The sequence below is a fragment of the Echiichthys vipera genome, assembly GCF_963691815.1.
Source record: "Echiichthys vipera genome assembly, chromosome: 18".
NCBI lineage: Eukaryota > Metazoa > Chordata > Actinopteri > Perciformes > Trachinidae > Echiichthys > Echiichthys vipera.
Genome location: NC_139843.1, coordinates 9346302 through 9418390, shown reverse-complemented (window position 1 = coordinate 9418390; position 72089 = coordinate 9346302). Strand labels below are relative to the sequence as shown.

Sequence of the window (72089 nt, the reverse complement as noted above, 5' to 3'; positions counted from 1 at the left end):
TGGAACTGCTCCCCTGCCAAACTGTCACCATTTAGGCCCCGATAACGCAGGTAATTGCATTTCCAGAAGAGCAGGAGCAGATGAAACATGCTGTGGACAGATACTGCTGGCACACTAGCCCCTTCTGTTGGAAAATTTCATTTTTCCACAAGGAAGCCATGAATGCTAAGGCTGAATCCAAATCCGTTTTCCGCACTTTATCAGTGTGTGGCCCACCAAGTGGGGAGATGGAGGTAATTCATTCAGCTGAGACTCACCACCCTAATCCAATTTCCAGCCTCCCCCAGCAAGAGATAATTACAAGTATTAAAGCTGTTAGGACAGGGGGGAAAGGGCCCTCTCTCTGAAACTCTGCTGCAGGCCCTGGAAATATCGACTGAGCGGGGGGATTTCTGCTGGGAGAACTCAAGCTAAGGTATTGTTCAAAACTAAGAAAGTGTGTTAACTAATGAGGCAAAAGGATTCTCAAGGTATGAAAGGACACCCATAGCCACATGTCATTACAGACCCCAGGACTTTTTTTTTCTCTTTTTCCTCGTGCATCACTTAAGCCTGCACGAACAATTGGTCATTTCATGTGTAAAGACAAGTAAGGGTTCTTGCACAATCAGTATGCATATAATAGTCCTTATAATAGTCCTTGGAATGTCTCATCGCGTTTAACTCCATATGAACTTCATAATCAGATGTGCAGCACTTCACAATCACTACAACTCTTTAAGAAATACTCTAAACTCAAGCTGTGACACTGGAATTACTTAAATGCAAACAATGCTGCCAAAGCCTAGTCCACACGTACATGGGTATTTTTTTTAGAAATAACTTTTTCAATGTGTTTTGTTCGCACACAAACTGCTTTTTAGAGTTTTTGGTTTTTAACGTCAGAGTGCGAGCCGACATCTCCTTTGTGCGGCGACATTGGCAATGGCAGACATGGTCAACTTAGTGCTGGTTCTTATGTTTACACGTGTGTACTGTGGTTAATCCACTATATTGTGGAACAGAGGTGTCAGAATGCACTACAAAGTGATCAAAGCGTCATTGCAGCCAAGTAGCCTTCTGGTAATAGCTTTTTTTTCCAGACTTCTGATTGGCCAACATGACATTAGGGTTAGGGGTATAATGATGTCTGTTGGTTTGGCATGCTCTTGATACAATTCAATGTTTTAGTATTTTCATTTACAAAGACCTTTTAAAAAATTAGTACTTGGGTGGACAGGGATTTCTTTATTTGAGAATGGACAAAGGAGGTAAAATCATGTTTCTAAGATGTGTGGACAATGCATAAAACTACCAACACATAACCCTCTAGTTTATCATAATACCCTCCTGGGTGAAAAATCTCATGTTTCACTGTCTTAGCCTCAGCCACTCCAACATCGCAGCTACTTACACCCCAACCAGTGGTAAACTATACCTTTTCATGTCTTTGAAGCCACAATGGAAGACTGAGGTTGGAGTAGCACAGAGGGTTTCTTTTTTTCTCTCCGCTGCCTAAACTTTAACTCCTCAAGGAGCGTCAGCTGCAAAAAGCTCTAATTAACGGAAGCAGAGACGCTCCTGCGCTCTCTCATTCAGCGCTCCACAATAGACAAACCTATGAAGCAGAACCAGGAATGGAATATCGAAGGAATGAATGGAAATGCACCCAAATAAGAGACCCGGCATCACCCCTGTCCACTCTTAGTCCCTGCTCTTTATTGTTTATCTTTGTTGAAGAGGGTCTGCCACAGGACTCCCATTCTCTATCAATTACTGAGGATCAAAGAGGCATAGAGATTAGGTCTGCTGAAAATAATGAAATGTGCTTTTATATCATCCGATGCAACTTTTCTGTGACATTTGTATGAGTCACACACAAATAAGAACTATGTAATTCCATGCTGAACTTTTCAAAGGCTATCCCAACGACTGCACAATCCTCTAAATGTGTTATTTTTCATTTTTACACTAGAAAATGTTGAGAAATGTTCACTATGCATCTGTATCTGTATTAAAAAAACATATACACAGAAACAATTTGCTACACATGAATGATTTTATATATTCAAGTACTTATTAGAACATGAGAATGTCAATGTCAAAAATACCTTAAACACTGCCTAGACCCGCACCAAAAGTAAATCACTTGTTCCCTGGCCCACCGCCTAACCCTACGCCATTGCAAGCTGTCAGAAAGTTTTTGAGGTATGCCAGTACACGAGAAGAGAGGCACAAACAACAACCAACAAAAATAAACAAGCTAACAAAAAGGAACTGGTGAATACTATAGTGTGTCCTTATATTTCCAAGAGACAACTCTAAATCCCATTAATGGACACTTTTGCATGTCTAGGTGTGACAGTGTAACTGATTCTAATTACTTGGATTTAAAAAAAGTCAACATTGTTTTCCGTAACTCACATTTCAGAGACTTCCCACAGCTCCATGCATATTATTGCCAGCCATTTTACAGGGATGTTAATCCAATTAATGGGACTCAAACTGGTCCTTTCCCATTACTATTTATAAGTGTTCAGGCTCCAAAATGAGTCAGTTACCCCTGTTTGAATGTTGTGGTAATTGAAGGAATGAGCTTGAAATGTTTCTGCAACAGGTTCCATCAAAATAGACGATAGGAAGGCAATGTTTTTCTCTGCAGAATGGTTTATTGCTGTTATGACCTGGTTTTAATGGAAGAAATCACCTCCTGCTGCAGTCCAGAGTTTTAGGTCATTTCCCCCAAAGTATAAACAATACATTTTGACAGTCAATGACAAATGTTTCGAGACATTAATAAGGCAAAGCTATTTATTTGTATATTACTTTTGAGAACATGAATGAGACAAGTGCTTTACAGTACATAGGAATTAAAAGGCATTAAGACAAGAAATCAAAGAAACACAGGGCAGTATAAAAACATGCACGTGTATAGCATTAAACAATGAAATAGAACAGGAGCAGTAACATCTCAGCGCAGCTACACGTACAGTGACATGAATGAGTAGTCCCAAATATAATTTAATCAAAGGCAGCAGCAAACAGAAAAGTCTTAAGCCTTAACCCGAGTAAGTCAGGGAGTCGCAATACAGTGTGCTTGGGATAAATGGCTGCAAATTGCATCAGGTGTGATTCCGTTTAAGAAGGATCTTGCGGTTAAGCAGTGCTCACCATTTAAATAAATTGGGTATTGTTAATTATCCCTCTCATTCACGGTAAACATGGAGGTCTTAGAGTGGTATATAGAGGTGGGAATCTCTTTCCAGAGGGCTACGATACATAATCGATTTCTTATTTCCATACATTTCTTTCTCTCACTGTGGGACCACGTCATACTTTTAAAACATATTTGTGATGATCCATAATTAAATAAACAGATTAATTTACTTCAGTTATTTCTTATTAATACAAGAAATGTGAAATACGGTTTCTCGTGTTTGCTGTGTTCCCAAAAAATATATTTAGTTAGGCACAACTTGCATACACTGTGGCTCTTGTCCAGGTCCCCTTTCCCTTCAACTTTACAGAAGCCAAGATCCTTCCATACACTAGCTTTCGAGCCGGGGGGGTGCCAGTCAGATTTTGATCTATTTGCGATTGCTCATGCTCAGCAATCATTCACCAAAACTCAAGAAATAGCCAAGCTTAGCACGTAAAAACAACGCACATGTTGATGTTCGTTACGTCTCACCATCCAACTGGTTCAGACGCAAGAAATGTTAAGTACATTCTTACAAAACTGTGGATCATAATGTCGAGAACTGGGTTTAAAATGTCAGATTCTTGATTTTTTTTTAATCAATAACGATTTTCCTCCACCCCTATTATATACTGTATATTGTTGCTAAAGTGGCAGAAAAAGCCTGACTGCTCTAGTTATTTGAAATACTGACATTCCTATTCCTTACCAAGAATGTTTACTATTGTTTGCAAGCTTTGTTTCCTTGAAATATTACACATCCTTGTTGCTGGGGGAAACTGCACGGGGTCTTGTGCAAACTTTTTAATATGTCACAGGCATAGTGCTGTTTGGAAATGCAGTGTATTTTACTCAGCCCCCAATAATCTATTCTGTTCAGCCAGGCGCACACATTGACAAATGTTTCCAGCATTAGGTATTTACCTAGTGGAATGTAATGGATGTAAAGAGTTTGAAAATGCCTGGCGCACTAACAGCATGGGCAGTAGCAAGACTATCTAGACTGAGGAGAAAATACACTATTCAAAACAGAATCAATGTCTCTGAAGGATGGTGTGTGCGTTTGTTTGTGTGCGCATGGTCATGTGCGTGCATGCATGTTTGTGTTTAGCTCCCTGTGTGTGAATGTGTGTATATCTGTTTGTGCTCCAAAGTGCTGACTGTAAACTTACCATAACTCACTCTAGACACAGTAATAGTTTCAGCAAAATCCATGCAGTGGAAATGTAAATATTTTTCCTTATGCAAAGACAATGTAGAGGCATTCAGTGTCACAAAGTATTCCTGTCTGAAAGAATAATTGTGTACTGCCGCCCAAGAGTTTAGTGGTGAGAAGTTATAGAAAGAATTGCAAGCTCATCCACCACAACAGGACACCAAAAACGGCATATCACTTTGGGTTTTTTTCACATTTAATTGATTTAACATTATTAACGTTATTTTCTCTACACCAAACACCTATCGATGAGCCACGTGACCCCTGCCAGGAATAAAATTCTGGTGTGAATATTTAACTTGACTCTTTTTTTATTTTATTTCTTGTTCATTTCCCAAACATAGTCAATAGTCAGCGCTTAATACACAAAAAAGGGAAAATGTAAACCACCTCAGATCACTAAACCCTTTTTTTTTTTCAGGAAGAAATACCTGATCTGGTGTCCTCAGGGCTCAGTATTGCTTGGAATTTTCAATACCGTTGCCAAATACAGTGTGTCAGTTTCCGTTGTGAACATTAGCACATTTAGCAGGGTAAGTTTGTGATACGTTTGTGATTTAGCAGTTGCAGAAGCCCGATTTTTAAATAAAATAAGCAAAATTTACATTTCAGTCAGGATATATGTGATCAAAGAATAAGTACGCATAACGAGGAATTTAACATTCAACATCAACTTTCAGTACTTGACAGTTTTTGTCCAGTTATTGATACTCGGTTCTATAGACACATTTGGTCTGTACTCAAAAACCCTTAACATGGTGGATCTACGCCTCTGGCAGCTGAGAGATGAGAGTTTCTGCTGGGACAGAGGCCAGTTCTGGGACACTTTGAGGGGGCTGATCCCCGGTTCAGCTTGGATTCTGTTGGCTGATCTCTCTCTTTCTCTATTCTCTCTCTTTCTCTCTCTCTATTCTCTCCCTCTCTCTCTTTCTCTCTCTATCCTCTCTCTCTCTCTCTCTTTCTCTCTCTCTCCTTGAAACAACTTTCCAGCCATGCAGAGGCCTACGCCAGCCATTTCATTCATTACATGCACCATGCATCCAGTCAGTTGTACAGGCAGGCAGGACACTTTCAGACACAAAGGGGTAAGCTAATTTAAAGTACAAAGATTTTATAGGTGTGTACGAAGTATTACTAACACTGTGCTTATTGAAATAGTAGCAACATTATTGTCTTTGGCAAAATTGGATCCAATGCGTTATAACTATACATTTAAAGTACTTCTCAGTGACTTTAAAGTCGACTTTGAAATAGTTTGGGTAATAATGAGAGTGTAAATGAGGCAAAATCAAACATGTGGTTAGGTTGAAGAAAAAGGCAGGTCTGTCTGATGCATCAAACGTCCCATATATCTTTTTGAAATGGGATTTATAATCCAGCCTACAACAGGAGGGCTGCTATGATGTGCAGTCAATATATGGGTGGCACTCCCCATAAAGGCCCCTGCCTTCTTTCTGTTTGATTTATTGTCACAGCAGCTCAGCTCAGACGGCCTCATGAAACCTTTGTCAGTCCACTAATGACACTGTTTTTGTTATTTGAATCATTTGTTGGCCATTCTCAACTGTTTCCCTCTGTATTCCTGCACCAAAACCGTCACTGTCTCTACTTCTATATACCACAATATATTTTTTCAACTCAGGATCTGTATTCAAGAAAGTGCATGAATTGTATCTTTGCATTTCTGTATTTTATGATTATTCAAACTACAAGTGAGTTGTGCTGAAGAACGTTTTTTGATGCCAGTGAGCAATGACATCTTTAAACCTTACATTACGTTCAGTGTACAAGATGAACTGTTAGTCCGACACACTGCTGATTGATATATTTTTTGCCCATAATGTTGAAAAGATTGTAATGTTTTTATTTGAACAATTATCTGATTAATGTTGATTGCTCAGGTTCAAGGGTGTGGTTTACTTTACTGTAGGTACATCCTTCCTTTAGTCTGGCCTTTGTTCTTTTAAAGGAGGATGTTTTATTGTTTCATTACAGTAAAATAAGTTTATCCAGTCAGAATAATTATTGGTTTGTTTTCCACTTGTCAAAATTAGCTGATTCAATGTTAGCATGAGTTAATTAATTTCATATCAATAGAAATGTTGTGAAATTCCATTTCCCTTGCAGCTATTTGTTTTCTGTAATTACTCAGTGATTTTTTATTATATATATATATATATATATATATATATATATATTATATATATATATATTATTTATTAATTTGTTCAGATTTTTTTTTAAAGAAATGTCAGCTGCTGACCGACCTTTTGACAAAATCCCCTTGTAATTTGAGCTTAATGTTGCTCCAGACGAATTAAGTGCAAGTTAATGATTAAGCCATGAATCTATCAGACACTTGGGTATGGGAAAGTTTTCGGGAGGAACAGCTCGGCCCGGCTCAACAATCATTAAAACGTGCTGACAGCGATGGGAGAACAAGTTCCCACTTTGATCCGATGACAGACCTGAGCTGAGCGTCATCCTCCTGCTCTGCCTCCTCTCTCTCACATTTATTAACTCTGGGGTTCAAACAACAACGCCTTCCACTCAAAATCTGGCGCTTATGATACTCCTATGAAAGGTATTATGGTATATAAGGAGCATAATCCACCAAGAGTGCACTTAAGAGCTTTGTTTTGCTTCCCATACAAATTCGTTTGGGTCACAGATTAGCAAAAAAGGAAATCAAGATATTAAGATTTGATAGTTATTCTCAATATCTCGGAATTTTAATAGTGTCATTATGCATTAGGATGCTTTTATTTAGTATTTGACATCAAACAATTACGCTTGTTAATGTCTCAATGTGCAATGAATCCAAACAGACCGATATTCTTGACAATCTCTCAGTGATCTCTTATTATGTTCTTATCTGGTGTGCATGAATAAATAAACTGATTTATTAAAGGGATTTTGAGTATAAAGATAAAGTTCTAAATATTTGCATTAAACAATCTCTCTCCATTAGTTACACAAGTTAATTAAGTCTGGCTTTGCTGCATACATTCTTTGTCATCTGACAAAGAAAGACAGAGGCAGAATAAGAAAGAAAGAACTTTGTGTGATATTTTTGTTTGTTTTTAAGAAAAAAACTTGACTTTTTGTTCTGGGAGGATTTATCAGCAGCCTGAATCATGACCTGACTTGAGCCTCGGCAGTAGGTGACAGTGGTGTAAGTCAGCGGTAAGCAGCTGCACTGCTGTAGAAATGAAGGTCTTCTGCTGCCCCCCAGGGGTTTATAGAGGAGATCACAGGCGGTCGTGCAGCCAGCAGCTCTCTCATTTGAGGCGATACAGCTTAAACACGCTCATGCTGAGGGAACGCATCTCAGGACAGTAGGGCATTGTGTCCTTTTCTATGAATATCATGCTCAAAACAACGTAAAATTAACTGTTTGTATGCCTCCTACAGTATTTGTGAAAATACACCCCGCAGATTTACATTTTAATATATTTTTATTTCTTATGCTACAATGAAAAAGAATGCAAATAATGTTGTATCTTAACATTTACTGTTTTTTCTTTACACCTGCTCTGAAGCTAATTTTTCAGATGACAATCAAATTTGTATTTAAATGACAATTACATCATCCGTGTAATACCATAAAAACAATCATAGCCTATATAACTGAGTGAATATTTACTCCAGCTGCAGAAAACAAGGCTTTAACAACACGCCATGTGTAAAGACTTCTCATTGAACCTCAGTATGGAGCTTCAGTTCACTGTATAAAGATGAAACGCTGAAGTGCATTAGGACACAGAAATGCTCTTAACATCTGTTTCCTTTGTGTTACAGAGGATATCGCTTTGTAGCAAGCAATATGTGCCATCAGTGACTAGTGGAATAATATTTGTGTTCCCCCCCTCAAACCGACACACTGTCACAGAAGCACTTGTCTACATTTTGTAGTTGCTCGAGGAAAATAATTGCCTTATCTGCAACTGTCAAAATGATGAATGCCCTGGAGAGCACCGAGAATTGACTGATGGAATTGGGGGAAAATCTAATCCCTGATCTGAACACTTTGTATAATACATTAACCCCTCTGGTACAATAGGCTGCGCAGAAACAGATTTGTATAGACTTGTAGAAATAAATTCAACAGAGGTTGAAGGATCGATAAAAACATCAGGAGTTACGGCGTCATCTGCACCGAGTCAAACAGAGCGCCAGGAAACATTAAGTGTATTGAGATCTATGCTGGAGTTGAGTCAAAGAACAGATGGGGAAAAATAATATGATATAATGCAAGCACATATGCATTGTCTGTCACATATCAAAGTAATTCGTTAGTACAAAAGGGCAATTGTGGTGTAACAGCAGCCAAGCACACATACATTACAAAAACTCCTAAGGAAGGTGAGAACCAAATTATAAACACCAACTTAAGTAGAATAAGTAAAAACATGAGAGTAGTGAAGTAAAATCGGAAATGAAAATCCACCGTACAATCAGAGATTTATAATGTCACTGCATTTGAATTTTTAGTTTTTAATTTTTCAACCACATGATGCAAAGCCACAAACAGAATCACTGCCCAGGTTTTGATCTATTTTTTCTTATTAAAGGGAAAATGATTATTTATGTAAAATCTTGTGACAGATGTGAAAATAGTTATAATAATATATATATATTTTTAAAGAGCTAATAAATAACTAATTACAATGTAAAATCCTTTGGTAAATGTATGTAAAATCACATATAACACAAACTGATATTTAACACAGTTATCTTGACCCACTCATTTTTACTACATCTTAAAAAAATCTCTTTAAAACAAAACTTCAGTATCTTCCATCATGTCATCACGATTCAAGTCCAACGGAAATCAACAAATGGTTATATTGAATAATTACCCATTTTACTGCAAACATTAGTATTAAAGACAGTTGTCATTAATAACCAAAGACCAAATTAATGAAGAAACACAGATATTCATCCTGTTATACAATCTTATCTTTAGTTGAACATCGAAGTGACAATGGCAAAGAAATTATTAGGTTAAGAAATCAGTGCTGTAAATGAACACAGTGTGATATGCACAGGAGGATGATGGGAAATCATCTCTTCCTCTACCACAACCAGCAGAGTGGAAATCTCACCCAGATATGAAGGGATATCTCTCCTGATTAAAAACCATATTAACTTTTCATAACCTAATGTTCTCAAATGAAGTTTTCTAAAAAACGAATACCTGAGTTCTCCCTCTTTCTTGTCACAGTTGGGTGGAATACATCATCCCCGATATTAGGAGAGAACATACCTGTAACAGGTTAATGACCTCGCACTTTCCACACCATTTCACTTAGCGGGCCATAGCCAGGAAAAGCTAAACGCTTCACACCCACTTCACTAAATTATGAATTAGCCAAAAGGTGAGGCGATTAAAAATTCAACATTTTACGGTTCGACCAATAGATGTTCTCCTCGTTGAGCTCGGGTGGTGATATCTTCAACCATTAGCTGAAAACTGTCTTGATATCCATTACAGGGGGCATAAATATTGGAAGAGGAGAACAAATAATCCAGAAATTACCAATCAAAGTGTTTGCATCCTCAGAGGGAAATTCTTCTCTGTAGTATAAATAACATCAACAGCACAATCTTCATCTATATACATTAATAAATAAACTAGAAGGGCACTCGGAGAGCACAGACATTCGTCAAGGCCAATCTCCTCCAAAATGTAATGGGTTCTTCCTTGGCCCATGCTACACCCTTCCACCAAATTTCATGAAAATCAAACGACCGTTAACATATAATACACACAGTAATAAGACGTAGGAAAGCATTGAATCAAGGGAATTTTACAGTTGTTTGTCATGAAATGGTGGAAACATTTCTACACCTGTTGTTTTTATCATGTAACTCTAGATTGGTTTTATTAAATATTAATTCCAACAACATTAACAAGCACTTTCTGATCAGATTACCTTGAATTTGCACAAAATTAGTTTGGTGTTTTCAAACCACACAAACGCCTACAGTCGCCTCGGCGTGTCACACTTCCTTAGCCTTACCCGCTCTGTAACGAGCGCTGACAGGTCACATGGCACAAACTGTGATGTCTGAATAATTTGAACAAATGCTAAATCATTGCAAAGCAGCCAGAGAGATCAGCGACGTGAAAGTGAAGTGTTTGTGCTTCCCCAAGGCTCAGTGGCATCTGTTCTACATGTGTGCGGCAACGACACCCATGTTTCACCAATTAATTGTGCTTGTATTAGTGTAAATATTTGACTTTGAAGCACTAAAGCGTTAATGGGGGTGGGGCTTTATTTTTCCACAGCCAAATGTGAGTTATTTAATTGGAAATCCTTTAAATGGTCTAGAATCCTTATTTAATGTCATTGATTTTGAACTTGTAGCCTAAATTTCAGAATCTCAATTTTCTTTTATTTTTGTCAAAACAATCTTGGAGTTTTTTGTCTAAAAAAGTTTTTTGTCCTGAGCACAAATCAGCACAATAAGGCAGGCTGATTGCTCTCCTTAATTCTGTAAATTGGAGGGTTGTGAGTCCAATTACAGTCTGTTGGTTCAGCTCGAGGCCACCAGGGAGAGCTGTGCTTGTTTCTCAGAGTCTTGGAGTCACTGGAACAAACCACTGCGACAGCCTCAGCCCTGCCATAAGTAAAGATACCACTAATTACTATTACATTCTTTTTTTAAGTGGCTTTGTTCACGTATAAGCACTGTAATAGAGGTATTTTGTAACAATTATCTTGTCCTGAGTGAAAAATTCAGATGCAGCTTTTAGTTGTTGTTTTATTTCAAATGTGGTTGTGACTGTCCTTAAATTTAATCACAAGGAGAGGATTCAGATTCTTAGAGTTATTTTCCTTCCTGCAAATATGATTACTGGTGTATTTCCACAATATGGGACTCCCTTTTTTTTTTAACCTGGTAAAGGAATTATGTACATGAAACCTCTGCAGGATGTGAGGTTGCTGGGGTCTGTTGCTTCTACTGGCCATTAACTGGGGATTAGTGCTGGTGGGGCACACATGCCTTTGAAGAGGTAATTCCTCACACTTCATTGCTATAGAAAATCAGCAAGCAATCATAGAAGAAACTATGCAGATAGTCCAGACAGGGAAGCCCCTGACCACTCTTCTCTTAAGTCACAATTAAGACTTGGAGTATCCGCTGCCATTGTGAAAACTTAGCACATCAGAAAATTCAAGGGGACATCAGAATTAGATCCCGGCCTGTCGTGCTATCGTGCTCAAAAATGAAAAGAGGGTAAGAGGTTGTTTTTTTTTGTAAATGTAAACAATGTTTACAAGCTTGTGTAACCCAGCACAGTCACTTCACAGCTTCCCATATATCTGTCGACAGTATATCTGAGCATGTGCAAGGCTAAACTATAAAAGCTGTTGGACAGGACATCACCATGATGTCACAAAGAGAGGCTCAGAGAAGTTAAAGATATATGTTAGTCAGAATGACGACTGGGCATGAATCATTGTACTGTGGCTGGAAAAAAAGAGAGAGCTACAAGTGCTGTATGGTGGAGCACACTGACCTCTACAGGGACAAAAGCTTACTAGACAAGTATCTCCATTGGGAGTCTGAGGTTCTGCGAAAATTCACTTTTCAAACAAATGAGGAGAGTCCTTTGTTTTAACTTTACAAAATTATTCACAGTGATTCCCAAGTTATAGGGGGACGTAGTGAGCTCATCTTCAGGTTCGCACTTGGATTTTGGGTTTCTACAAAACATTACATGTTTAAATGTTTAAAAATCAAATACTTTTTCAGATACTGTCTGTTTGAATATATCTGTATTCACTCAGTCTGAAACGCTCTGTTTTAGCGCCTGTGTCTTTAAGCCGCCCCTCATGAAAAAGCAGTCTGCTCTGATTGGTCAATGTTTCCGGGTCTTCCGCATCTGCACTCTCTGCGTCTCTGCACCGTCATCGCAGCCGGGGAATGACTTTAACGGCACTGTAGCGTCACCGTCTACCTATGTATATATGTATATTTCTCTTTGGAATGGACGTTTTGATTTTTGAAGAATTTTAAACAACTGTACAGTGTGAAGTGTACAGCAGCAGGTTTCTCTTTGGTTTCCTCTGGTGGTCTCTCTCTTAAATTGTTGCCATGTCACCCTGGCCATCCGAACAGTGTTGTATATAGCACTGGGGGTTTGTTCACTCTTTCTGAGTTGTTTCTGTATTTTAAATCACTGACTTTGTAAAAACCAGAGGCTGCTTGGTTTCACTTGCAAAGCTAAATTGAAGGTTGAAGATAGCTCTTGTATTTAAAGTTTGCACGTAAACTAAGAGTTTTAAGGGCTACAGTTGTGCTCACAGTGGGTGTTTACTCCGTTAAGCTTGACGTCAAAACACAAACATATGAATTATCTCTTTTACGAGCTGCAATTCTGCCTTTACAGAGTAGGCTTTGGTTTCTCCCAGTAAGAGGTCTGTGAAGGCAGTCGCTTGGTTCGTATTATGTAGGTAGGTAAGATTATGTCAAATCAACGGTAAAACTGTCTTTTCTATCAGTGTCTCATCAGTCTTTGTATTATCTGGTAGTTTCTCAGCTGTGTGCTTCCCAAAAAGCTTAAACATAATGATAATAAAGTAACTGAAAACGAGATGTGATATGAATGAATGTTATACAGCAGAACATATTCATAATTTAGTAGCGGTTTTATTTATTTATATTAAAGCAATAAGCCTCAAGAGGCCTTGTTTACAGTTTACAGCTAAGGGGCGTTATTAGGCACGGCACAGAACCTACGTATATAATAATAAATTACTGTATTTTTTATTGCTGTGTGCAATAAGCCACTTGAAGCTGTGATTTGCAGTGATTTAAGGATAGCTGAGGGGATTTTAGGATCTCCGTTCTGTATCGTGCCTATGTTCTAAGATCACTGTAAGCCATGGCCTCTCTGGGCTTATTGGTTAAATACATCAAGGTCCTTTAATGTATAGTAATGTATGAATCATATACTGAGTTTAAATATGAATAGTTACATCTATTACATACTACATTTACTATTCATAAAAGGCTTTTATTTATATCTTAATTATCACTAGAATCTGAATGCAAATGAATTCAACTTACAGTCAAATATAAATTAAAGTAATTATTTCAGCACAATAAATACAGGTGAAAGGATAACTGTGAGAGACCATATTTAAATAGATGATAAAGACAGCCAGGTTGTACATGTTAAACCCACAGTAAAGAGAGGCATTGTGTTGTGTAAATGTAGCTTTAACCCAACAAAATCTGTGCATTGATTCAAGAGGGAAACTCCCTTATTACAGTACACATATGTACGGTATATCTAACACGTAATTTCCCTGTTCATTTGAGAGCGTTCACCTTTGTGATATGTTCGATCAGCACATGTACAGCTGTGAAACCACAACAACAGTGAAGGTTTTAGGTCAGTAAATAATTGACTTGTGTGTTTGCATGGAAGTCACACGTTACTTCATTCACTACAATCCCATTGTTATCTTTCTTTTAGCCAAACATCAGCGATGTGACCCAGCTGAAGGGGCCCCAGAGCCACACACTCACTGCTCCCTCTGCTTCAAGCTGCTGCCATTGGATTATGGGCCGCTGGGTTCCACCAGTTAGCCAGACATTTGATTAGCAGCATCTGTGAAAGAGAAAAGTCAAGGGTGAGCATGGGAAGTGACTTATCTGCCTGTGAGCAACTGGTCATTTACAAGGCATGTGAGAGGCCCATTTGGCCTGTGGGTACTGACTGGCACTTTGTTTGGACTATGCATAATGAACATTTAACCACACATTTCCTAAATGATTGTATGGATTACGGTCAAAGCAAATTTGAATACAATTTTTTTTATTCGTTTTATTATTTGACAAATCTGGCATGTTGTTATTTTACTCTGTGCAGTGCGTTTCAAACTAATCCTGTTTATGTTAAACTCATATAAAGGTGACTCTAAGTCAGTGTTTTGACCACAAATCAACTGTACCAAATTCCCAAAAGCTAAATACAAGAAACTACTGTACTGTAGGTGTTCCATCGTCTTCAGAGTTCAACTCTGCCCTTGGAAAAGTAAAGAGAGGTGCGCCTCCCCTCTCAGAGGGGCCCCTTCCTGCTCAAACTAACAAAGTACCAAGGTGGTTGAAAGACGGGACAGGAGTAGAAGCAGCTGTAGCTCAGGTGGTAGATTGAGCCATTTTGCTTTGATACCTTGCTTCTTCTGTCCGCATGTTGAAGTGTCCTTGAGCAAGAAACTGATCCACAAATTGCTCTAGATGAGTGTTTATACGTTGGGGAAAAAATGTAGAATGATGCGGTCAGGCTGTGATGAGGTTAATGCGAATGCTCGGTACATTTGATTTAAAATAGTTTAAATTATTCTCTATTTTGTGTGGTCCCAAATGAGCCAATAACCTGGCAGCTCTTAAATCCAAAGTGTATTTTTCCTAGTGGCTAAAACTTTAACAGTAAACCATTGAGTGAGTTATTCAAAGATAAGTGCTTTCAGGCTAATCAACTATCTGTCATCAGGCATTAATGAAGGGTCTTGGCCTTACCACCTGTTCTGCATATTCGTGTCACACAGATGTTTTTGTAGCTGCAGGGGACATCGCTCTGAGGCCAGCGGTTGTTGTACTGTGTGGTATGTGCGGCACCCGTCCAGTTTGCCCTGTCTCTGTAATAATAATAATATGTGTCCTCTCTGTTCTTGTTTGATGTTGTCCTCACCAGGACATGCAGGTGCTGAGCAACAAAACACAGGTTTTGACTTTGCCTTTGTACCGTAAAGCAGTATGAATACAGAAAGATGCATCTTTGTCTCTTATTATTTAATTTTTGTAAATAATGCTAATAAATAAGCTTGAACAACAGAAACTGGTGCTTGACGTAGGAACAGTGTGGGGACATAATATTGTAGGACCTCATTTCTTTGATAAGAATCTTGCAATGAGGGAAGATGAAATTTTAGCTTGTTAGACACAATGGCCTCTTTATATAACATGTTTTTCCTCCAAGGGGAATTTTACCGGTACTTTATCTGCACCCACCAATCATATAAGACCACAGCCTTGTATGCTCTAAATAGAGCAGCCTTGTGTACGAGAAATGGCCGGGGTAGAGGTATGAAAATGTTCCCTTCCTGCTGCGGCAATCAAAGAGAGTGAGCAGCCACTGTGAAAAAGGCTGACTTGTTTTCTGCCGTGTTGAGTCCTTTTGCCTTTATTATAGAGCAGCTGGAGAATGACAGGAAAGGGGGGAGAAAAAGAGGGGATGACACTAAGCAAAGGGCCGCGGCCGGACTTGAAACCGGCCCGCTGCCAAGGACCCAACCCACATGGGGCGCACGCTCCATCAGGTGAGTGAGAGGTCGACCGCCTCTAACAGTTCTATACAGTGTCTATTTAGAGGAGGCAGAGTTAAAATAAGACAAAAGGAAACGTTTTATTTTCTGTCTCCTTATAGATCCATTTTTAGGTTTGAATCTGATTGACAGCCTTGAAATACCTGCCCAGATTTGGGGATTTGATACTACGTCATCGTCACTTCCAACTAAATCGCATTTTAAGTGAATATTAGTAACATTAAACGTAACAAATAACCAGATGATGCTCATTTTGTTCTTTTATGAGTTGCTACATGTGTGCCTGCTGTGGCGTGGGCACACTGGACAGGGGTGCGTTCAGTTATTTTAGCACTGTGGTTTGTGGTAAAATGTGGACATAAGCATATCATTAATGTTGCACATAGCTCTATTTTTGTCACTGACCCATATTAAAATGATCACTGTATAATAAATAGAAAAAAAATATATTTAATGTTTGCTATGGCAACTCCAAATTCTGAATCCCACAACAGGGTGCCACAGTCTGTAATTATTGTTCAACTTCTACTCAAAATAAACTGCGTCCGTTCCAGTTAGTGGTGCATGATGCGCTTTGAGTAACACAAATTATTCTTTGTTTCTGTAGTTCCTCCTTTAAGAGGAGAACTTCAAAGTGAGCAGAAAGGTGGGACTGAAAGCCCACAATTTTGATTTCTCAAATGTATGTGGTTCAGTTTCTCCACCATCATTTCCTTCATGTAAAAATGGATACTCGCTGTCTGATGCCGGTGGTCATTCTGGTCTGCTGTACAAACATCTTTCATTTGTCGCAACCATGCAGCAGCATCACATGGTTGGTACTCACATGGCATCTGTTGCGTCCAGAAAGGAAAAGGCCTGTCATTACACTGTTGTGGCTGGAGATTAATCTATAATTGCTAAATGCATCAGCTCAACATCTTTTAGGAAATGAAGATGTTCTCTATTGATGCTTAATGTTTCCCATTAGCCACCCCTGCTCCTTCTGCCTCTTTTTAGCCCTAAACTGTAATGCCTGTTTTATTGTGACTAATAGTGGCACTAGAAAGGCACTTACTCTGTATTTGGAGCAAAGCCAACAGAGTGGGACAAATGGAGCGACCCATTCAGTAGTTCTAAATTTTTTTAAAAGACCTCTTCACTCTGGCTCGGTGCTGACACAAAAGGAGGTATTGATGTGAGAGAAGACTGAAGCTTTGTGTTCTGCCCACCAGAACTGGCCGAGGAAACGGCTCTTTCAAAAACCTTCATTCAAAATGCAAAACGGTGGCCCATCTACACAATCTACAGTAAACCTATTGAGCTGTGAGAACTTTAGTGAAACACAACACAAACATGTAAGAAGTGAGGTTGTCTGAAGGATGCAGAATACAAATTTTACATTTTACTGTTTTGTATATGCAGCATGTTACCTGTTACAAAAAAAATCTAGATCAGTGTTTTTTCAGGCATAGAAGAAATAATGTATTTGGCTTTGAATTGTCTCAGGAAGGAGTGTCAGTCTGGGTTTGAAATATGAGCATGATGTGTATTTCCTCGTTGGAAAAAAAAATATGTTAATATGGGAATGACACCTATTCACTGAGGATCGGAGCAGCACTTTGTCATCCTGTTTTCTTTGCACCACCTGGTGACCTAACCCCCAAGTATTTACTTAAACTCGCCCATCACTCACAAAGCCATTGTTTGCACTTCAGGAGGCTGACTGCAGCTAAATGCCAGGCGAGACAAAACCATGAAACCATGCTCCATGTTGTTTCAAACTAGAATAGATATCTAAATTTAGAGTGAGATTAATGCTTTATGTTTTCTTGTGGGGCTGGGTAGAGGGGTTGGCAGTACTGGACATTAACACTGAGCTCATAATCAAAAAAATGATAAAGGGTGTTCCACTGAAAACAAATGCAAACCAAGAGAAATCCATGTAGGGGAGTGAAAGATTACACTGTATTTGGGTAGAAAATGTCACATGACTAGTACTTTACAGGACTTTTTAAGGCATAAGTTAGCATTCAACCCTAAAGAATGAAATATTCAAACACAAAATGTTTTTGACTTTACCCTTTAATGAGAGAACACTTCATCATTTCATTTCCAAAATTTTTGCTTGTGTGCCATTGAATAAGCTACCGCATGTCAGTGGTGGCACGCGTGCCTAAGGTTGCTAACCCCTGGTCTAGAGTCTAGACTTTATTGTAAGGATGAAAATTGGCAACTACATTTAAGCTACCACAGTCATCACAATTATTGTTATTTTGTGTCTTTCTACAGTTTGGTGGCTGTAATGGTCAGTCAGCTTGAGCCTCTGACCACATCTCGAGGACACTTTTCACATGTTTGGCTAGTTCTAAATCCATTTCCATTTTGGCAAAGGCTTTTTTTTTTGCCTTGGTCAGCCACAATGGAGTGATGCAGGCATGACGTGTTTTTGTAGGCCAACTGGGAAGTTAGGATTGCCCTGATTCCCTTGACTAAAAAACAATGGTATTTTTCCATTGGCTTTTGGATTACTGTTGGCGCAATGATGTCCAATGTCCCTGACAAGCCTACTTTTTAAAGACACGTAAAAACTTCACAATTAACAAGTTAACTGTAAGTGATAAAATTCTAACAAATTTCTCCCTTTTCAGGACCCATCCCTGCAGCACGCTATGGAGAAGTCATATGTCATGTCACGAATAAATAAAAAAATGTTACTCAATAGTTCAGTGAGTCATGATACGAATACATTCATATCTTCAGTGTAGAGTTGCCAAATTGTAATTGCAAAAGTCTTGTTTGCCTTAGCACGATGAAACAGTCACTGAGTTCCCCCTGAAAGATGACTGGACTCATAGATAGGGATAAAAAGATGGCAGGGGATGTATGTACTGTAGATAAAATTTTACCACATCATTGATAAGTTAATACTGTAATGGTTGTGTGTGAGGAAAAACTGATGCTCATTTCTACATTGTTTTTATAAAGTATGTTGACAGTAAACAGCTGTGGCAGGGAAACCAACCACATCGCATCTTTGATGTCTGTCTGTCCATGGGTTGCATGTGAAGGAAAAAAATTAACAGCACTCATAAATCTCCAGGTTACCGTTTCCTGTTTAAGCTCAAAATTAGAAAAATGTCTGGCTTTCATAACAGCGAGACAGTTCCTGTGACATTTGATCCAGTGTCAATAAATGTCAGCGAACAAACAGGTTTTATTGCCAGCAATTTATTTGAAGCAGCGTGATATTGAACAAGAAGTGCTTTTTATGCAAAGATTGCCTCAGAGCTTTATGCCTCTTCTGCTGATAAATTGGAAAACTGCCCATATGGATTTTACGTAGAGCTGGGAATTGGTCGAAGATGAGAGAAAACGCAGTAATCATGACATTTCCAATGCACCAGTTTTATATGACAGAAGAAAACTGCCTAATCCGTGTCCTCATCACTCATCAGTTGTATGCCGTGAGTTTTATGCATTGAAATTCTCTACCCATTTCTGGCACAGTCACTCATTATCACATGCAACAACCTGAGTTTTATGAATTGCATTCCTCTGTGTGAGGTAATTTACTGGGTATTTAGATTTATGTCTCCTCTTCAACCATCATTATCGCCTGCAACAGCACGAGTTTTATGTGCAGCTCTGAGACACGTCTGAATTAACTCAATTTTGTGTCTGTTTATCACAGATCTTACAGAAAGGTATCATTTAGAACCTCTGCTCAGGCTGCTTTGCATATTTTAAAACCCCTCATGGTCGCGGTGGCAGGGCACCGTATAACAGAGTAGAGGGTGGGGTTACCTAAATGCCCTCATTTTACTGCAGAGGGGGGTGAGAAAGCTTTAACTCAGTGGAAAGTGGTTATTCTATATTTGCTCCAACCATACGGTTACTCCACCCTCCACACGTCCCACATAAAGCCACTCCAATATAAGAGTTTATAGATGCTCAACCTCTCCTCATTAGATTTAGACTCTTTGGAAGCTGTAGACCTGGGAACACTTTTAATTAAAATAGAACAACCAGCCCAGACTAACCAGATAATGATCTGTTGACATGAGTGAATGTACTTCATGAGCTCTGATGTGGCTTTGCTTAGCAATGTGCGAGAGCTCGAACGAGTGAATTAATAAATATTTAAACAAAAAAGTCACATTTGTGTCAAAGAATGACTGAGGCAGAAAGACTGCATAAATGACTGTCTTCCTGCGTTTCTGTAAGTGGGTGGGGTCAGGTGGACTAAAATGACTTGGACCACATTATATGTAAAGTTGGAAATTACTAGGTTTGGAGACGTAAATAGCCTGGCCCACAGTGGTAAACACACTGGATGTCAAGGCAGCTGCCTCCACAGAATCCTTCCTTCGTGCCTTCTCAGAGACAAACTAGTTAGTGTGCAGAAAGCTTAAACATTTGGTTTAGAACCAAAGAACAAAGCCACTTCAATTAACCACTTAAAGAGAAAGTAAGGAGGCTCGGTGGTTGTGTTTCATGACTAAAACTATGACATAAACTGTGAATGTTTCATTTTATGTTTGTTTTTGTGCACAAAACTCTTGTACTCACACAAATAAACATGAACCAGAAGTCTTAATGGACCAAAGAACGGGGAGAGCTTAATGTGTTAGTATACTACTAAGGTTGTCACGAGACCAGAATTTAAAACTTTGATGCACTCCTAAAAAATACTAAATAGTAGATACCTATCTTGATACGACAAAAAATGTAAAAAGTTGTTGGCACAAAAAAATAGATACTTTTTCCCCTTTTTTTTACTACCTGGTACAGAAAACGTCACTAAACACATTCTACACTCCCTGTTGTTTCATCTGTGAAGCCTTGGGTTGGAAATCTCATAGTAGATCTCCTTTTTTTTAATAACTTCAGTACTTTCGATACTATTGAATGTACATTTCCTATCATTTTGAAACGTGGTATTGAAAACCTTTTGAAGTATCGACACTTTTGACAGCCTTATTCATAGATGTGTGAGGTGGTGGCTTTTGATTTTAGTGGGGTTGTGCAACACAATGTACCAACACTGACTTTTGATTTATAGTTTACATTACATGCAAAGATTTGTGGCAGACAGTGGATCATTTAGTGTTGTTTACATACCTGACCGCTTGATAGCAGTGTTGTAATGTATCTTCGGCCTTCCTAAAAATCTTCTTATCTTCAGTTTTTCCAAAAATGTAATTAAAGAAAACACACTATAAACCAATCATAACCACCGTATCATGATACGTAGATTCTTACCAAGACACAGCCCTAATACCTGCTGAACATCAGCATGTTAGCATTGTCAGTGTGAGCATGTTAACATGCTGATGTTGACATTTAGCTCAAAGCGCTGCTGTGCCAAAGTATAGCTTTACAGAGCTGCTAGCGTGGCTGTAGACATTTAGTGTTGTTTGTTCAGGAAAGTTTGCCTGAGGTTGTAGGTTTGTCAAACAAATAATCTGTGAAGGGTCTTTACGTGTCGGGGAGTCGACTTGTGCACACTGTTCCTTTTTGCTAAGGAAGCGTTCCTGCATTTGGTAGGAACATTAGCAAAGACAGACTGTAGTTACAAGCAGACCCCCACAAACACTGACTGAAGTGGGATCCTCCATTAGAAGTTTTACGAAGGCGGTATTTATTGCAGGTGAGCTGTTAACTGCGCACTGCGTTGACAAGTGTATCTTTTGCATTGATCTGCCACATCTGCTTCCTTACATACTGATCTTGCTTAACCTATTTGATCATTAAAAAAGATAAATGACGAAGATGACAAAATAGTGAAGTTGCGCTCATGTCAGTGAAATCTGAAACTCACAAGTTAACTAAAATAACGTGTTTTGCAAGAGTTACGGTTGCAGTGTTTTCGTGCCAAAAGTGAGATGTTTCCCAGTTAATGTAAAATAAGGTTTATTGTAGCAAACAAAATGCAAAAAGGAACAGACAGGAACATCAACAAACAGTCTGGCAGACCAGAGTATCAGGGCCTCTTTTTACCACCAGCCAAAGAGACTTGTGTCAACAGACAGACCTGCCGACAAACCTCGCACAATCCTGCAAACCAGCTGCAGTTGGAATGTTTGCATACAGTGGCAGTGTACACATCTGTTTTCACAGAATGGGTCCTTACAATCCAGAGGATGACTTCAAACAGCTTTTGGCCAATTACAAACGTGCATGTACAGCAAACTACAGCATATATGTGCAAGAAAAGTACCCCTGCGGTGGGGAAAATAACCTGTGAAGCACATTCAGAGCTGGAGTCATTATGACTTTTAGCAAAGCAGAAATAAATAAATTAACATGGAACATTACTTCTAAATTTCATGCGTAGAAATTACCTGGCAAAACATTGGTATTTCCTATATCTGCCATGAGCATTGCTATACAAAGCAATTACTGTTTTTGGCTATGCATAAACATTTCAAGTTTCTTTGGTGTAAAAGCATATGTTGCCAACTCAGAAGTTACTGAACAAAAATAACTAATGGAGGTTCTTGGCAGTGTTTGAAACCCACGGCTATCTCCCCCTCTTTCCTATATTTGCTAAGGAGTTAAATCTGGACAGACTTATAGGACAAGCCAACGATACAGTTTGGACAGCGAAAATAGTCCAGAGTGCAAAAACAAAGATAGCTTCCTATTTTCAACATTCTATACCCATATATAAATTCTCAATATACATTGCATCAAAAGTTAAAAGCTTTAAATGAATGATTTGCTCAACAATACATTTTCTTCATCAAACTATTTTAAATAGTAAAAAACTTTAAATAGCACGCTATCAGAAAATATATACCTCTCTGTAGCAGGATAAAAAACCCTAATAAATATCAGTTATTCCAGAGTTTTCCTGTATCAGGGTTTAGAGTCCGTGTCCGTCAAGGTCTATAAGAAGTTAAACACTTTGTCCTCAATCAAACTAATAGACTTATCTGTTAGCATTTCTTCACTGCTTACAAATTTATACCCAAAAAGTTTCAGTGTTGGTCCACAGACGTTCTGTACAACCTGGGCTATTTTGAATGGTAAACTGAACCTCCATTTCTCTACTTGTTCTGAGGAGTTTTTCTGTGTCGAGTAAACACCGCTGGTATCCTTGGAAGCCTGGGTGTTCTTCAGGATCCAGGATCTCACTTGTGGAGTGAATGGGATTCCTGTAAACCTGTACATCTCTGTTGCCTTCCTCATGGGGAACCGAGCAATGTCCTCATACCGCACCAGCATGTAACGCCTACGAAGCCACGATGGCTGTCTGAGGCCGCTCTCAGCAGACATCCTGATGTTGTCGCAGTTGCTTTTCAGCTTTCTCACTTCATCATCATCAATGGGCGCATCCCCATCCATGGCCCACTGCTTCCAGTTCTTGTATTTGGCTGCAAAGGCCACCATGCGCGAGGCTAGCACTGCCCGAGGATCCCGAACAAGCTGAATGAATCTCACGTCAAGGCGTGGGTCCTCAGCCAGAGGGCGGAGGTTTTCCAGCTGGTGCACCCTCACTGACTTGATGGCCCTGTGCTCCTTTTGGAGACAGGACTCAGAGGCCATAGTCAGGTTCAGGGGCCCGCAGCGTCTGGTCCTGCAGCGATAACGCTCAAAAATCCCTTTGATGACAGGACTGCAGACCGAATCCTCACACAGAGAGCTGCTGGACTCCCTGCGGAAGAGGGCGGGGGTGATGTGGTCCACAGGGAGGGGGTCGATGAAGCTCTCCAGCAGGGAGAAGTTACACAGTAAGAGCTGCTGGAGCACGTCGCGGTACGCCTTGGCTGCGGCTGTGGCGTTGGTGCCGCCGGTCTCCAGCGTCAGCATCTTCTCCACATGCCACAATGGCTCAAACAGGTAAAACATGTTGTCGCCCTGCTGGTTGAAAAACTCGCCCACAAACGAGGAGCCCGTCCTGGTGGTGGCTAACAGGAGGATGTGTTTCCTGCCCCTCATCACCACCTCCTGATGCTGGCTATAGTTCTCCAGACGCCGCTTCATCAGCGTGAAGGCAGAATTCATCTTGAGTGAAGGAAAGGAACCATTGTGCTTCAGCAGTATGTGGGAGAAACCACTGGGCTGTAGAGGGGTCTGGGGGGTCTGCTTTAAGGTCAGCTTATCTGACACCCTGAAAGTGCGAGAGGAATGACACAGTTGTATTATCTTTAACAGGAAAATGTCATAGCCATATTATTTAATTCAACATTTCAAGCAGTTTTGTGTTGCCGGAGGGGCATTTGTAATTTTCAGTTTAAAGCTTTGGAAGAGAGAAACACGAACCTGCTGGGAATCACTAAAGCACTCCATTGACCACAGAAAGCGACTTACCTTGAGATAATGTTGTTTTCCTTCTCAATGATAACAAGTGCCAAAAAAAAGACGATGGATATTGTGTATTTGATCCTCATTCTTGGATGTAGCTGTGCCTGGATATGCTTTTACAGACTGCTTCTTAATGGGTTCTGCCAATCTTGCAAATCTCCAGTCGCCTTCTTAAATAGCCTTCCAGTTATTTGTATTCCCCGTTGTAGGCTATGTTTCATCCTGTAAATGAAATAAACATCAACTTGTCAGTTACACATTTTGCACATTTGAGCATGGCGTGAGTAACTACATTGGTCTCAATTCTTTCTGTCGAAACACATCAAGGTATTTGTTTTAACCACTCATGGAAAAGGGGAAACTGACAGACTATTTGCATATGTGACACTGCACTGTAATGCCAAGTCAGAGCTGTGGTTATACAGTACAGAGCGCTTCTCCTTCCCTCGTATCTTTCTCTATTTTTTATATATGAGCACAGCACCACGGTGCAAAACCAACAATGGAGGCATTTAGTCAGAGACAAAAATATCATATCTTTAGGAGGTAAGAATAGAAAATAGCTGAGTGTGCTAGACTGGAATCTTAGCCAGTTCTTCCCACGAGGAAGTCCTTGTTATCTTTAAGTGCACCAGTGCATTTAGGGAACATGCCCACCCACCCTGCGAGACTGAAGGCCGGTGCACAAAAGCTGTATTTATGACTCAATCTTTGTAGAAGTTTTTCTTTTGATTCAATTTTATTTATAGTGTCAAATCATAATAAAAAGTTATCTCAGGAGACTTTCCATATAGATTATATCCATACCAAACTTTATGATGCATTTATTTATTTTAGATGCGGAAAAACTGACGCCACAAAATGAGCGAGAGATTTTGTAATTCAACTTAATTCCACAACTGTGAAGCTGCTTGCTGAAAAAACATCATCACATTGTCTGGGTTAGAGTGATAATACCTCCCACTGATAGGTAGCAGAGCAGCCTGTGGTCCAAACTGCCAGCTGCTGCTCCATGTCAACACTGAGGGGAGATAATTTCAACAGAGGCCCTCAGTGACATGAGCTTCTAGTACAGTAGACCATCTGGTGTCAGGCTAATGGCTTGCTGCTTCCCCATAATATTCCTTTATGCTTCTAAAACACTGACTGACACTGACACATGTCCCAATGCTGAGAGGTGTAACTGCACAGTGCTGAAATTGAAGGGGAAAGCCTGCTCGTCATGGAGCCATAAATTGCAGTGCTTTGAGCCTGTAGGCCGTTCCCGGCTTGTGTCACTCTGTAGAGGGCAGGCAGTGGGTAGTCAAATGAAGATAACAGTGGTTTTAATGATGCCTGTGTGTATTTGGGAATGTCTTGCACATTTCTTAAAGATAGCTTTTTTAAGATAATGGCAGCTCGGCTCAGATCCATGACTAATCTTTGGATTTTAAGGATAATCTCGCCTTACCTCGTCTGCCAGTGAAAAAGTCAATAACACGGCAAGACGTAAATGAGACAGTCTCCACCCTGAGGAAATTGGCTATGTGTTATTTTGATGTGTGCCCACAAAAGTTAGAAATTTATACACATAAAGGTAAGCACACAGGGGGCGTACAGTCTTTTAAAGATCCTGAATCTGATGACTAGGTTTGTGAAAACATTTATGTATTGGATCTGTCAGGTGCTACACACAGTCTACTCAGTGTGTCTTTGATTTCTTGTGCATCCCTGTTAAACGATTGCAGGTCTAGCCTCAGGGCGGACACATTAGTGAAACTGCTGCTATTAATCAGCAGAGCCACAAGCCAACATGCCGACCTTTTCTCTCAATACAGTAAGGTAGTTGTGTGTTTGACACGAAATAAGCAGAACTAGGAAGCCTGATCTATGAGCGTCATTTTCTGAATTCTGATGAGCTTCTTTGAGTTTCTGTTACACGTCAGGATGTCTTATTCTCACATCCTGTTGCAACCTCTGTCCCGGGCCAGTTTTGAAGCACAGAAGCCATTCGAAATGACTACAGTCTAAACACAGGGAATGGTTTGACACTGCCTGCGAAATTCTCTTGAGAGGGAATGGGAAGTTTACAGCTCCAATAGAACACTGTTGACGTGGAACGGCATGTAATGAAAAGGTGAACAGCTTGTGCACTGACACACAGCTTCACCGGGAGGAAAAATCAGCTCTGTCTTGCACCACCATGCCGCATGCCATAACCACAAAGGTCTCTTTACACAGGAGTGACTTTAAACCTCCTTTGGGTTGGGATGGCAGAACACAAACTCCCAGGGCACTCACACGTCACAGGGTCAGTGACTGACCCACTGATGTTACATTTCATGTGGTACATGTCAGATAGTCAGCCTGCACCAAAGGAAATCACTCAGTCCTTATGTCTTCAGTGGTAATTTAACATTGTACAAATACAGTCACAGTTGGTTGTAAGTACACCAACTACATGTGAGTAAATGTACCCTCATAGAACAGCATATTTGTTCTGCAGTTTATTTTCTACTTTCAATCGCGTAGTACACCAAAAAAGATTTGCCCTAATGAATAAAACTGCTTAACTCCTCTTTTCAGTGAAAAAAGCTGATTTGACTTTCATAAAGAGAGATTTCCATGTATTTTATGATAAAGCAGATCGAGGAGTTACATATAACAGCCAATATTCAGAAACAGTGCCTTTAAATGAGCTGTCAGCACTTCCGTTGTGATGTCACAACTACAGTATATTATAAATATATATAGGTAGAAAGTGCAGCTACAGTGCTGTTACAGTCATACCCAACTGCAATGGCAGTGCAGAGACATCAAGACCCAGAAACACTGACCAATCAGAGCAGACTGGGCTTTTTCAGGAGGGCGTCTTAAAGAGACAGGCGCTAAAATGGAGCGTTTGAGTCAGAGGGTGAAGAAAGGTATATTCAGACTGACACTTTGAGAAAAATACGGATATTTTTTCTACATTAAAGTGTGTAAACATGTTCTAGTATAAACCTGAAACACAAGTATGAACCTGAAAAACAAACCAAAGATAGCCACAAAAAAACAATTAATCAAGAAAAAAGTGACGTTTTGTGATTTATATGGTAAATTAGATGTACACTAATTATCTCAGCTTATTGCATCTGCTGTGTAAAGTTAAAAAAAAAAGAGAAAGAAAGCCCACAAGCTGACATTGTTGAATATTCACAAACCACTGAGGCATATGACACTTTTGATCATCTACTCATAACAAAACCGCCACTGCACCATTTATCACCGTGCTATAAATGCTTTTAATAGCTGCCTCTTACTTAATGTAAATCTCATGTGAAGACAAATTAAACACCAGCCAGCTGAACCCACTTTGTCAAAGATGTTGCAAGTGTTCACTTCAGTGTTGTAAATGTAAATAGAATATCTCATTAGACAGTTAAAAGGTATTTGTTTTTACATCCTCTCATATACAAATACAGTGGGTGTTATAGCCTAACAGGATGGTTTGTCTCAATAAAAAATAAAAATAACACTCGAAAATACAAAACCTATGAAAAATAATGACAATATGCCACTTTATATATAGGCTACCATGAAATCGAATGAAGGAAGGAAGGAAGCATTGTTCTGCACTACATTAATTTGATATCTTTAGTTATATATATTAAGATTTTACATAAAAAACACATTAACGTATTAGAAAATGCAATGCACTGTAACGCTGATATTTAATTAGCAAAACGCAGACATTAACATCTGTTGGTGTTTTTTTCATATCAAATGCATTTCTTAATTTTCTTTCCAGAATATGAACAATTCAATTTACAATCATTATGTACTGTAGATACATCAATATCATGGTACAGAATTACATATGCTTACGACCTCACTACAATTTCACACCAGAACCATGTTATTGTTGTCTGTACTGTGCATGTTGCGCTATTGTATCGTCTGTGCCAGTGCATTGAGCAAGTCAAACACTGGATGTGCCAAAATTTCCTTCAACTAAATGAGGATAAAACTGAGATAATTGTTTTTGGTGCTAAGAAAGAAAGGTTTAAAGTCATCCAACACCTTCAATCACTGTCCCTGAAAACCTCAAATAAAGCCAGAAATCTTGGGGTTATTATGGATTCTGATTTACATTTCGACAGTCACATCAAATCAGTAACAAAATCAGCCTACTATCACCTTAAAAATGTAACAAGACTTAGAGGGCTCATGTCAGCTCAAGACTTAGAAAAACTTGTCCATGCCTTTATTACCAGTAGGCTAGACTACTGTAACGGTCTCCTTGCAGGTCTTCCCAAAAAAACTGTCAGGCAGCTACAGCTTGTTCAGAACGCTGCTGCTAGAATTCCGCACTGTTTTTATTATTGTCTATGTTTTTATTCTCTTTGTCTTTCTGTAATGCATTTGAATTCATGACATGTTGTCCTGTGAAGCACTTTGAGTCTGCCTTGTGTATGAAAAGTGCGTTACAAATAAAGTTGCCTTGCCTTGCCTTGCCTTGTATGCACTGTGATTTACTATGATGTGTTTTAACTGACCTGTGAAGCCGAAAGTCAAATTTCCATATTTGTGGACAATAAAGACCATTATTATACTGTGATGGAGTGCATTATTTTCTATCTAATATAGAGTGCATTATAGCATGTGTTGACCACGGCCACTTACCCAAAGAAAATAAGATGGGATGTTTTTAATCATTATCCATTTGTGTGGAAAAAAGTTTCGCCTGTCAGTGAGAGTTATCAGACTATCATCAGGTAAGATCAGAAAGAGGTTTTGGCCAGCGCTTTGCTGGATATGATCATAAATACTAGGCAACATAATGAGTATGGCATGCAGTGCAACAGGTTTAATTAAGGTGGGAGTGTAGGCAGGATTCATGCTTGTTGATAGAATCTGTTTGGGACTATGTGGTGATTTTTCACTTGGAGAAGCTCGATGTGGTCGTGCAGCACCAGGTTGAACTAAAAAGCAGCCTATGCATGCATGATGTTACTATAGATCCAGAGCAGTGACTTAGACTTAGAGAGCAACTTCACTGTTAATCCAACAGGTTGAACAGAAACCTCAATGTGGAAAAAGTTGGACTTCATTAATGCAACAGTGGAGAGAGTCTCTGGAGAGCATGTGCTGCATTCAAAGGTCAAAAGGACAAACCGGCTGAAATGAAGTCATGCTTTCTTAATTTGAAAAAAAAAAAAAACACTTTCCTTCGAGTTGAATGTCAGAGATCCGCAACTGTTTTATGCTGCTGGTGATTTAATTGTACTTGATCTTTTTTTTTTGTTTATTTCTAGGGTGTCATTAAAGCTTATGTTATAATTTTAATATGACTATTTTAGTTGTTTATAAAGTATCATACAAATGAATCGAGTCTGTCCGCTCTCCATACGCACCATCATGATGAGCTGCGGTGTCTGAAGGCTTCCCGCGTCGGTTCATGCGTGAAAAGTTGATGAGGCTTCCCTCAAAGAGCGACTCCGGAAAGAAATGAATTCCATTACTTCCCGACAATATACTTCACTTGTGTGTATCCAAAAGATCCAATCCAAAAAAAACAAGTAGCTCTACTGGTGTTCACAAGTAAAACCTGTGGATCAGATGGACTCATGTTTGAGGCGGCTGCAGGTCAGTGAACTGAATGACAGAGCTGCAGCAGTTGCGACTCATTGAATCACATGGGAAAGTTTGGTCCAAAAGGAGCGGAGCTTCAGGCAGGAGGCGCACTTCCACCACCGCCTCGCAGACACACACACAGACCCCCTGTCTGATGGTCGTTTCAACTAATGAACGGCAACCCGGAAACTATGTTTACAGCAGCCTATGCAAAAATGGAAAAATAGAGCTGCTTTTTTCGTTTTTGTTGTTTAAATTAAAAAATTAGTAAACAAATTCAAATTAAAGGCGCAATTTTTATTCTATTTATTCTTTTAATATGTCATCATTTATTTTACCTTTATGAAGATTTAGAATAGTTAATTTAAGATTAAGAACAAACAGATAATCAGCAAATAAGACACATTTTATTACATATAAGAGTACACAAACTTTGTAAATAATACATAAAAAAGATATAGCTGAAAACGAAATAAAAGGTAAATAAGTTAAATGTGAAAATAATACATGTAAACATAAATAAACAATGGCAATAATAGTCATAATAGCTAAATCAGGTGATACAGAATAAATAATTCATTAAAATGTAAAAATGTGCGTTCACTTTCTTTGTTTTTCTTTCGTTTTCCATTTGAAGAATGGCATTAAGGAAAGTAAGTCAGGTGAGTAACAAGTAAAAGTAAAAAAGGTTAATATTTCAAAATAAAAGCCAAGAGGATACTAGGATACTAGAGGAAAGATGCATAGCAGATAGATAGATAGAACTGTCTGTACCTGCCTTGTTTCTCTGTCTGTACTGTTATTTTTATTATCATCTATGCCACATTTTATTATTGCTTCTGTTTGCTGATGTGCTGTATTTGATTGTCCTGCCCTCATTGTCATTACCCCATTTCTTGTTTTTGTTTTCATGTCATTGTAAGTGTCTTTGGGTCATTGAAAAGTGCTATATAAAAATAAAATGAATTATTTATTAATATTACTTGCTGTTTTTCTGACCGTCTACGGCAAAAGTTTAATATGCTGGTCGCTAAAAGAATGGGGCTTAGTAAAAACTAGATATGTCACCTTGTTCATTGCTCTGATCGGTCGTAGTCTGTTGTTATGCTATCCAATTGCGTGCAGTGGTATTTTGAACTGCATGCGTCTTGATCGTTGCCAGACCCTCTGGACGGACGTGAGTCTCCATCTCTAGGCTAAGAATTAATCACAGGGGGGAGAAACGCCCCCAGTGTGAAAAGGCCTTTAGGCCAAGCTGATGTTTAGCCTCTCTACCGGCAGATGGCAGTATGAGAGTATTTAACTGTATGTCTGGTATGTGTGTCTGTTAGTTCATAGGCCTATAGTTACCCAGGTTATCTATACAGATGTTTTGAATGATGTTCATTTAATTTGCTAGGCAATAAGATGTTTCATCTTCTCTTCTCCCTTTACTCGCCACACTTGTGTTATGCAACTGAAGATAAGCCACATATTTTAACAATTTATTCAGCATATATATCATATACATACTTTCAATGGCATGAATAAGCTTAATAATATTTACATAATTAAAGCCTTCTACAAATGAAAATGATTTAAGCTATGGCTGCAGAACTGACTTGAAAGCTAAAAGGGGAGAACATTTCATGACCAGCAGGCCTAAAAAACATAAAACAGGCTTTCAAAGCTGAAAATGAGGACACTCACGTGGCAGTTTTTTGACTATTTTCAGCCGGCCCCATCACCCCACCTCCTAAAGAGCAACAGCATAGGTGGAAGAAGTCATGGTGGATAAATAGGTCAAGTACAAAACTGTCACCCTGGAGGCTGGGGACTGAGACATGTAAAAGTCTCTTTTTTAAAAAATAAAAAAAAGTGCCTTGCCTTTATGTTACAACTCGTAACAACATGAAATGTAGATATGAAACACAGTATTCAATATACAGTGTGGCAGTTAACCTTCATATGCATGACCTGCAAGTGAAAGCAAGACTGTTATCTAAATATCTTTTTGTAGTTTTTGATTCAAAAAAAAAAAAGAAAAAAACATGGTAGGTCTATCTCCGGTTTTTCATTCGTTGGTTTAAAAAAACCCAACATAAAACAGCCTGATTCTGTTATCTGCTTTTGTTATTTTGGACTATTTTATGTTGCATTTTATGTTTTGTAGTTATAGATGTATTCACAAAAAAGAAGAGTCAAGCACTCCACCTAGTGGAAGAAAATCAATGTGCATCTCAATTTTTATATTGACCTGTGCTTTATGTGGATAATCACAAAACACTTATAGAGGCTGTCTATAATATGATTTATGTTTGATTCAATTAAAAAGCAAATCATTTTGCTTAAGCTACTGGGCTTACATTTTAAGAGAAACATAGGCCACTTTTACTCCACATTTATTTGACAGCTGTAATGTGTTACTTTCCAGATTAAAGTAAAATAGCCTATGATATGTTTTATATATTTGTACTTAGAATGAGAAGAAGTTTAAATAAGCTCTGCCTCGAACAATTCCATTCAATTTTATTTACAGTGACAATTCATAACAATACAAGTTATCTCAGGACACTTTACAGAGTAAAGACCACACTCAATGACTTATTCATGATTTACATCGACCCAACAATTCCCCCTTGAGTTTACATTGGCAACAAAACCTTCCCTTTAACAGGCAGGAACGTCAAACAGACCCAGTTCTGTGGAGGACAGACATCTGTCTTGACTGGTTGGGGAATAAGAAAAGGACAGAGAAAGAGAAAAGACAGACAGGGAGACAGCTCCAGAGATACAAGCAACAACAAAAGTAACGGTAACTATAATAATATCTATAGTAATGTGAATATTACCTACATTTTATGGCAGTTAATATAGTAGAATATTAGAAACAAGTACAGCCAAGGTGATGATTATGGTGGTAAATATGATCAATGATGAGTAGTGGTAATAACAGCTGTGATACAATGAGAACAGTAACATGTCACTTCCTACACATAACTGCATCAATAATAATAAAATAATGATATCGTTTTTAATCAAATAACACTGTGAATGTGGCCATTGTGCATTAAGAGTAGCCTACTTTTACCTTTGATACTGTAAGTTGACTACCTTTTGCTGATAACACATCTGTATTTTAGCTTAAGCTAAAACATAGAATGGAGGACTTTGTTTATGAATGAAAATGAAAATTATTTTCTTGCATTTTGATAATGCTATTTGATTTGATCTGAATACTTGTTCAACCGCTGTTTACATTACAATATGATAATAAAATGCAGCCCGAACCGTGGTCTCATAATACAGTCACGCTTCAAACTACAATTCCCGTGACTCCTGTCACTTAATGATGACGCACAGCTAGAGAATTTTCACGAAGGTTACCAAACAATTGCGTCAGTGAGTTGCGCACTTGTTTGTAGAAAGGTGAACAACGAGCATTGCCCTCTTGGTATGTAACGCTACAACTACATTTCTTGCATTTAGACATCATACATCACAATATACATCTTTAAGGGTAATAGTTAATTTATTTTTTTCAGTTTAAACACTGTAATACCGGAAGTACGTAGCTAGCTCATGTTTGTTAGCTAGCTTTAGCCTAGTTAACTAACGTGGTATATAATGACAACAGAATGAGTTATATTCACTAACTAACGAGTGTTGTTGCTACAGGAACAGTTACTTTTACTCTGTTGTCTAAGTGGCTTTGTCAATATATTCATAAAACTGTAAAATGTCTTCAAACATCATGTAACAGTTACTGTACGTTAAGTAACCAGACGGTGTGTTTATCTCTCAGACTGATACAGGATAATATCTTGTAACCATGCTGGTGGCGAGGCTGACATGCCTGAGGAGTCTTCCTCTCGCCGGGCTCCGTCCTGTGTTGTCACAGGGCTCCTCAGCCCTGAGAGCACCCATCCTGAAGACTTGTGCTCCCCTGCTCCGGCCGCAGCAGGTACTGTACAGTTTAGTGTTTGTTTGTTTACTGTAATGTTGAGACCCAACAGGCTGTCTTTCATGGATCTCAAACATTTCTATACGCGTTCTGATTGCTGCTTTTACATTCCGGCTTTACACAACTTCTGTAACTATGCACTGCTCTTACAGACATCAAATTATGTTAGAATAAACTCTCATTAATCATCCCTTACATCCCTGCACCCTCCACCCAGCTCATGACTCACATGTTACCACAATGCTCCTAACACTATTTCAAACACGCCTGTACCTTACACTATATTATTGTATATATTTTGCACTGATGCTGGCCTCTTTTCATTTTAGTCTGTACAGTTGTGTGCTTTTTTTTTGTTGCTGTGTATTGTTTTGTTTCTGTTTTGTGTGTGTACAACTACCCTATGTGCCCTTGAAATGTCCGTCATGGACAAATAAAGCTTTCTGAGTTTAAATACACGCAATGTTAAATTGGATAGTGGGCACTGAATGCAGAGGGAATTTCACAAATTATACACCAATCCTGAAAATGTTATTTTTTTATAAATTTTGATATGTAAATCTAGTTTGATGCCTTAGATCTTACCACTTGTCTCTAGTGGGTAGGAGCAGATTCTATCCGCACCACTCCCTGAATGTTGTCAGTTTTGATTAACAAGGCTGGTTGTGGAATCCAAGACACATCAACCATACCAGTTTTGTGTAAAGTTTGTTTTTCTTTCACCAGGGTTATTCCACTAAGGCCAGATTTGGGTTCCGCCGTGGGAAGACAACCAGAGACCAGCTCAAAGAAGCAGCTTTTGAGCCAGCAACAGACACCGCCATGAAAAGTAATCACAGTTACATATTACATATCCTAGTTGACCCTACTGTTTCTTAAGACATTTACATAACTGGAGCTTTATACTACGCACTCTTCATTCGTTTTAATTAATTAATTAATTGATTTATGTATTTATTTAAAGGACGATGCTCATTGATCAACATTTCGGTAAATTAGCCAGTGTTAGCCAGCAGGCTAATTTTCAACTGCAGTCCTTTGACAGATTCAAGAAGCCTTATTTATCCCAAGGTAAATTATTGTGTATGATGTTAAAATTACCACAATACTAGATGAATAAAAACAAACTAAATAATACACGCAAAAACAGATTACAACAGTAGAGCAAGCATCGATTGGCTGATTCCTTGAGACATACGTAAAACCAAACAAACATTCTTACCCACCACCATGGATTAGACAGGACAGCTACAATCAGATTAAATACTATCTTACTACACGGTTAAACAAGCCAAATTATGAGTTGGGATCCTTCTTTGACGGCTATCTAAATTGCCATAATGTCAAAATGTACTTTTAAAGCACAAATCAAACATTTTTCAGTTGCTGTGTTCTGTAATTATGTCTGTGTCTACAGTTGACGGCATGGGAAGAATGATTCTGGCTGGCGGTGCAGCAGTAGGCCTTGGAGCTCTCTGCTACTATGGACTCGGCATGTCCAGTGAAATTGGTGCCATTGAGAAAGCAGTGTGAGTAACAGCGTTTTCTACCTACAGCTCTTTAATTTTGTTTTGAAGCACAGGTCAGTAGAAAAATCTCCTTATTTACATGACATTCTGCTCTCTGTTCAGGATCTGGCCTCAGTATGTGAAGGACAGGATCCATTCCACCTACATGTACTTTGCAGGCAGTGTTGGACTGACGGCTTTGTCTGCTGTAGCAGTGAGCAGGACTCCTGCTCTTATGGGTCTGATGATGAGAGGATCCTGGCTGGTAAGCTTTGTAACTCAAGTGAACACAGGTTCTCACTTAAATTAAATTGAAGGAAAATTCACCATGATGTTGGTTTTGTAGTATCCTTACTTTTCAATAATGACTCAGAAGTACATTTTTTGGTGTGTTTTCAAGTTATTAATGGGTTCTAATTGTGTCTAATTCTAATTATTTGTTCTAACCCAGGCTATTGGAGCAACTTTTGCAGCTATGATTGGCGCCGGCATGCTGGTCAGGTCCATTTCATATGAGCACAGCCCGATGCCCAAACACCTCGCTTGGATGTTCCATGCAGGTTTGTAGGACAGTGTGGAAAAGTATTATTCTGTTATTTATTCCCGCTCAGCCCAGTTATTTCTGTAGTTGCCTCAATTGAACACTAGAGGGCATTCATGTAAAGGCTCAGAGAGTAACAGCTTTTGTATTTTAAACCACGGATCTGTTTTGTTGATGTTTGTTTTTAGAGTGGTGTCTTTTTACTTTGTTTATTGATAAGGTGTGATGGGTGCTGTCATCGCTCCTCTGACTCTGCTGGGAGGTCCTCTGATTATGAGGGCCGCCTGGTACACCGCAGGAATCGTGGGAGGCCTATCCACTGTGGCCATGTGTGCCCCGAGTGAGAAGTTCCTCAATATGGGTGGGCCATTGGCTGTTGGCTTTGGAGTGGTCTTCGCTTCTTCTATCGGTTAGTATAATGCAGTTTCACATCATAAACCCAGTCGCAGGTGCACTACAGGCAGTTCTGAATGATAGTTTAGGGGTTTTCAGACCAACTGTAAAGAGTATAGAAGTATAGAAGTCAAAGCATCGTTACTAAATGTCATTAAGTTAAATGAGATGGTGTGTACATTATGCCACGAAAGGCTTAATTAAAGTCTACAGCAAAGTATTAACTGCTGTATATAGGTATAAATTGTCATGAGTCTGTAATGCCTCATGAATAACTTTTACTTCAACAACTTAAAAAAATCTAAATGCATCATCTACAAATCCAATGAGTAAATCACAGCCAGTGTTACTTTTCACACAACCAATCCAACATGTGTTTTCTGTATGAATTAATTTGCATGAACTACATAAATAAGTTGGTGAAATAAATAAAAAGGAACAGAAATAAATAGGTATATAGCTTAATCTTATTATATCATAGCAAATTATATAATAGTTAATTTCTATTTAGATTGTAAAGGCTTAACTAGTAATGGTCAGTGTAATTTAACTGTTAAGTAGTAAAGCTAGCCTTTCCATGTTTTTTTTCCATCCCTATCCTATTGGGGTCTGGAGCCTGGACAGGATGCCATTCTATAACAGGGAATATAGAGACAAACAACCATTCACACCTATGGGCAATTAAGAGTCATCAATGGACAGGAAGCCAGAGAAAACCCCCGCAGACACGGGGAGAACATGCAAGCTTCTTACAAAAGGGCCCCAGTCCTCACAGTTGAATTTACTTTGCCATTTCATGATAATTTAAACATTACATTTGACCATCTACACCTTGACATAAGCATAGCTAAAGAAATCTTAGCAAAGACTGAGTATAGTGTGCACATGTCTTCCCAGTTGGCTACAAGTGCAGGACTAAAAATGCAGATGTGGACAGAAATCTGGAAGTCATGATCGAGTAACATTTCTGTGACGTCTCAATTTATTCAATTCAATTCAAAAAACTTGATTTGTCCCCGGGGGTCAATGAACACAATAGTTGTGTCAAGGTGCCCATATCTACGGGGGTTTGGGGGGGAAATAGTTTCCTAGATGCGTCACGATTCTCTCTTGAAAAATGATGTCTCGAGGAAAAGTCAATCTAAAATTTAAAACCCATTACTCGACATTTCGATCGCCTGTAAAACGTGCGAAAGTTGATTCATCTGTCAATTTTAATGATGTATCATTTAAAAAGCGCTGTTTGTTTTATAAGTATCATGTCGTCAAACAGTGAGAAAAAATAAGTCATGTATAGAAATCGAAAGATGGATCGATGATTATCGCATAATGAAGCACAAGAGATTCTCACTTCTATATCGTTCATATACTATATAGATGTATATGTTTATTAATGGTGTCTTTGCCAAAATTAAAGCACTTTGCCAAGCAGCTGAACATCTCATTAGTTTTTTAAAAAAACGACAGGAAGGTGGCTGATCCATCAGCTATAAACACCTTATAATTAGATAAACAGCTAATCAATTATTAAGCTCTGCATGCTATCACTGTTAATTGGTACTTTTCAGTCTCACGGTGAATCTTCCTCTCTTCTGTAGGATCAATGTTCCTACCGCCCACCTCAGCGTTCGGAGCAGGCCTGTACTCCGTGGCCATTTATGGCGGCCTGGTCCTGTTCAGCATGTTCCTCCTCTATGACACACAGAAGGTCATCAAGAAGGCAGAGACATACCCACTGTATGGTGTACAGAAATTTGACCCCATTAACGCGTAAGTCACTCAAGTACACTTTAAATGCCACTTGCAGAAAAATGTTAGTTATACACCTGTACCACGGTATGGATCTCAATCTCATATGCTTCCTTTTCGTACAGGTGTATGGGGATTTACATGGACACGCTGAACATCTTCATGAGAATGGTGATGATTCTGGCTAACGGCGGCGGCGGCAGAAGGAAGTGAACAGCAGCATTCTGTCTTTAACTTCAGTTTAACCTTCCACAGAGCTGAACAAAATCATATTTTATTCCTAGCAGCAGCAGCAGCAGCATACACCTGGTGTTATCTCTTAGTGACAAGTATTATCTACTTGGTATATACATGAATGCTTTGCAGGAGTGTGAAGAAGAGGACAGCACTCTGGTGCAAAAGAGATAAATCGTTGTATATTGATTGATAACACGCAGAGCTCTTCCTTTGGTTTTGGAAAAGTCTGATTTTATCCTGGGGTTTATGGATGGGTTGAATCTGTCTGTCAGCATCATTTTGCCTGCCTCAGATGTCGTTTGTATTCTTTATGTATTTATTTCAACTTGATGGTGTTTCTCTCTCTGATAAGGATAAAAGTTCAACAATATCTGGTATGCACAACAGAAATGCCAAACGTCAGCCATAGACTGGTCCACACTCGCTGTACAATAAATGACTGTTTGCACTTCTGTGATGGGTCAAAGCAGTTGGCCCTAGTTCATATATTTCTGAGAAAATGTACAATTATTCCAACACTGGAATCCCTCAATAAACAAATCAAAACTGATGTTTTTTTGTCAGATGTTGATATTCTATATTGAAAAGTGGTCGTAAAATCCAGCAGAGGTTGAGCTGACATGATTCCTGCTTTTTTACAGAAGACACTTTGACATGCCACAGAAGGAAAAGCCCTGTTGAGTACTACAAATAATTATGGTTGAATTCTCTTTAGCTGCTTCAGTTTCATGGTCCTGGTCTTTTGAATGCTCGCTCATTGTCCCGCTCAAGGTTTCATTGTTTTCAATTGTCAATTAGTTTTTATTTAATTTAGTTTTGATTTTCAGAAAGTTTTGTTTTTTATATTTGTTAGTTTTACAATAGTTTGTTTTTCTTAATGCTAAGTATAATCTCTCAGAAGTAGGCATCTGAATTTATAAATATATATATGTATATGCAAAATGCATGGTAGGAAAGGCCATCATTTTTAAATCTTTTACTTTAGAGTTTAACTTAAGTACTCTTTCACTACCACATTCAGAAGAAAATGACCCCTGTTGGTTAACAGAAGAGCTGAGCTGAATAGCTTCTACTACAATATTTAAATCCCGTTCTTGTTATTTAATTGTTTAAGACTAGACTGCATGTGAAAAACTACAGTGATTATGAAGAAATAGCAGCATAGCACCATCTTCTGGAGGGTCAAGTCTGTTCAATTTCTGTGGTTCAATGCCCAGAGGGTTGATGAAAATCCATGCAGCCTCTTGTATTTCAGGGAAATGTTATTGCTAAAAAACTAAAACTCAAATGAATTATGATAAATGTCATTTCAGTTTATACCATTTTAGTTTTTCTTAAAATGTGATATTTATAATTTCTATTTTCAGTTTACAGCAATATTGTTCACTGCTTACTTTCATTTTAGGTTCAGTTTTAGTTTTTGGTAACTAACTACTGTGGCAAGTCACCAAAACACCTGCTATCGAAATAAAAAGTTAAAAAAAACAAAAAAGATATATTATCTTTTTCTTCACTAACATAAAGACAAGATGCACATCTGCCGTCATCTTTAGGTGAAATGCATATTTGTATTTTTGGGCTCTGTAATAAGAATATAATTATGGCCCTGAGGTCTATAAGGTCTTATCATTTTGTCCGTCAATTATTAAATTCCTTCCTTCCTTAAATTTAACTCGATCTACTCGATTTACGGAGTTTGAGGTATGATCATATTGGAGGTTTGAAAGAATGGACTAATCCAGCAATGAGATAATCACCTGAATCAGTTGAAAAGCCTCATAGTAATAATTGAGTTTTAGGCGCCTATTATACAAAATGTATTGTCTATAGACGTTGCATTAACATTACAAATATATTCAGTGACCTGCAATACCATCAACACCACATCAAACAATTGCATGTGAGCAGTGTCTTAAATCAACGCAAGGAAATGTTGTAAAGTTGTGTCACTGCTGCCTCGCTAAATTGTGCTTATTTTATTTTGTCATCCACACTCTCAGCCGCTCCGACCAGACTGAAGGACCAGCGGGGGTCCACCTTCTATTTGCCTATAAACAGTCAGTGTGTAGCAGCAGATGACAAAGGCTTAGCGTAGTAATCCTCTTGTCCACCATCTGGCTGCTGCTCTAAAATTAAACCACCAAACCAGGGCACTCGCAACAGATGCTAACATCTGTAAATGTGCAGGTGCTTCATTAAAGCACATAACACGTGGAGCACACATCTGCCATAGCGTGTTTCAATCTCTCCGATCATGTTCACGTTAAGGACACGTATGATTCATTTATACTGTGTATCGGAAAAACCCTGCAGATGGAGGGATAAAGAGGGCAATAATGGATGAGATTGGGGAAAGCTTCAGCATGTGGAGATCTGGCATTACTGAGGATGAAGGTTGCTCTCTGGCAGTTATTTTCAGATTGATGACCAATATTTGGTTAGGGTCCAAGGTTTTTACTGCATGATGTAGGCTTGACGAGGGGTGTGTGTTTGTGTGTGTGTGTGTGTGTGGGGGGGGGGGGGGGGGGGACAGACACACGGACAGACTTTAAACAAGTTCAGTGGACAACAAATAATGACAATGGGTAGTTATAGTTTCACCAGTTTAATCCACAGCTGAAGAACTCTGGATTATCACACAGTGCCACCATGTGATGGGCATTTGTGATTTTTAGTGAATTGTTTTTACAATAGTTGCATGGATTGCCATAGGTCAAGATAGTCACGTTCCTCACAGGAGGGAGAATAACTCTAATTCTAAGATCTTGCCTCTAGTGCCATCATTAGGTCACGGCTTAAATTTGACCAAAACGTTGGTTTATGACTAAACACCAAGTGGCAGCCCTCAGGGCTCAAAAGTGAAGCCAACACAGAAGCGCCAAAAGCTGCAGTCCCTTGGATGGCCACCTGAGGCTGGCTCCAAAAGCTTGATGCCTGCAGACCCCCCCCCCTCATGTTAAAAGGCCCAACTTTAAAGCAGAAATTAACATTTTAACAGCCTGGTAGAGAATATGTTTTTGGTGTAGCTAAGAAAAACTGTACAGTGGGGGTAAGTAAGGGCATGGGCACTCTGAGATACAGGTGGGAGCTGTAACAGGTGTCTAGCTTCATTCGGCCCGCTTAAGCACCTCTTTGCCCATTTTTAGCCGGGAGTTAAGTGTCAGGCACTGCCAATATTGCGACATCGGGAGCCTCCCACATTGAGCTTCACATCAGCTCTTAAGAAACCTACAGATGGTGTCATGGTAGACATGTGTCATATTTTTAATAGAGTCTATGGTTTAGAGGAGAAGCTGTATTACAAAAATTCATAAATTTGAGTTCATTTACTTAAAATACATTTACAATGCTGACATAGTTATTGACATACTTACAAGTTTAAATATTTTCATCAGCAACTTTAAAACTTCTAAAATCTCTGCTGAAGCTAAGAAAGTTGTCCATCAGTTGTTACTGTTTGTGTTGTTATATGTGTTAATGTGACTGAAGCAGTGTACCATCATGTACCGAACCCACATACCACCAACCATGGTTACGTGTCAAACAAAGATTATCTCTGCTATCTGCTGTTTCTTCTCATTAACCACCACATAGCCTATGGAAATCACTTGATATAAAAGTTATTTAAGTACATTTTTTAGGCACGCTTACTTTACTTAAGTATTTAATGCTACATTAAACTTAGAAACTTAGTTGTTTTTTATGCCATTACCTGACCACAGCTACAAGTAATGCTTACTTTGCAGATTCTAATTTGCTATGAAAAAAAAATCTGCTTAGAAGATATTATTTAATTGATATAAATCTAATTAATATAATATTAATAAATTGTTAGATAGATAAAAGCACCAAACTGTGTAAATATATATCTTACGTGAGTAATATTTTAGGATTAGTATTTTTTGCATAGTTCTTTCACGTGTACTGTACATCTTTATTCTGTAACAAATATTTTTGTGTCTACAATGTCAAAGTGTGATATAAACACTGAGCAGTCCATGGATTCTGTGTTTAGTTCAGTGAACAGAGATGCTTTGTCATTGGCTGCCCATAAGATGCATGAGCATTGAACGTCATTGAACGTCAGGCACTATTTTTGTACCTCTAAAAGTAGAAAGTTCACAAGTCTGCACCTCTAAGTGAGTAAGTCAACACAGTTAACACACCTCTCTGAACCAGTCGGTAAACATGGCACCTGCAGATCTGATTTTAAAAAAGGTGCAAAACTCCCATGGAAAATGTGGAAACTGTGTTCAAAAATAAAAAAGTATGACGTTTTGGGCTCTTGGACGTCATCAGATACGGTCAATATGATAAGGTTCAGACGCGTCAGCATCAGTGATTTTAATTTGGCCCTTTTTTTTTATCAGATCGACTGTTTATTTTTGGGTTGTATCTCTCTGAATTTGAGAACAGTGTTTTTCAGGTTAAGCTGCAAATGATTCGGACATGGAGGATTTCTTACACTTATAGTAAGTGTTTAGTGACAAACATCTAATTGAACATGACACACCTACATGAAGATGAACTAAAATATATAGGCTTGCAGCTTGGAAATGTATACTCCAACAATGCTGCCCTGTTTGGTTTCTTTAGGCACAATGATTGACAGGTCAGTGGACTTCGCGGGGAAAGTGGACTGCCAAAGCCAAAGAAAGCCTCTTGGCTAAAAGTCCATCACGGGTGCACACGTGCAGCTGAGGCTTGTGTTGGTCAGCGAGCTGCCAGGGAGAGCAGCCACAAGGAAGCTTAGGCCAGTGTGACTCGCTACGTGTGACTAATGAGTTTGTTGAAACCCTTAAAACACCAGAGAGGCGCCAAATGTGCCATGTGTCCATACTCATTAACAAAGAGAAACAAATGTGCAGAACATGACAGAAAAGATGTTTGTTCGAGGTTCCAAGTGTGGAAGCTTGAATAAATTGAATGTACTTATAAGCATCATTGTTTTCAAACCCATCAGAAGTCTTCGAAATTCACAAATGCGGTTGTGTTCACAGGTGTGATGATCACACCATGTTGTGTGAAACCTGAACTCCATCCATGCGTAGTTTTTCAGGAGCTATTCAACAGAGAGAGCAGTGTGGTGGAAGATCTCTGAGGATGCGTCACTGGATTAGTGCCTGAGAATCTGCACAAGCGTCCTCCTCCTGAGCTGCTGAGACGCCTCCAGAAGGGCACGACACTGGCTGCTCGCTTTCCCTCCACCAAGCCTTCCACATGAGCCAGCCAAGCCTTGCCTCCCCACCAGGATGAAGAAAGAAAAGAAAATGCATGCTTTACTGTTTCTGCTCCTGCTTCACTTCACCTTGGGTAAGGCTCCGATTTTCTTTGCTTGTTTTTGTGTGTGGTTAAGACTTCTTGCCATGCTCTTATCTGGTTAATCCTCTAACACACATCACCATCTTAGTGTAGACTGCTCATGCTGCCTGTATCTAAATGTGTGACGGTATGTTTGTGTTGTGATATATTTATAATTCATTTACTCCTCCCTGCTTTCGATTCCTGTCCTTTTTAGCAAGTGAGTGAAACAGTCATCTCTTAATTATATGAGCATTTCCATTAGAAACAGAACCAAGTATAGACAAATCTATGTGACATTCTTTCAGCTTTATACAGTATATGGAGTCGCTTCTGCTCAAATAACTCGGAGCATGTTTATTTGTTTAAAGGGCAATCGGACTATGCTCCGTACTTTTATGATAATGGACCCAGCAGTACACATGGGAATATGGCCTTGTTCAGCATCTCTGAGGATACACCAGTTGGTATGTCTCATTTTAACAATCACAGATCTGGTTAATTTCAGCAAGAGATAATGTTTGGAGGTGTTCATTTTTCACGTGTCGTGTTCATTTTTCACATGTCGGTGTAAAGATGAAATTATCACACTGGTATAACTGTGGCACCAGCTAATCACTGTAATTACCTTGTGGATTGTGACGTACATCACGACTTACGGGAAGAAAACAATATGGGCGGTGGCTCATCATACCTGATCATTAAACGTGCAATTTACACTGAATAAAAATGGAAACAAAGGATTTGTATGATTTTAATGAAGGGGATTGTGGGGTTTTTCTTTGACATTATTGTCATTTTTTCATCACACAGGGACACAGATATACATTCTGAATGGAACAGATCCGGAGGGAGATCCGGTGCAATATGGTCTGACTTTTGAAAAGGGCTCTAAAGAATATTTTAGGGTTGACTCCAGGTCAGGAAACGTGACTCTGATTCAGGAGCTTGACAGAGAGGTGAGCTTGTCGTTGAAACTCTTGTTTTGAAGAAACATGTTGTTAATCTGTCACGGCTGTGGCTCAACGTGATGTTCACCTCTTCTTTGTAGGAACAACATGAAATCTCAGTGCTCGTGAGCATAACGGACGGTCGCAATAAAGTACGTTTTTTACGTTTTCTTTGTGAAATATTTTTGCTTATACGTTATTGTCTTCAATTGACTGCTGTAATCACATTATCACAAGAATCTCTATGTAGAAGAAAAACAAAAATAGTGTGAGGAGAGCAAAAAGAGAAAACAAAGATCTGTGAAAGAGATGAAATGAGTGCTCTGACAGAATGTAAACAACAGGGAACCTCTGGTCACTTTCAGTTCATAATTTCTTTCTGAAAAAAGGATGTAGCTTTTAGATGAATATCAATTTGGTGTAGTTGTTTTCATTTGTCTTAATTAGTTTTCTTGTCGCCTCCAGGTTGTTGAGACAGTCAGAGTGTTTGTCACTGATGTCAATGACGAGCCACCTGAATTTCAAAACCTGCCTTTTATCATTGACATCCCAGAGGTACAGTATATCCAACTTATACACCCAATACAATATCATTAATACAACTAGCCCTTTATATAGCTCTTTCTGTGTCACACATAACTTCTAAATCTGCTGATTGAGTCAAGCAATTATTTTAGAACAAAGAAGGGTTTTAAAATCTCTTGTCTCTTCACTAGGATACTGCTCCAGGAAGTAGCATCTACAGAGTCCAGGCGGCGGATAAAGATATGGGCTCAGGAGGCAGCATCTCGTATTATCTACAGGTAACTCTACAGCTGTGGTGTTATGCAGATGATGTACCGTTGTAACTATGAGATTTTTAAAGCTTTGTTTTGGTGAAATTTTGGCGTGCTACATTGAAAAAAATTATAACTGAATTAAAACAAGGCTGATCTATTTTGTTTTGCCCAAATCTACCACTAAATTTCAGGAACACGTCAGAGGCTTCGTGTTGAAATTGAAGCACAGAATCTTTATTTTGACTCTTGTCACAAAGTTATCCATTTTATATATTTTTATTTTATCGTGCTCAGCCTACTGCATCTATCTTTAATCTGACATAAGGTGGAAACATTTATTTTAATTGACTATTTATTTAGTTTAGCCTACTTGCACATGGCCAGAGTCGATTGTAAGATTTTATTGGTCACATATAGAGCTGTAGTTTGACTCCAGCCTAAACCTCTGGACCTCTTTACTCCTACACCCTGGGATGCACCATAAAGTCTACCAACGAGTTTATCTTCTCAGTCTCCAAATCCATCCATCCATCTTCAACCACTTGTCCCTACCTGGGTCGTGGGGGGGCTGGACAGGATGCCAGACTATCGCAGGGCACATAGAGACAAACAAAGGCAGACAACCATTCACACTCACATTTAAACCTACAGGCAATTTAGGGTCATCAATTAACCTAACACATGCATGTCACGGAGACACAGGGAGAACATGCAAACTCCTCACAGAAGGGCCTCCAAATCCTATTTTTGTATTGTTTGATTCCATTTCCACTGTGTAATCAACATCAAACAACATTATTTATATTATTACAAATGCACAATTATCTATATGGTGTTAACGGGCTCTGTGTGGCCCTAACACTTAGGGGTAAGACTGAGGTCGAGCTGACATCATGAGAGCTATGCTGCCATGTGATGGGACACTGTGTGGAGGGAAAGATTAATCTCATACCAGAGAGCAGTCTGGAAATGGTGTTACTTTAATGGATTAAATTTCAATTACATTTGAGCAAGGCACTGAAGGCTTAATAGGGGCTTAGGTTTGGTCTGGGCCAACAGCTGACAGCACAGTAGTTGTTACTGAAAATGTGTCAACTGAGACAAATGAAAGTGTGTAGAAAAATGTCAAGGTTGAAATGACGTAGGTCAGGAGTTAATACTGATTTGAAGCTTGTTTGAAATTAGCTTGACTGCTAGATTCAAGTAAAAATAAAATGTGCATCTACTGTAAACATTGCTAACCCTGTGGCTTTATACATTATCAGACCTCACCGTTTGCCAAGTTTACCATCGATGGGCACAGCGGGATAATAAGAGTCAAACCTGGTGAGACTTTGGACTATGAGACGACGCCCACCCACTTTGTGACCGTGGTTGCAAAGGTGAGACACTGTCGTCCTTGCCTTGGGTTTGCCTTCTCCACGCCCATATACTTTACATACTGAGATTTAGGAAATTTGGTGTGTTGGTGTTCCAAAAGCTTAATCATGACTGAAATTTTCATGACCACCAACAGACAGATTGCTGCCTCTCTATTATATCATGGGGATATCATCATGATGAAGAGGGCTTATTTGTTTTTTTAGCGTGATTTGAACGATGCTTGGTAAATAACAAATCCAACACAGAGAAGTTAAATCTATGGTAAAATATATGAATGTTAAAGCCAATGGTTAAATCAAGAAAATACATTGCAGCATTTAGTCCACACAGAAAAAATAGTCTTTGCATCTTGCTGAAGCATGACAACATAATAACATAAAGGTAGCCTGTACAAAGAGCACATAAACCCTGTATCTAACCCTGTATTTGACTGCCAAATGTAAAATAAAATGTCCTGCACCAAGACTTTTTTAATTTTAGGACGGTTCCTTCTACCTCACTGTTTGTTTTCTCAGGATGGAGGTGGAAAGTACAAGGGGAAGCAACAGGCTTTGACTTCCACAGCCACCATGACAATCAATGTCCTTGATGCCCAAGACATGCCTCCATCCTTCATAGGAACCCCTTACTTTGGCTACGTCTACGAAGTCTCAGTTCCTGTAAGTCCTCCTCCTATTCTTCACACACCAGTGAAGGTGATCGGGGTGTCGGTTTTGTTTTCAAAATTATACACAGGATTAATTCAATTTTTTCTTCTTCCAGGGTTCGGAAATATTTACTGTGTACGCGAAAGATGGAGATCAAGGCAATCCTAACCCAATACAATATTCTATTATGAATGGTAAGAACAGTACATTTGAACTGTCTTCTTTACTCTTTTCAGCCTTTTTCATCAGACACATTTACATCACGTCTGTTATCACCTTGCAGGTAGTGATGGCGTCTTTGACATAAATAGCACCAGTGGATGCATCACCCTGACAACTCATCCAACTCTCCTGAGAAATGAATTATATGAAATTATAGTCAAGGTAATGTTTTTTTTTTCAGTCTCTTCCAGTTATTATCGCTAATAAATTTATCTAAATAGAAATATTACTGAATTAATTGATCATTTTAACCCTCAGGCATCTGAAGTAGGACCAAACAATCACCTGCAGGATTACGACGTTACCACGGTGACAGTCCGGGTGGTGGATCTCAACAACCATCCTCCGACCTTTTACGGGGAGAACGGACCACAGAACAAGTTTGAGGTCACTATGTATGAGCATCCTCCTCCAGGGGAGATCCTCAGAGGCTTCAAGATCACCGTCAATGACTCAGATCAGGTACATTTATTCCCAGATCTCCTCTTCGTGCCCTTCGATTCCTTCCTTGAGGTTTACTGGTTTGTGTGTGCACACTGTATTTCCGTCACATGGTTTCCCCTTTTTTCAACCCACCAAGGTTTGCTGAAGTCATCTTAAGTCTGATGAACCTTCATTTTCGTGTTTTCTTACTTAACTAATTCATGGGTTCTATATTCTGCTGGGGGTTTTTTCTTCGCAGGGAGCAAACGCTAAGTTTAAACTGAGACTTGTGGGTCCGAGTCGAGTGCTGCGAGTGGTTCCCCAGACAGTCCTCAATGAAGCACAGGTGACCATCATTGTGGAAGACACGTCTGGCATCGACTATGAAAAAGGACAAACCCTTTCTTTTAAGGTTTGACTTCATATATGACTACATTAGTAATGAGTATTATTGAAATGGTTCCAGTGTTTTACCTGGGGCTGCAGCTGATTATTGTCTTCACCAGTTCTGGCTGTTTTTCTGATCAGTCGATTAGTTGCTTTGCTTAGAGCCCAACGCAATGTTTTTAAATTACTTGTTTTCACAGCCCACAGCCCAAAAGCCAAAGATGTTCAGTTTACAACGATACAAAACAGTTTTATGCAAGTTTCTCACATTTCAGACGCTGTTACTAGCAAATATTTGCCATTTTTCCTCATAAAATAGAAATAATTGATCAGTTGAAAATTGATATGACTTTCCCTGTCCACTACTTTAGTCCAAACTATAATTTTTCAAGAACTAATGGATGGATTGTCATACAATTTGGTGCAGACATTCTTAACTTTCCATCCAGTGCCTTCATTAGGTCAAAATTTAAATTTATCCAACAATGCTGATTATTATCAAATTCTTCCTCAGCTGTGCTACTACTACTCTGTGAGCAAATATTAACATGCAAACACACTAAACTGAAAACCTGAATTTAATTAAACTAATTTATAACATTATTATTTCTCATGAAACAACTCGAACTGCAGTCTTGGTTTTCCACTTCTAAAACCAAGGACTGCATTTTGAAGCTAGGTTGGTAGCAAAGCTTTTTCCATTATTCTTACATTATTCATGTGTGATTTGTTTTTTAATTCTGTGATCACCATCAAATATAAAAAAACAACCTTTGATATCTAGCTTGTTTACACTGAGCATTCCAATATCACAGAGCTGCAAATGGGACTTTTTTTCACGTTAATAAATCGATTAATAATGTTTCAGCACTGATTTAATGACACTTTGCACGTGTCTCTCTGCAGCTGTTGGCGGTGGAGATCGACACTCCTGAGAGGTTCAGTGCAACAGCTGACATAGTGATCAACCTGCTGGACACAAACGACAACATCCCCAAATTCACATCTGAATATTACATCGCCAGGACCCCTGAGAACTCTCCTGGAGGATCCAGAGTTGTCTCGGTAACGGTGAGTCAATCATGATTAAAGTCTGCTTTAACCCGACCAAAGTGATTATATAATCCATCAATCCTCCGATAAATGCATATTACTCGGTGCAGTTCATTAGATGAAAGCAGGTTGTCGGCAGACGAAAAAAGCTTAATTTTCTCTGACTTTGTTTTTGCTTTTTTGGTCCTAGTCATGAAATGTATGCGTCCATGTGACACTCTGGAATATGCTCCATGTGTTACCTCAGGCAGGCAATTCATGAATTGAAATATTGACATATTTGTTTCTTCCTTTGCATTATACTGTATGTATTCTGCAACCAGGCAAAATGTCCAAGATAAGCAGTGTCGAGTAAAAAGCTTAATTTTACCGCAAGGTTAATCATGCTGACCTACACCTCCATCCCCACTCATCACAGGAAGAGACTTATAGCCTGCCCCACCCACGTGAGCTTAAGACCCTAGCTGGTTATCCTTAGCAAGCGCCAGTAAATACACATCCAAATGGACCCCCTTCAGTCATCTCTGTTGAGTTGTTTTGCCCCCCACAGTAACTATATTGAATTAAATGTATCATATTCGTAAATAATCTTGCTTATAAAGTGTACGTTTCACTATATACTATATTTGCTGTAGGTATTGGGCTTTTAATCTCTGTCCTGCCCCTCCTCCAGGCAAATGATCCAGATTCAGGGCCCTGGGGTGAAGTCAAATACACGATTTATGGATCAGGATCAGATTTGTAAGTAAAAACCTTTCACTCCTGCCAGTTTTGGTCTGGTCAGATACTTAACTCTTGCACTTCCACAAAGCACATTTCATAGACTTCTTTCATAGAGTTATTTCTATGTGTATATGACTCAAGACTGCTCAGGGGTTCAGGGTGTTTGGTTAACTCAGCCAGCAGGACACTCAGTCTTGACTCATCTTTGTCTCTTTGATGGAAGAGGTAAGCAGGAAACAAGTTTGATTGGCCCCTCTGCTGCACAAACAGCTCGCTCTAAAATGGCTGCAAGACGCTGGCTAATCTCCTAATTGGATTGGAGGGTTAAAAATAGACAGCCTGGCCCGTCTCACATAGGGAGAGCCAATTAACATGCAATGTGACAGCTGGAGCCACAGGAACGGCAGCTTTGAGGAGCAAGGCAGCGAAGGAAAAGTGAAAATTTATGCCTGTCTTCAGGCAGGGACCTAAGTTAATTGTGTGAAAGTTATCGCCTTCAAGGCAGCTTGTGAATTTTCACAGGCAGCTGAATAAAATGGCAGCAAGCCCAATATTGAACTAGAAAGCACTCCGAAAGCACAAATCTGCAGCAGTGCTGTTAATTCATTTCTTTTATGTAAGATACTTATTTTCATCTTTAAAGTTATTCTGATGGCAAACGTTTTTGCTTGTAGAAAAACGACACAATAATCTCAGTGAAGACTGGTCTATCACATAGCAAGGAAATATATATATTTCTATAGGAAATAGGCATCACAATAAAAAATAAATACTATTAAATACAATTGACAGGCTGATTCAAAATGTTTTCTGTACCAAATCTGACAAAAAAATCCACCTCAGCTCTCTGAAATCTTGAATCGAAACATAAAGTGCTTTAAAAATGGCTAAATGTTGGCACTACTTGATCCAGATCAACACCAGGAATTAACCACTTATTCCTTGGCCTAGCCCAACGGTTAATCAAGAGAAGCTCAAGGAAAACAGCCAGAGTGCTACCGTATTTGTTATTAAGTAATAATAGCAAAAGAAAAATGCTGCAAATAAAAATACACATGTGTAGAAATGAACCTGAATTAGCAAAAGTGCAGAGCTCATACAAGTGTAGCTGCCCACAAAAGGCAATAAAAGCAATCTTTATCAGAATCAGCAGATAAACAAACGAATATTCAGGAAAAACTAAAACCTGACATAATTGGCAGAGATGATATTCAACTTTATTTATATTGAAACTAAGACTTTGATCATCAGGGAGGAAATTCACATGTTACAGTGCACAGGAAACAGACAAAGAAGGTAGGAAATGTAAAGAAATTAAATTCACAGCACCTTGAACCAACTACAGTTTATATTCACTCATCTTACCTTTGTGATTTCTAAGACAAAAGGTGATACTCTATACATGTTAACTTCTTAACGAGCATCCCTGCGATAAGAGATAGAAATATCCGCTTTATGGTGTAATTTCAGTCGTGTTGAGTTTCACAAGATGTGACGTGCTGTGCTGTCACGGGGTTGGTATTTGACACTGAATATAAAGCTGCGGTTATGACTCATGCACTGCCTGAACTGCTCTGAACCTGCAGGTTTGCCATCCACCCGTCTTCAGGCCTCATCACCACGCAGCCCTGGACCAGCCTGGATGCAGAGGTCAGGTCCAAATACAACTTCTATGTCAAGGCTGAAGATTCAGAGGGGAAGTACGGCTTGTCTGAAGTGTTTGTCACCGTCATCGACATGAACGACCACTCTCCCACATTTGATGAAAAACTCCTGGAAAAGACCATGATAATTGGTACACCCGTCAGAGTAGAGGTACATAATGTCAATTCCTTTTACACTTGTACTGAAAATCCATAAAAACACTAGTTGTTTGTAAACGTACTGACATTTAGAGAACACAGTATGGAAGTCAAGGAATGCCAAAACTAAAAGGATTTGAATCCGAGCCATAGTTCAGTAATGTGGTTACAGGTTTGTCTTCTCTTTTTTTTAACTGTCTGTGCTTTCTTTTACTTACTATCCAATAACCTGTACATAATCGCCATAACGATATCATATATCACATGAAAATATGCAACCACTTTAAGTTATTCTGCTCCTTTTTACAGGCATTGGATGAAGATGCAGAATCTCCAAACAACGTCATCGAGTACTCCATCATGACGGCCGATCCTGACAACGCGTTTGATATCAACGCAGACACTGGGGAGATCCAGCTGAAGCCGTACATCAAGTCCATGGAGATCGTGCAGAACATCACCATTCAGAAGGACTGCAAGTGGTCTCTGGTGGTCCAAGCCAGGGACCGAGGCTCTCCATCCTTCAGCACAACCGCCGTGGTCAACATCGATATCACAGAGGCGGTAAGACTTAGTTCTGAGTCACAGCATGCTCGCAGCGCTTTCTATTCCAAGCTTTAGGCCGCACGAGCTGTAGACTGAAGCAGTTTAAGATATGATAATAGGTATTTTTGTCATGCTATGCAGCTGCTAATTCTGCATCCTTGTTTCAGTCACACCTAATTCATTTCATCTTCTTCAAAGGATAATGTTGTTTTTATGTTTTTATTGTTGGCAAGTGCCGCGAAGAGACCAATATCAACAATGAATGTATCCTACTAACAAGTGGAAAATATGTCATACGCTGTTCGCTGTTCCTTTTTCTTCACTAGCCATTTGCTAACTTTATCTGTCTGTTGTTGAAAACCAAAACAATGAGCTAAGAGAGGCTAAAGCTCCATAGAGCTGCAGAGTTGAGGGGGTTATTCTCTGTGGGTTCATCCATTATCAGCTGATTGAATAGGCATTATCGCTACCATAGATATCAGGCAGTATGGCCCTTTTCTGCCTCTGCCGTTAGCATCCATTGGTGAGACTCTCAACTGCAGTGTTGTAAGATGACGTAGTATGAAAAGCAACAATGGTAGTATTAAAAGACCTAAACTCTGTGTAAACTCTGTAAATTAAGTTGGCTAGTTAAGTTAACTTTCTTAAGTAATGTTTCACATGTAACATTCTTCATTAACACCACAAGCATTCATATTTAAACTCGAATGATCTTTTCCTAAACCTAACCAAGTAGTAGCAACGTTAGTTTTGTAACAACTTGCAAGCCTTTTACAAAAGAGGCTGTATTAGAATTTTATTTTGCCAAAACACAGTTTTCCAACGATAAAAATGCAGTCACTGTTTATTCTATTTCATGATAAATTACAGAAATAATCATTGTCCATTGAGGTTTTTTCTTTTATAATGAAATAATGGAGTTTTAATGGAGCACAGATGAATAAACCGTTCCGCTATCATAGCTCTACAAACGATACTTGTTAGTAGTATGAATTCATAAATTAGTTCATAAATTTGAAGATATAGATAAATGATTTCAAATAACAGCAGCATTATCCTTTGGAGTTTTCAGTCATTTACATTAACCCATGTTTTGCTGTTTTCTCTATGTTTTCATTCTTTCACGACATGATGAGATGACTCAGTGTTTTTGGTGTTGTTTCTTTGTTGTGATCGTGCTTTTCAGATCAAAGGTCGAATTATTACATACTTCATGGGCCTTAAGAAGCGTCCGCTGACTGTTTTTGGAATTTGTCTCAGCATTGTCACATCCCTCATTTTACTAACAATCTGCATATCCACAATCCTGTACTGTGACTCAGTGAAAAAGTCCAGAATCAACCCTGAGAGTAACTATATCAAAGTGGTGCGCAGAATCAAGTGAGAGATATTCGACAGCTGTACCTCATCACTCATTCATTTATTTTTTTTACTGGTTGGCTACTGTCTGTAAAAGAGTACTGGAGCACATTTGAAGGAATAATATTAAAAAGTTTTTCTACTTTCCTATTTTTTTATTTGCTTTCATTTTTGATTGGAAAATATTCTAAAATGCAATATTTTTCTAATATTGTCATTTGAAATTTTACACTACCAAATATCTTGTTATCTAAAAAACATTCATGACTGAGAATATAAGACGGTAAAAGTGACAAAGATGGAGCCTTTTCATTTTGATTTTAAACTGGATTTGCTCACTTAATCTCAATTTTTCTCACACAAACATGCACTTCACTGCTTTCTGCTCTCATGAACTGTCATCGTTCTTGTTCGGCCTCCATCAGTCACATGCCAAAGAGAAATCCCAATGCACCGCACTGCCAGACGCATTCCCATCAACTAGTGTTGTGCATAGTTTCTTAGCTTTGCATCAGCAGTCCTGTACTGTAGGACAGGAGGGAGACAGATGACTGTGTGTGTGTGTGTGAGAGTGTGGGAGTGTCACATTGTTGGTAGACATGTTGTTTGGGCCTCCTCTGTCAGTGCTTTGCCATTAATCTCATGCCTGCATGCTTTGGGCAAATGCTAACGTTAATGCTGGATTCAGTGGACTCCATTTAAACTATTTTATTGTGCTCTTTCACAGACTCCTCTCAAGGGGCCTATGGCGGCCTTTTTAATGAAAAATAGGGACAATCATATGAAAGTTCTAGGCATGGTCACTGTAATCATTAGCTTATTGGTAGGGGTCACTGTCTTGATCTCTACAGCTATGTACATGCGCAACTCAAAGTCAAACAGGATCATGCCGGTGCGTCGCATCATCAAGAGGCGACCTAGGGACCAGCAGCCCTGGAACTTCAACATGCCTGTTGTAAGATTCAGCAACCCTGCAGATAAGTTCCTTATTGTCAACCAAGAGAGAAGCCCCCAGAGGGGCACCAGCAGCGCCGGGCCGAAGCCTCCACCCCCTAGCGCTCCTCCGCCCCCATGTAACACACGGCCCTATGAGAGGCCCCGGGCGGTCCCAACAATATCTGGTGTGCTGGCCACAAAAGGCTCGAAAAAAGCTAAATCTAATCGCCGCAAAGAGGGAAACATCAGCTCTGCATTGGTGTCGGAGCTTAAGTTAAAGCTGGAGCAGAAGATCATTGAGAGCAACCAAGGTTATTATTAAGTCCGTCATGTAAGCATCTCTATTGACTCTACTGTCCAAGAGTTCTCACTTTCATGTGATGATCTGTTGGGGTGGGCCCACCTGTAGATTTTCATGTGTAAACTGTCAAAAGGGTGTAACAGGAAGGTTTACAGATGTTTATGTCTTAAGACGAGATTTTAAACAAGTGGGAATCCTCAGTTGACCTTCTTTAGGAAAAGAGAGGAGAGCGCTCAAATCTCTGGTGCAGTGCGAATTAATTCACCACACTGCCATCTTGAGGAAGATTACATCATCTCAACAGAAAGAAGCTCCAGAGTAAACTGCCCAGGGAGAGGATTACTAAGACTTACTGTGTATACATGAGTTGCATAACTTCCTGAAAAGTGTAATTTAATGTCTTCAACACAGATCTAGGATTTCACCCATTTCTTCTTGCTCACTGGAGCGTGCAGCTGAATAACACGGTCATGAAAAACGACACTGCTTCTTATAAAGTGCTAAAGGACCCGTGTGTTAATATTTTTACTGTGTGACATCAGCCGCTCGACAGCTGAGAGGTTGCTCTTTTGTATGATTACAATGTGCCACTGTAAGTTTTCACAGTAACACGAGCTAACAGAGTTGCTTCTATTCATTTGAGTGTGTAATTTTAGAGAAATGCTTTTATATAAAGAACATGGGTCCATTTAAACTGTATATATATATATATATATAAATGCATATTTATGAACATTTCCCAATTGTATCTTGCAGCAGTAAATAACATACGGTACAAATGACACCATCTAACTCCATTTAAAATGTTCAAGCACAGATCACTATGTATGACCTACTTGGACATTTCCTTTATTGATATAGATATTAAAATCTAGTCTCTGTCGAACATTTAGGTTCCACTCACAGTTACTTTCCACTTCAATGCCTTCAAATGCAGGCAAATACAATTCCTTCAACTGCTGTAACTCATATCTTGTATCTGACTACATCTTAACTTGTAACTATCTAAAATAAGTTGAGATAAACTATATATCTGAACTATAAATTCACTTGCCTGGTCCTTTGAAGTAACATGTTTGTATTGTCTTTGTATCGTCTTGATTTTGAATAAATATTTGAAAATAATTTGGTCTGTGATTTTGTCAGTAGGCTTTGTTAGTTTAGGTTAGTTTATAACATTTTGTTTTTGATTTTTTTTGTTTTGTTTTGTTTATCTTTAAGTAGCACAACCTATTCAAGTGAGAAAGATGTGCAGATGGCTTTGTATGACATATTGTTGTTATAACCCAGCTGTCGGCCATGAGATAGGCAGAAAGGACACAACGGAGGAGAATAGTTGAATGATATTTTCTAGTAATAAAATAAATAATCTGCATTTGCTTCCTTGGATGCCTTGGATGTGAGAGGGGCAGACAGCATGGCGTTGAGGTGTTTTGTGACCACCAGAACATTAGGCCCAGGTGCTCCACCTCAGGTTCATTAGGCCCGCCCCCACGCTGATGTCAAAACAGGAAACAGGAAACAGCTAGCACAATTGGTCATTGTACTACGTGCAAGGGGCCGTCAAACTATACTATGACTTATTTTATAACTTTTTATGACATACTTTACAATGACTTTTTATGGCTTAATATACTATGGCATTGTTTATGACAAACTGTGAAATGTTTTGGCTTATATTTTGGAAACACTATACTATGACTTCTCCTGACTCCTTTTTTCAACATTGACTGTTTTGAGCATTTCTTAGATATATTATATTTTACTTTTTTTTTTTAAACTTTATTTTGACATACTATACTTTCCTTTCTTTGGGCCTATTTTTTGGACACACTATTCTATGACCTGAATTGACTTTTTTTTTTTTAAATAAAACTATCTTATGACTGATTTAAGCATTTTTGTACATATTATATTTTGTCCTTTTTTGACTTTTTCAAGGAACTATACCATGACTTTTTTAGACCTATTTTTAGGGCACACTATTCTATGACTTTTCTTGACTTTTTTGACAAATGTTGCCATGACTGTTCTAGAAAGGCTAACCTATGAAAGTTTTTGTTCAATGTATTAAAACGTAATGTTTTTTTAACTTTCTTTGGACATATACTATGACTTTACTGATTTAAGCATTTTTTTGACATATCATATTTTGCCTTTTTTGGACATAACATGACATGTTTTTTTGGCTTATTTTTGGACACACTATATTATCACTTTTCTTGACTTTTGCAGCAAACTATTCACTGACTGTTTTAGACAGGCTATCCTTTGACTGATTTAAGCTTTTCTTTTAATATAATATTTTGACCTTTTTTGACTTTTTTAACATACTATTCAACTATGATTTTTTTTAAGGCTTATTTATTGTACACACTTTTCTATCATTTTAGTTTTTATAATTTTAGACTTTTTTCAACAAATTGTAGCATGACTGTTTTAGGCAGGCTATCATTTGACTGATTTAAGCTTTTTTTTTAATATAATATTTTGACCTTTTTTGACTTTTTTTTAACATACTATTCAACTATGATTTTTTTTAAGGCTTATTTATTGTACACACTTTTCTATCATTTTAGTTTTTATAATTTTAGACTTTTTTCAACAAATTGTAGCATGACTGTTTTAGGCAGGCTATCATTTGACTGATTTAAGCTTTTTTTTTAATATAATATTTTGACCTTTTTTGACTTTTTTTTAACATACTATTCAACTATGATTTTTTTTAAGGCTTATTTATTGTACACACTTTTCTATCATTTTAGTTTTTATAATTTTAGACTTTTTTCAACAAATTGTAGCATGACTGTTTTAGGCAGGCTATCATTTGACTAATTTAAGCATTTTTTTCACAATATTAAATTTGGACTTTTTTCCCTTTTTTTGGACACACTATAATAACTTGTAATAACTTTTTCTGACTTTTTTTCAACAAATTATGCCATGACTGTTTTAGACAGGCTACCCAATGACTGATTTAACTATTTTTTAAACATATTGTATTTTGACCCACCACTCCTCTAATTAAACTTATTTGCATATTTTTCCTATCATAATATTTAGCAAAAATTAACACCTTTCCATCAATCAGTTCAATAAAATGTATAATTCATAATGGATGCAGTGAATCCACTTTGGATGTGAACTGATGAAACAGAATATATGTAATTCTACACATAATTCTCATCATATTCAAACATATATGTTAAGTGTTATGTGTTATATTTTAAATAAGGCTGAAAAAAAAAATCAAAACGTACAAATATCCCTCTTTTTTTTCCAACAATTGATATAGAGACAGTGAGTTCAGAGCTGTCATTAAATGGAAATATCATGTCCTGCTGACTAGGATTCAGATAGAAAATCACTTAATCTGCTTATGAGTGTATGTACAAATGCATGGGAAAACACTGCTTATGCAACAAATCCTCTGAGTGATTGTGCTAAAAAATCTGAGGATGTCTCAGCGTTTGTCTCTGTTCGACTCCCCTTTAATCCACATCAGACATCACTTCATTCCATCACAAGAAATCAAATCTGCAGTCAGTATAAAAGAAAAACAATCGCAAATATATCTTCTAAAATAAAGTGCATTAAAATATCCTGAACCAACACACAAATACAAATTAGTTTGGGCAAAATGAAAATAAAAAAATAAATACACAAATTATTAAGTGTTTTAATTTACGTGAAATAAAGTTAAATACAATGATTGTGGTTTACATTTGGTATCAAATCTTTGAGAGAAACTGAAACCAAACAAATATAAAATGCATTTTATCATAAAATATATATAAACACTGATAATAGCAAACTCTCCCTATAATAAGAAAGAAACGCATCTCCTCTTTGAGTTGATAGCTTGAGCTATACAGTATATTTACATGATAATTATACACTGAAATCTAGAAGATCATTTCTTAAAACATTACATTGCTCTGAAGGAATTTCCTCAAAGACTATTCAAGTCATCTGGATAAAAAAAAAGTTTGTTTCTATATAGATATTGTTTTACCTTTATTCCCAATTTCCTAATCCAAACAAAGATTGCAGAATTTACATATTTCCTTGCTCGAGTGAACAGTGAACCAAATTTAAAATTGTTAACGATCAATTACATTTGTCCGTACTGATTTTACTTTCCATTGTTTTATATTATAACACAGTCATGGGTTCATATCTTTCTGATGTTGTACATAAACAGCAAGGAGATGTGTCATTTCTGGCTTCATGGATAGGAAACATGGCAACTTGAAAGAGAGGTTAAAGATACATTTTATATAAAATATTTTTTTTTTTCATCCAGATGGTTGGAAGAGTCCTTGACAAGTAACACAAACTGATGTTATTTACAAATACACATGTATGTACATTTCTTGTCACTGATGCTAGTACAGATGAGCTGCACTGCCTCCTTTGCCCTTGTTTTTTGGCTTTTCCTCTGAATCCCTGCACAGACCTTCATCGCTGGCTGCTTGCAGGCTGTCAAAGGTACCCTGCCTCTCTGTCCCCTGCAGTTCCACTCCATGCAGTCTGCGCTTCTTCCACAGATTCATCCAATGATCCATGCAGCTGAACTTGGCCTCCGTGGTGCAGGCGAAAATGCCGGCCGGCACTGCTAGCACCATGGCACACACAATGACGATAATGTGGATTAGCCTCTCTCTTTGCTCCAGTTCACTGATGTCACTTCCCGTCACGAACACGATGCACTGTCCTTCCCTCAGTGGATGGTTCTTCAGGGTCACGCACACCCCATATTTGGTGACAGGAAGCAGGTCGCTGATGGCGTAACTGTTGATGCCGGGGGCGATGTAGGTCATCTCCTTCTTGGGTGAATCATATTTTCCAAAGTGAATAGTGAACCAGGTTTCTGCTGGGTTGTCCGTTGATGCGTACCACTCCAGGGTGATACCGTAAACTGTCTGCTTGGCGATGCGGATGTCAATGTAAACATTCTCACTGGATGACAACATGGGGACAGGTGGTGGGAGAGGGGCGGAGGAATTGGAGTTGCTAATGTTAACTGTGATGCTGACAGAGGAGTTGCCAATGAAGTTGTTGGCCATGCAGCTGTAGAGTCCTCGGTCTGCCAGGTGAAGAGAGGGGATCACCAGCTTGGATGTGACTGTCTCCTCATCTATGTAAGTCTCTGTAGCTGCAAGGAAAAACAATAGTACCACAATGTTTAAATCAGAGGCTTGTTTACATCTGATGAAGACAGAAAGGTAACCCTGAATTGTTCCTGTATGTTTTCGCAACACAGATGCAGCCAGAAAGTTTAACACATACCACACTAAGTGCTCCCTGAGCAGGTTCAAAAGCTTAATGGGTGATAGTAATAAAAAAAAAATATCTTACCAGCAAATCCTCTTATAATCTTCAGACTGTACATCCACTGAATGGTTGGACCTGGCCTGGCCTTTACTAAGCATGTGAGTGTAGCATTTGCTCCGAGAGGTAAAGTGATGTTAGCTTCTGGGGCAGAGGCCACCGGCTTCATGCAAGTTTTCAACTGTATCTCGTGGAAAAACTTGCCAGCTTTGGGGGCGGGGCCAGAGCACATCAAATAAGAGTTCATGAGAATGATGGGAGGGCCGACCTCCCTGATGAATTCAACAAAGCCTTTGAGGCGGCAATCGCACCACCAGGGGTTGTCATGCAGCGCAAGAACTACATTTGAGACCAGCCCTTCTTTCCCCCACGCTTTCTCTGCTGTTTGGTAAAGAGGCCAGTAAATGAAGACATCTTTTGAGATGACACTAAGCTGATTGAAGGATAAATCTAAATAGGTCAGTGCAGGTAAGTGTCTCAGAGCATGTTCGGGCAGGACATCCAGTCGATTGTTCTTCAGGTCCAAAATCTTCAGTTTTGGTGTGTCCTGGAACGCCGTCCATGTTACTGAGGTCAGCTTGTTCCCTTGCAACCTGAGCTCAGTCAGGTTGGTCAGCCCATCCAGGCTTTTGACGCTCATCAGAGTGATCTCATTGAAATTCAACCACAGGAACTCCAAGGCACTCACTTTAGAGAAAGATCCTCGAGGTAATTCAGTCAGGTGGCAGTTTTCAATTCGGATTTTAATAAAATCATGCGGGATGTCCTCTGGGATTCGTCCCATGGAGGTTTCCATACATAGTAAAGACCTAGAATAGTAAGATGACATTCGTAGAGAAAAGAAGTGTATATGTTATATTCATAGATCCTCAAGTACATGCACCATTTATACACATTTATGGATAGCGTGTGTAGGTTATAGAACAATTTGGTTAGCAGGTTACATTGACAACAACAAGATTATGACTAACGTTATGGCAAATACCTAACTCTAACCTCCTTTTGAGACTTTGTATAGTTGCAGTGGTTACTTACCTTCCCAAGTTGTCATCTTTACAAGAGCAACCAGTCAGACAAGTTGATGATCCGGGGGTGACGAGATAAAATACCAAAGCGATACGTAATGCGCCAGAGAAGGTGTCCATATTCATGGAGGAACATGTGAAATAGGCCTGTGAGGACAGGACAAGGGATGCGTGGACGAAAGCCTATTACCATAAGCTTCCTTGACGTAACACTCAAAGACACCAAGTGACATGGACACACATAGGAAAGGTGTATTTATAGCAATGGTCTACTTTGTCTAGAAAACATTATCAGATCTCCTCAAAAGCATGAAAACACTCCACACAAACTTTCGATGATGACTGAGTGAGTTATGTTTAATGTTGTAGTTCTACTTTCAAGTATGACCCCAAACTGCTCTGCAGCAATTTAATTTAATTTATTTGTCCCTCACCAAAGCGTAGGCACAGACATGACAGGAGGGCCATCTGTATTAAGTGGGCCGGAGCCCGTCGGGCTTAGTAGCACAGAGAGTGCGGGCTGCAGAGACAGATGTCTGGAGAGGACTGTAATCTGACCTCAATAATCTGAACACTGCTGGTCTCTCAGGTTGTTAAATCATATAAAGGAAGTGTGAAAACAGACAACAGGCAATTTTTTCTTTGATATCCAAGCTTTTTATTGCTGTACATGCTAGTTAAACAGGCAAGGAAGTTAATCAGATGTTCCGTAATATCGGCAATCTCACAGTTATAATACTAGTTTAAAGTTAAGGACAAATAGTGATGATACCTTATTATTAGGTTCTTGCAAGGCAGTTCAATTAATCTGGATGTTTACCAAATTTCTTACTTTTCAATGATGCAAGTTTTGTCTACCTAGATACTTTTCTTGAAGGGACAAAACAAAATTGATTCTGTTTTAGATAAAGATATGAAATATTAGTCCTCGCATCTGTAGGCTATCTATCATAGGCTCTCGAGTTGAATTCATTAAATCCTGAATCTTTATCAGAGATTGCTGGTGGTATCAACTCTTTACATTATTTGTGAACACGACTTAATTTATTTGCCATAGCTGCTCTGTGGGGTTGTAGCTAAATGCTACTGTTAGCATGCTAACAGTGGCTACTCAGCAAAAAACACAAAATTGTTATTTTGAAGGGGACACAATTAAATTTATCCTGTTCCAGCTCACATATCAGGCAGATTTTACGAGACACATTTTTTAAAAAAGGCAAAGTGATCTGAAATTAGCTAAAGGTTTCCCTATACCATTTTTGAATAAATTAGCGATGTGCATTATACATGTTTAATACAGGTCCAGGTGAATATTGACCTAGAAATCTTTATTCTGAGGGGTAAGCAAAAAAGCTTGAGGGCATATATCAATATAAAAAAAAATATTTATTTGGATACAGTACATTCATACATAGACACATATTTCAGTTCAGTATATCTGGCACGTTAATATCAGACTGACATACAAAATAGACAAATAACAGCTGATGCATCATGTCTCTAAACACTTTAAATAAAGCTTGTAATACAATGTTACACCTCGGAAAAAGAAAATTGATTGGGTTTTAGACAGTTTTGGGCAACATTTTCTTTTATAAAATATAACCTTTAAAAGTGCATAATAAATCAAAAAAAGTTTTTTTTTACACATTTACTGTTCACCACATGTAAATATGGAAACCATGTCACTGTGTTTATTTTCCCTTTTTTGCCATCCACCAAGTAAATGGTGTTTTTTTATTCCAACAAGGCTGTAAAAGAACTTCATACATCCAAAGCTGACAGAACTATCAGTGTCCTCTGTCCTCAGTTGTTTGAGTCTCTGAGCACAGCGGTTTTATCTATTCACATCACAGGCCATTAAAAAACAAAGTGAATCCTCTGGAGGTTGAGGCATTCCTTTTGGATTTAGCAGAAATACTCATTAGGTGGCCCCTCAGTCCTGGCTAGGGCCTCTGAATCAACGCTGGACCTCGCTGAGAGCAACCTGTTGGATTCATCAGGATTGATCCTGGTCAGATACTCGCCCTCCATCCCTTTAGTTTTGGGCCCCGGGGCCAGAGTCTCAAATGTGACGTATGAGTCTTGTATTTCCTTGGACTGCCGCCCCAGCAGCTTTTGGCAGCGCTTTTTTAGCGCCCCGCAGCATACAATCAGTGTCAGGGGGACAGCGATCACACACGCCACTGTTATCACCACCACATTAATGAGCTTCTGAGTGCCACTGGCACTGGCCGCTTCATCTGTTGAGAAGATTACACACTGCTCCTTTTTCGGGATCAGGCCTTTGACGCAAACACAGGCAATGTACTTTGTTTTCGGCACAAGGCCGTCAATGGTGATTCGGTTCTTTCCGGCACCCACGTTGACCCGGCGCATGTCTCTCTCTCCAAATACAGCATATAAGACACTGAATTCTGTGGTGTTTGTGGCTGTAGGGGCTCTCCAGTTCAGAGAGACAGTATGGTCTGTGTCACCAATCACCTTCACCGAACGTACTACCCTTTTCTCTGGAGCTTGCTGTAAGGATGAGGCATTGGCTGCTAAGTTGCTCAGAGCCTCCGCCTCCACCGGTTTCTCAGGGTCTGGTGCTTTTCTTCGTCCTTTAGAAGCACCATCAGAGACGCTGTAGCTTTCGATCTCATACTTCCCAGTCACGCCTTTGCCATTGAGAGGTTTGATGATGGGCTGGGCAGCCGCGGTGGTTGGTGGAGGAACATATCTGGCAATAAGTTTCTCCTGGTATGCTGCTCTTCCAATGCCACCAGGTTTCTTCCCTCTGTTTTTCTTTGATACACCGCCACCTGCTTCCTCTGATCGAAAGGAATCTGTGATCACCAAAGAGATAATGGCATCTGCAGTGCCTACAAAGTTGGTGGCTTTGCACACATATTTCCCAGAATCTCGGTAGGCGACTGCAGGCACACTCAGAATCGACCAAATGATGCCCTCCTTTGAGATCTCTTCTTGAACTGAGAAATAAACAGACACCCACAGTTAAATTTAAAAGATTAGCACATAAAGACTAACTTTAATCTCACTGACCCTTTGACTTGGACAGACATAGACACTGTTCTAATCTAAGCACTTCTGGAATAAGTTCAGCAGAACTCACCAGTGCCGTTCATTTTCTTGCCGTCAGCGCGGCTCCAGGACAGCTCAGGGATGGGGACTCCAACTGTACCACAGCGCAGCAGGACGTTGTTGCCCAGTGAGCTTCGCACACGAGCCACGGCTGTGTGCACCCGAGGGCCCTGGCACCTCTGCAGCTCCGCTTCAGTGAAAAGAACCCCTGACAAGCTCTCGGGATCAGCGCACCTCAGCCTGGTGTCGATGAGAGCCACGGATGATGAGGGGGATTTTTGAAACTGGACAAGATCATACAGCCGGCAGTCACACTGCCATGGGTTGTCATGGAGACCTACAGAGGAAATCAAGTGAGACCAAAGTGAAAAAAGAAACACTCAACATTCTCCTATGAACAACCGTCACTATCATCCAGTACAATTTTCAAGACAAAATACGTGTGGCTGCGAGTTGAAATTAATTGAAGTAGTCTGACAACTTGACACACTGCACACAAAAACTAAAATTAGACTAATTCCTCAGCTTTAAATGCTTCAGGTGTCAAATGAGTGGTCAACATGCGAGGCAGCTTAAAAAGAATACCTTCCGGTATCTTAATATGTCACAGGTTGATCCTCACCAAGAATTAGTTTGGAGGAATCTGCATCCTTGGATGGCTTCACACTCAGCCACATAGTGAGAACATCAGCAGGAACGGTTGTCAGAGTGTTGCTGGATAAGTCCAGATAGGTGAGATTCTTTATGTTCACAGTGGCATTGGCAGGGATGGTGGAGATCTTGTTGTTGTGTAAGTCGAGGAGCCTCAGGTTTGGCATATCAGTCAGAGACTCCCAAGGGAAGGAGGTGAGGGAGTTGCCATCCAACCGGAGCTCATCCAGGTTGGAAAGACCCCGAAAACTGTCAACGTTGAGTGAATTCAGTGAATTGAAAGACATCCACAGAAACTCCAGGTTGTTGAGGTAGTGGAAGTTGTCGCTTGAAATCCTTGTGATTGCGGTCTTTTCAATGCGCAGCTTCGATGTGTCAACGGGAAAATTTGGAGGAATCACGGTGATGTCTGGATCATTGCAAAGTACACTCCTGCAAGAAAATAAAAAAATAAAAATTTGATCATTCATATGTTAATCAATATGTCAATCAGTCATTTATAATGGTGAAGAGGAACAATAAAAGCTACTTTCTTATTGTAGGGTGTTTTATGATTGGATTTAGTGGATTTTCCGCTTCAATTTACATAGAAAGAAATAATACAGTTAAGCATTCATTTGAATAAAACGTAGTAACCTATTGTTCAGTAACAAGCAAAGGAGATTAAAGGGCAACTCCAAGTTAATCCTCCACCATACAGAGTGACTGCACAGAAGAAATCTACAGTGTAAATCACTTTTGCACGCAAGAAAAGAAAGAAAAAAATTCCGATGATAAAATGCAATTTAATAAATTGTCATGTTTACCTCGCTTTTGATCCGTCGCTTAATTTGTGGAAGAAGCAGCTGCATTGAGCAGGACATGAAGTGCTCAGCAAAGGAAGAAAAACTAAAGCCAAACAAAAAGCAGCAGTAAAATGTCGACTCATCTTTTCTCCTGCAAGCTACTAAACTCTATGCAGCTAAACTACAATTAAAAAAAACAAGCGCTGCAGCTCGTGTTCACCAGGGCATTGGATGCATCGTGGTGGGTTGCAGGCTCACAGCTCCATACTGCTCGGACTCGTCTGAATCCTGAGATAAAAAGGATAGGCAGGGATTAGCGAAGGGCTTGGGTTATTTCCATTCACACGATTAGGCTATTGCTTCCTGGAAGCTGATAGGCTGCATATAGTTTTTACTTTCATTCTTTCCAGTAGTTAATTGGACGGTTAATTATTGACACAACAAACTGTAGGGTTTGTACGGGTAGATGAAGATCTAACTACATGTAGTTAACCATCATGAATATTTGAAATATTCAACTTTGTTCCTCACATAGAAATTCCTATATATATGTTAAAAAAAGAAATTAAAAAAGAAATTGTCTCAAGTAACCTCATATAGTGTCATATATTGGAGTAAACCCTGTAAGGATGACATGTGTCCTACCATACATTACACATGCAATAAGAAAAAAGAAAAAATATTACAACTCTGATATGAAAGAAAAGGAGTGTGCTACATTTTCAGATCAGTTTCATAAACATTTGCTCTTGTTATGTTAACCTGTCCATAAATGATTGTATGTAGTCTGTTAATGTTTACTACATTGGCATTTTGTAGTTTGCATGATGGATAGAAACTTAGCAGCACATAACCATTAGATGGCAGTGGAGAGTTGGTTCAGGTATTTAATACATTGTGTCATTAGATACAAACTTCAAACCGGGTAAATGACAACACTGTGTAACCACATGCTCTCGATCACTGAGCATATGAATAATATTGTTTTTGTGTTTTAAAGAAGAAGAATTATGTGACAATAAACTCTATTGTGCCTTTGCTATTATACTGTTTTATGTAGTCATCATTTTCAGTAATATCCTGCAGAAAACATTCACATTTTGTGTGTGACACACTTTGTACATGACAGACATGCTGTCACGGTCTCTGGGGGTTTTTCACAGGTGCAGAGGTTTAAAGACGCGGCTGTCCGGCAGGATTTCAAATCCTTTAATCCAGTCATCTCTCTGTCTCTCATTATTACATCTTTCATCTGTTTTCTTACAGGAGGGTTGTCCCACGCAAAAAAAAAATGTATTTGCAAGAATAAATGTTCTCCTGATAGAGTATGACCCCTTTAAGTGTAAAATGATTAAACCTCCTCATATTTGGAGAAAGTAAAGTGATGAAAAAATGAAATATGACAAAACTGGAGATACAAAATGAGAGAAGAACTCAGAGAATATATATCCCTGATCTAAGAAATCTTTAATTGTAGAACTTTGCATTATGTTATATGTTGTGCTATTTTTTTCATTGCTGCAGTTCTAGATCATTAAGTAAAAGTAGAAATACCATTTTTAACATGTACATTTAAAAATACTCCAAAAAGGCCTGCAAACAAAACATTGCTAAGTATTATGAGCAAAATATACTTAGCAAAAGTAAAAGTAAAATTATACATCATTAAATGGAACATTGCTTTTAGTGTGTTATATCATTAAAGACACATTGTATTATTGGATATTGCTACTACTGTTAGTTGTAATTTATCAGTCTCCTTTCATGTACTTTATACACCAGTGGTTGCTTTCACAGTAAAGCAAAACATCTTTTATTGGCAAATGTGTTTTTTATGTAAAATCATGATCTAAAAAGAAACTAAAGATTCCAAATACATGTAGTAGAGTAAAATGCACAATATTTACATTTGAAGATAGATGTATAAAAAAGCAATAAATGAAAATACACAAGTAAAAGTACCTCAAAATTGTGCATCACACTAAAATGTGAATCCGAAAAATATCTAGCGTCATATAAATGCAGTGAAACAAAACTGACAATATCCTCCTCTGAAGTGTTGTGGAGAGAAAGCAGAGTCCCTGCTACCTGAAAAGTGTAAGTACAGTATACAGGTATGAGCAAAGGTGCTGAATTACTTCTCATTTTTGATGGTATCACTTGATTCTGTTACTGGAAAAACCAAAACTATTCATTTCAGTTTTTCATCTTGCTCCTGATCTTCAAAGTATGTCGGTACAAATGTCATTTCAACAGTGAAACCTTTGTTTCATTGCAAAACCAGCAGCTTATGACGGTGTAATTAACTGTTGGCCAATGCATTAATGTGTAAATGGCACTGCAAGGGTACGAGCACTTTGGACAAAATATATTGCCAACAGGGTATTCAGGTCAGTGACAGTTGTGGGTCCCACATTTGAATTTGTGGCTAGCCTCCCACTAGATCATATTCTTAAGAAGTTTACTGAGAACCATTATTTTTATCCAGTGAGTTAAGGCTTTATGGTTCTGACTTTTGGTGTCAGAGAATTGGTGTGGGAGGTGTAAAATAAAAGATTACAATGTATGTTGTGAGTGAGGTTGGTTCAGACCAGCTCTTAATTCCTCGCACTCATTTGCAGTAGATTAACGGACTGTTTTATTGAAACTTTTGCATTGTCAGATTGGCACACTGCTGCTTTATGTGTCTGCCTGGCCTCACGCTGTGACACTTTTACAGGCCTTTTGTTGGGATTGAGGGTAGCAGGCACTCCGAATTGTCTATTGTATCTGTAATATATAATCACATTTGAGTCACTTGAGTCAGAGCAGCAGATGCAGTGATAAGCGTCAATACTGCAGCTCTTTTTGTCTTTGCTAGATGTGAGGAGGTCTGTAGCTGGATGGGGTGCTGCTGAGCTTTCAGTTAGGACAAAATGGGCAGTTTGAAAAAAAAAGGGTATTATGAGTCAGTTGGGACACATCATTACTTCATAGTTAATGAGTTTGTGGTAATCTGTGAGCAGATTAGTGCTGCAATCAGAGTCGGCCCAAATGTTTAATTTTTTAAATGTTCGGGCTGCTGCGAGGACCACAGGTCACTTTTCTGCTGCCCTCGTATTTTAGGGTTAGATTAATGAACAAGGTCCTGATGCTTTTACAGACTTTCAAATTGACCTTTCACACATAATGTGGCTAGTTAAAGAGAGCCATCAGTTTTTGAGTTTGAGTCCAAATAGATTATGTGGTAATTTGTCAGTCAGGTGTAGAGATCTGGTAGTTGGGACATGCGTGGGTACTGATCCCAGGACATTTTTGGTTTGTTTTTAACAGGGAGAAAGCTGTAAAAGGATGTAGTCTTGAAAGTGAGCACAGACTCTAGAGACAGTTATTAAAAAGTTTTCCCTGACATTAAAACGATTAAATTTCCTGAGCAAAATCAGGGGCTGCTAGGGCCTCACTGTGTCACTGTGAGAAAAAGATGTACACATAAATGTACGTGTGTAATTTGAATGACATTGATGTCTACCCAACTTCACTTTGGAGGCATTCAAGAAAAGAAAAAGGAAATCACAATTCAATGTTAAATGTGCAGTTTCTGTCAGTATTGCATGGATAAATCCAGAAAAGCCTGTGCAATAATAAAAATATGATTTTATGGAAAGATTTCTTGACAAGTATATTTTACTTATATTTCCCGAAATAGCACATTTGGAATCAAGTTACAACATACAACGCTCTATATGTTTAAACCCCTGATTAAAATAGGGAAGGCTCTCCAGAAACACTCTAAAGGGGGAAACAAGGAGGAAACACCAGGAAGGGGAACAGAGGAGGGAGAGACATGCAATACTCAGTCAATGTTATGAGTGCAAATACATTTAAATGGTTGCAGTAGTATTAGTAGTATCACTGCCCTTTAATTATTAGAAGAACTAGTTTTTATAAATAAGCAAATAAAAATGTAATTTAACTTTAAGCTAAATAACCAATAAACAGAAGGGTTTAACCATAGGGGTGGTCTTTTAAATCACTTCTTATATTTTTGTCCCCATTTGTGAAAGCTTTATATGTTCTTTTTACTTGTTCTCATCCGTTTTTATTGTATTTTCTTAACTTGCTCTGTGCTTAAGTCATTTGGCCTTATTCTCATTAACTCTGCCTTGTCTGGTTTTCTTTTCTTTTGTAGAGCACTTTGTCATATTGTTGGGAAAAATGCTATAAATAAAGTTTATGAATATTATTATTATTAGTAGTAGTAGTATATCATAATTATTATTATTATTATTATTATTATTATTAGCATCATTATTGTTATTGTTATTAGTATAATTATTATTATTATTATTAATAATACAATTATTATTATTATTATTATGATCATTATTATTATCATTATCATTATTATCATCATCATTATTATTATTATTATTAACATTATTATTAACATTATTATTATTATTATTATTATTATTATTATTATTATGCTGTGGTATATTTAAGAGTTACCATGGGATTTATCATTGAACTTAACTTAACTTTCCTTCTCACACAGCAACATAAACACGGTCAGCTGAGCTCTGTGACCTGAGGGAGTGTTAGTTTCCCTGCAGCAGCGGTTCATGAGTTTAAATAGACAAAAACCACAGCTGAGCTCGGAATCAACACACTTTACATCAAGGGATGCGCAGCAAACGCGCAAACTTTTGGAGCTCGCAAAGTTGCCCGAAGTTAGAGGAAGTGTGCTCGTTAGGACATTCTTCGGGGGATTTCAAAAGGGGTTTACTGAGATTAGTCTCTTTGTGCTTTTTCACGTGAAAGAGCCTTTATATAAGGCGCCGTTTCGTTTGTGACGGTGGTGCGCTACACAACCAGGAGAGGACTTGTGTTTTGGGGCAAAAGTTGTTATTTGTGCGTTAAAACATGGCAGCGTATACTTTACCGGAGGGGTTCACGGAGTTTGATATGTTTACATTCGGCTCAGCGCTTCTTGTTGGGGGTAAGTGGAGCGAGCACACCGGAAGTCATGTTTCTGCAAAAATTAAAGGGACATTTCACCCTGAAACCACTTGCTGATTAGATTATTTAAAAAAACACATCTTGTAAAAAAAATTCTCAACTGATAAATCCAAGCTGACTGTGATTCTCCCTTTCAGGCATGCTTGGGTTCTTCCTCAATGCCATCAGCATCGTGTCTTTCCTCACAGTGAAGGAGATGAGGAATCCCAGTAACTTCTTTGTGTTCAATCTGGCTGTGGCTGACCTCTGTTTGAATATTAACGGACTCACAGCTGCCTATGCGAGCTACCTCAGGTATCAAACAGAGGACACACTGAGGTTTAAAGGGTAGTTCTTATTGTGTCATGATGGGGAGGCTTAGCACAGTATATTATAAAATGGGTCATACTGTACAAACCAAATAAGGACAGGATAGACATGATCTTTATAAAATAAATCAATTCTTGGGCATTGCATTAAAAAAAATCCGCGTGAGTTTTCCTCCTCGAGGCTGAAACCATCAGAAAAGGTTGGTTTAACTGCTCGCAGCTCTGTGACATTTCCGACCTTTGATGATGTTAGCGAGTCATTGCTTGGCTTCACAATTTGAAAAATGTAACCAAATCCTTTTACAGCCAGTCATATAATACCACTGTTTGTAATATTGGGTATACGAGTCATTCCTCTGCATGCTGGAGTATAATGAAAGTTTCCTGTCTTGTCCAGATATTGGCCATTTGGTCAAGATGGATGTGCCTTTCATGGTTTTCAAGGGATGATAGCGGTCTTGGCATCCATCAGTTTCATGGCTACCATTGCGTGGGACAGATATCACCAGTACTGCACCAGTGAGTACAACATATCACCGGTACTGCACCATCGTAATAAATAAAAATTACCCGAAGCAAACCCATCTTATTCATAGACTTACACAAACTAGGTGACGTATTGAAGATATTTGGAAAACAAAAGACGTACACAGTGTTTAAGCTTTTCATTAAAGGTCTTTAGAAAAATCGTAAATCATGGACAAACTGAATGCCTTAGAGGTGGTAGCAGACAAACGTCAACACACATGTAATTAACTATATTTAAACAAACAAATGTCAAATGTCTACTCACATCCAAATGACATTATACATGCCTTTATTCTGTAGGACAGAAGCTCTTCTGGAGCACTACGCTGACGATGAGCGCCATCATCTGGATTCTTTCCATCTTCTGGGCTGCTGTTCCTCTCATGGGATGGGGCGTCTATGACTTTGAGCCCATGAGGACTTGCTGCACGCTGGACTACACCAGAGGGGACAGGTAGAGTGGTATTTATATAGGAAATATGCATTAAAAAATGTAGCAACCCATAGATTGTTTTAAAGATATTTATCATATTACATGTTATTTTCCTGTGTATCTCTTTTCAA

At 38.8% G+C, this 72089-nt stretch overlaps 6 protein-coding genes across 6 annotated transcripts in view; 3 read left to right on the top strand and 3 right to left on the bottom strand.

The window, feature by feature from the left end:
- Positions 1–21733: 21733 nt before the first annotated feature.
- chst3b (carbohydrate (chondroitin 6) sulfotransferase 3b) lies at positions 21734–29541 on the bottom strand. Its single transcript, XM_083933340.1, has 3 exons — positions 29410–29541; positions 24041–24256; positions 21734–23840 (listed from the first exon to the last, which is right to left on the bottom strand). The coding sequence occupies exons 2-3, from the start codon at positions 24118–24120 to the stop codon at positions 22616–22618; spliced, it is 1305 nt and encodes a 434-aa protein (XP_083789466.1). The 5' UTR covers positions 24121–24256; positions 29410–29541; the 3' UTR covers positions 21734–22615.
- Positions 29542–32979: 3438 nt separating this feature from the next.
- ghitm (growth hormone inducible transmembrane protein) lies at positions 32980–38550 on the top strand. Its single transcript, XM_083932248.1, has 9 exons — positions 32980–33062; positions 33414–33572; positions 34299–34401; positions 34990–35101; positions 35204–35345; positions 35532–35640; positions 35842–36030; positions 37613–37784; positions 37889–38550. Exons 2-9 carry the CDS (start codon positions 33441–33443, stop codon positions 37974–37976), a joined length of 1047 nt encoding a protein of 348 aa, XP_083788374.1. The 5' UTR covers positions 32980–33062; positions 33414–33440; the 3' UTR covers positions 37977–38550.
- A 4702-nt stretch (positions 38551–43252) lies between these two features.
- Positions 43253–54833, top strand: LOC310961410 (cadherin-related family member 1a; the record flags this gene model as incomplete). Its single annotated transcript, XM_083933453.1, has 17 exons — positions 43253–43313; positions 43673–43768; positions 44115–44260; positions 44353–44403; positions 44717–44806; positions 44968–45054; positions 46296–46412; positions 46929–47072; positions 47176–47254; positions 47344–47444; positions 47541–47744; positions 47965–48117; positions 48999–49163; positions 49819–49886; positions 51455–51683; positions 51980–52234; positions 54303–54833. 17 exons carry the CDS (start codon positions 43253–43255, stop codon positions 54831–54833), a joined length of 2577 nt encoding a protein of 858 aa, XP_083789579.1.
- Positions 54834–59200: 4367 nt separating this feature from the next.
- Positions 59201–61291, bottom strand: LOC310961393 (leucine-rich repeat, immunoglobulin-like domain and transmembrane domain-containing protein 2; the record flags this gene model as incomplete). Its single annotated transcript, XM_083933429.1, has 3 exons — positions 59201–59970; positions 60174–60955; positions 61182–61291. The coding sequence occupies 3 exons, from the start codon at positions 61289–61291 to the stop codon at positions 59201–59203; spliced, it is 1662 nt and encodes a 553-aa protein (XP_083789555.1).
- Positions 61292–63079: 1788 nt separating this feature from the next.
- Positions 63080–65834, bottom strand: lrit1b (leucine-rich repeat, immunoglobulin-like and transmembrane domains 1b; the record flags this gene model as incomplete). Its single annotated transcript, XM_083932285.1, has 4 exons — positions 63080–64143; positions 64287–64592; positions 64878–65338; positions 65713–65834. The coding sequence occupies 4 exons, from the start codon at positions 65832–65834 to the stop codon at positions 63080–63082; spliced, it is 1953 nt and encodes a 650-aa protein (XP_083788411.1).
- Positions 65835–70593: 4759 nt separating this feature from the next.
- Positions 70594–72089, top strand: part of rgrb (retinal G protein coupled receptor b) — a gene marked incomplete at both ends in the record, with an annotated part of 3366 nt that continues 1870 nt past the window's right edge. The window contains 4 exons of the mRNA XM_083933087.1: positions 70594–70669; positions 70827–70983; positions 71395–71516; positions 71826–71979. Coding sequence (XP_083789213.1) covers positions 70594–70669; positions 70827–70983; positions 71395–71516; positions 71826–71979 — 509 coding nt within the window. The remainder of the gene's footprint in view (positions 70670–70826; positions 70984–71394; positions 71517–71825; positions 71980–72089) is intronic.

What these genes read in the sequence shown, in the direction of transcription:
- chst3b (XM_083933340.1), bottom strand. Translation starts at nt 24,120, where the DNA reads ATGAGGATCAAATACACAATATCCATCGTCTTTTTTTTGGCACTTGTT. An exon ending in GAAAACAACATTATCTCAAG is followed by an intron (nt 23,841 to 24,040) that starts GTAAGTCGCTTT and finishes TCGCACTTTCAG; the next exon opens with GGTGTCAGATAAGCTGACCT.
- ghitm (XM_083932248.1), top strand. Translation starts at nt 33,441, where the DNA reads ATGCTGGTGGCGAGGCTGACATGCCTGAGGAGTCTTCCTCTCGCCGGG. An exon ending in TGATGAGAGGATCCTGGCTG is followed by an intron (nt 35,346 to 35,531) that starts GTAAGCTTTGTA and finishes GTTCTAACCCAG; the next exon opens with GCTATTGGAGCAACTTTTGC. An exon ending in CGCTTGGATGTTCCATGCAG is followed by an intron (nt 35,641 to 35,841) that starts GTTTGTAGGACA and finishes TTTATTGATAAG; the next exon opens with GTGTGATGGGTGCTGTCATC.